The 72,089-nt window shown below is 44.7% G+C and overlaps 1 protein-coding gene across 1 annotated transcript; it reads left to right on the top strand.

Moving 5' to 3' along the window:
* Positions 1-28,854: 28,854 nt before the first annotated feature.
* Positions 28,855-40,220, top strand: LOC144521969 (V-set and transmembrane domain-containing protein 2B-like). Its single transcript, XM_078256691.1, has 3 exons — positions 28,855-29,112; positions 30,104-30,133; positions 39,732-40,220. The coding sequence occupies exons 1-3, from the start codon at positions 28,855-28,857 to the stop codon at positions 40,218-40,220; spliced, it is 777 nt and encodes a 258-aa protein (XP_078112817.1).
* Positions 40,221-72,089: the final 31,869 nt, after the last annotated feature.

Below are 72,089 nucleotides of genomic sequence, written 5' to 3'. Positions count from 1 at the left end.
CAGTATGTAGACTAACATAGACTAACGAAACATGGTACACATATGTAGCATGTCAAGACGTACAAAAAAGCTCATTAGAGCCATAGCCTAAACCCAACAAGTTTGAAATTAGTGTAATTTTGGCCATTTCCACATCGTCGTACTTTAACAAACTCCTCCTAGATATTTCATCCGATCAACTTCAAATTCGGTCTGTGTCATCTAAAGACCTCAACGATGAAAAGTTATTAAAAGCAAAATCTTTCGTCGAACGGTGTGGGCGTGGCGTGACGGCCATTTTGGGTGTTAAGCGATGAACGAAGAAGTTGTTGTAACTTGAGTGTACATTGTCATATCTGCCTGAAATTTCTCACGTTTGACTGAGTCCTGGCCTGAGGACATATATAGGCCAAAATTGACTTTTGGTTATAGCGCCCCCCCGCTGGCAACAGGAAATCAGCCTTATATGACAAACATCATCCGATTTACATGAAACTTATAATATGTGGTCTACATGTGATACTGGGCCGCCCCTTATACTTTAACCACGCTCACGTACTCAGGCCACGCACCCCTTGCATAACATTTGAACCGTTTAAGGTAGAGTCTTGTGTGAGGTGTCATTGGACTCAGCAGACAGTTCCTTCTTCATTCCTGATGATTTGGCCCGCCCCATATGCTTAAGCCACGCCCCCTTTCATAACATTTGAACCGTTTAAGGTAGACCATTGTGTGAGGTATCATTGAACTCAGCAGAGTTCCTTCTTCATTGGTGATGGTTTGGCCCGCCCTCTATGCTTAAGCCACGCCCCTTTCATAACTGGTGACCCATTTAAGGTAGAGTCTTGTGTGAGGTATCATTGAACTCAGCAGAGACTTCCTTTATCATTGGTCATGGTTTGGCCCGCCCGCTATGCTTTAACCACGCCCCCTTTCACAGCTAATTAACTGTATTACGTAGTCTTGTGTGAGCTATCATTGAACTCAGCAGAGAGTTCCATTTTCATTGGTGACGATTTGCAGTGTCCGAGTGTCGTGCAAATGCACGGCCACAAGGAGTGGCGTCCGCCTGTAACCCCAACGTGCAAGGAGGTGCGAGGGCCCGTCCAACGCTGCTTGCAGCTTTAAGATGGTTTTCAATTGATTGCAACATGCTCATTAACATTAGAAAATAATTTGCGATTTCGTATTTTTGACCCTCTGAATTTACCATTGGACACACCCAGGCATCAAATGGGAGGCTCCAGGGATGCAGGTCCTACAAGGAGGCCAGGAAGGAAACCAATCATCCCCCTAGTCATCTCCTTTCCCCCTTTTTCACACTGCTTCCATTAGGACACAGATGCAGGTCGTTGGCCTGAAGATGCTCCGCTACAGTAGCAGTTTTGTGCCTTCTGCCATATCATCGTTAAATGAAGCTGCACCTCGCTGATTGTCCATCCATCCATCCATCTTCATCCGCTTATCCGGGGTCGGGTCACGGGGGTAGCAGCTCCAGCAGGGGACCCCAAACTTTCCTTTCCCGGGCCACATTAACCAGCTCCGACTGGGGGATCCCGAGGCGTTCCCAGGCCAGGTTAGAGATATAATCCCTCCACCTAGTCCTGGGTCTCCCCCGAGGCCTCCTCCCAGCTGGACGTGCCTGGAACACCTCCCTAGGGAGGCGCCCAGGGGGCATCCTTACCAGATGCCCGAACCACCTCAACTGGCTCCTTTCGACGCAAAGGAGCAGCGGCTCTACTCCGAGCTCCTCACGGATAACTGAGCTTCTCACCCTATCTCTAAGGGAGACGCCAGCTACCCTCCTGGGGAAACCCATTTCGGCCGCTTGTACCCTGGATCTTGTTCTTACGGTCATGACCCAGCCTTCATGACCATAGGTGAGGGTAGGAACAAAAACTGACCGGTAGATTGAGAGCTTTGCCTTCTGGCTCAGCTCTCTTTTTCGTCTAACGGTGCGATAAATTGAATGTAATACCGCACCTGCTGTGCCGATTCTCCGACGAATCTCCCGCTCCATTGTCCCCTCACTCGCGAACAAGACCCCAAGGTACTTGAACTCCTTCACTTGGGGTAAGGACTCATTCCCTACCTGGAGAAGGCACTCCATCGGTTTCCTGCTGAGAACCATGGCCTCCGATTTAGAGGTGCTGATACTCATCCCAGCCGCTTCACACTCGGCTGCGAACCCGATCCAGTGAGTGCTGAAGGTCACAGGCCGATGATGCCATCAGGACCACATCATCTGCAAAAAAGCAGCGATGAGATCCCCAGCCCACCGAACTGCAACCCCTTTCCACCCCGACTACGCCTCGATATCCTGTCCATAAATACTACAAACAGGATTGGTGACAAAGCGCAGCCCTGGCGGAGGCCAACTCTCACCTGAAACGAGTCTGACTTACTGCCGAGAACCCGGGCACAGCTCTCGCTTTGGTCGTACAGAGATTGGATGGCCCTGAGAAGGGACCCCCTCACCCCGTACTCCCGCAGCACCTCCCACAGTATCTCCCGGGGGCACCCGGTCATACGCCTTCTCCAGATCCACAAAACACATGTAGACTGGTTGGGCATACTCCCAGGCTCCCTCCAGGATCCTTGCAAGAGTAAAGATCTGGTCCGTTGTTCCACGACCAGGACGGAATCCGCATTGTTCCTCTTCAACCTGAGATTCGACTATTGACCGAACCCTCCTTTCCAGCACCTTGGAGTAGACTTTACCGGGAGGCTGAGAAGTGTGATACCCCTGTAGTGGCACACACCCTCTGGTCCCCCTTTTTTAAAGGGGAACCACCACCCCGGTCTGCCACTCCTTAGGCACCGTCCCAGACTTCCACGCAATGTTGAAGAGGCATGTCAGCAAGACAACCCCTCCACACCCAGAGCTTTAAGCATTTCTGGGACGGATCTCATCAATTCCTGGGGCTTTGCCACTGTGGAGTTGTTTAACTACCTCAGCAACCTCCACCAGGGAAATTGATGCCAATCCCCCCTCATCCTCCAGCTCTGCCTCTACCATAGAGGCGTATTAGTCGGATTTAGGAGTTCCTCAAAGTGCTCCTTCCACCGCCCTATTACCTCCTCAGTTGAGGTCAACAGCGTCCCATCCTTACTGTACACAGCTTGGATGGTTCCCCGCTTCCCCCCTCCTGAGGTGGCGAACGGTTTTCAGAAGTACCTTGGTGCCGACCGAAAGTCCTTCTCCATGTCTTCTCCGAACTTCTCCCACACACGCTGCTTTGCCTCTTTCACGGCAGAGGCTGCAGCCCTTGAAAGTCTGTCGGACAGGGGCCTCCTCCAGACGTTCCCAATTTACCCGCACTACCCGTTTGGGCTTACCAGGTCTGTCAGAGTCTTCCCCCACCCCTGACCCAACTCACCACCAGATGGTGATCGGTTGACAGCTCCGCCCCTCTCTTCACCCGAGTGTCCAAAACATACGGCCTCAGATCAGATGAAACGATTATAAAATCGATCATTGACCTTTGGCCTAGGGTGCTCTGGTACCAAGTACACTTATGAGCATCCCTATGTTCGAACATGGTGTTCGTTATAGGCAATCCATGACTAGCACAGAAGTCCAACAACAAACAACCACTCTGGTTTAGATCAGGGAGGCCGTTCCTCCCAATCACGCCTCTCCATGTGTCTCCATCATTACCCACGTGCGCGTTGAAGTCCCCCAGCAGAACGATGGAGTCCCCGACTGGAGCCCCATGCAGGACTCCACTCAAGGTCTCCAAGAAGGCCGAAAACTCCGAACTCTTGTTTGGTGCATATGCACAAACAACAGTCAGAGTTTTCCCCCCCACAACCCGCAGGCGTAGGGAGGCGACCCTCTCGTCCACCGGGTTAAACTCCAACGTAGCGGCGCTCAGCCGGGGGCTTGTGAGTATCCCCACACCCGCCCGGCGCCTCACACCCTGGGCAACTACGGAGAAGAAAAGAGTCCAACCCCTATCCAGGAGTATGGTTCCAGAACCAAGACTGTGCGTAGAGGTAAGCCCCACCAGATCTAACCGGTAGCGCTCCACCTCCCGCACAAGTTCCGGCTCCTTCCCCCACAGAGAGGTGACATTCCACGTCCCCAGAGCCAGCCTCTGCTGCCCGGGTCTGGTCCGTCGAGGCCCCTGACCTTCACTGCCACCCATGTGGCAGCGCACCCGACCAGCGGTTCCTCCCACAGGTGGTGGGCCCATGGGATGGAGAGATGTCCGCCACGTAGCTTTTTCGGGCTGTGCCCGGCCGGGCTCCGTGGCAAACCCGGCCACCAGACGCTCGCTGACGAGGCCTCCATCTGGGCCTGGCTCCAGACGGGGGCCCCGGGCTTCCTCCGGGCAGGGTCACTTCATCCCTTCCTCGATGTTTCATAGGATTTTTGATTCGCTGATTGTGTGTTATTTATATGATGTTTATACTGTGCACACAGTGCAGTGGAACTGACTTGAGGGATCTGTGCATTATAAGGTGTTTAGGGGTGAAGGTGTCAATGTTTTCTCTATGTGTAGTATGTATGTATGTATGTTTGTTTGTGAGGCCCTGTACAGACTGTGAAAACTAATTTCCCCAGTGGACAATAAAGACTATATGTTACCCCAAATTGTTATTTCAAAAAAGTAATTTATTTTCAAAAACTAATAATGCATTGTGATGTTAAATTAAACAAAGTTCCACACATACATATTCTCAATTCATGTTTCCTTTTGTGTCTAGCTATTAACATTTATCAACCACAAAATTAGCACATTGTGTTTTTAAATAATGATTTATGGAAAAAAATGAAAAAGGTTCCTCTTTGTAAATGGTTTATTTATTGTCTTTCACAACAGTACAAGTGAAAATACACCAAATGCAAATTTATTATAAATTATACTGTATTTATTTTTTATATTGTCTATGTGGATGGACTGAGCTGTAATTCCTACAGCACTTCCTGAGAATCCCGGCCGGTTGGAGACACATAGCCATGGTTCTTAAATTACTGGAAAAACTGAGCAACTAGTCCAATTGATATGAATGACTGCATTGCATTGTGGGATATATAAATGCCTTTGTATAGTTTCCTGTCTTACAGATTGATTGATTAAAGCGGCGGTTATAGTTGTTGTTGTCATGATTGTGAGTTCTGTTTCCTGTTTTATTTTGAAGTCCGTCTTGTCTAGTTTACTTCCTGTCTTTAGTTTTCCCTCCCTTGTGATTGCCCTAATGTGTTTCACCTGTTTGCCCAGCCTAGTGTCACCTGTCCCTCGTTAGTCCTCGTTACCTGGTTTATTTAGTCTCTGTGTTGTCGTTGTCTGATCATTTCATTCTGTTTGCTGTCGTTTAGTTCCTGGCTGTGCGGATTATTGCTCCTAGTAAGTGTGTTCCTCTCTTTAATAAATCTCTTTAACTGCATTTGGGTCCAAGCTTCACCTTCCATCAGACAGAATGATCCGACCACAAATGGACTCAGCAGGTATGGAGTTTATACCATTCATTCACCCGGAGGAAGGGAAAACATGGCTCCCAGCGCCATGCCCTGCATCAACCTCTTGTTGGACCAGAGCTGACCTGTCTACCTGAGCCTGAGCTGACCAGTGTTCCAGAGCCTCAGCTGTCCAGTGGTTCCAAGCCTGTGCTGTGCAACGGACATGTGCCGGTGCTGTGCAGCGGCCCTGAGCCCATGCTGTCCAGCGGTCCCAAGCCTGTGCTGTCCAGCAGTTCTGAGCCCGAGGTCTCCAGCGACCCCGAGTCTGACCAGTGTTACTGTTCCTGAGTCTACCAGTGTTCCCGAGTCCGAGTTGACCATTGTTCCTGAGCTGACGTGCAGCCTTCTAGATGCTCCGCAGACGTACAGCATCTCAGCTGACGTCCAGCCATCCAGAGTCTCCGATGACAGCTCTTCAAGAGTCTTCCAGTCGTCCAGAGTCTTCGATGACCGTTCTCCCAGAGTCTACGTCGACTGACCTCCCACAGTCTGCGCTGACTGTTCACCTAGAGTCTATGCTGACCAGTCTCCAGTGCCTTCGTTGACCGCGGCCCCAGAGACTTTGCTGTTGCCCGACACCTCAAAGACTATGCCCTTCCCCGGTACCCCTGAGACTTCACCTGTCTCTGGCATCCCAGAGACATTGCCTTTGCCCTGCCCCCCAGAGACTTTGCCTTTGTCGGTCCGACCGACTCCTGCCCCCCATGTTTTGTCGGTAGTCTGGCCGACTTCTGCTCCAGTTACCCTGTCGGTGGATTTGCCGACTTCTGATCCTGTTGCCTGTTCCTAATCCTGTTGCCTTGATTCCTGTGACTGTTCCAGTTACCTTATCGGCGGACCCACCAACTCGTGATCCTGTTACCTTGTTGGCAGACACTGGCCCAGCTGACCCGTCGCCTGTCTCCAGCCCAGCTGACCCATTGCCTGCCCGGCCCACAGAGGGGTTTAGCCTTCGCTGGCCCGCCAGGTATCCGGAGGGATTCAGCCTTAGCCGTCCTGCTTGTCCGCCTGAGGGACGCTGCCTTCGCCGCCGGCCTCCAGAGGGGATTCGGCTTCGCAGCCAGCCTTCAGAGGGATATCGCCTTCGCCTCCGGCTTTCTGAGGGGATTCCCCTTCGCCGCCGGCCTCCAGTGGGGTTTCACCTTTGTCGCTAGCCTCTTGAGAGTCCTCGACGACCTGCTTGGCCTCCAGAGGGATTTCTGCTCTGCATCTGGAGGGGTTCCATTGTCACTGCTGTCCGCAGCCCTGGCCCACGTGCCTAGCTGGCACGTCGGTTCGCAAGCTCTACGGTCCTCTGTTCCCGAACTCTGCTGTCGCCTGTCCAGTGACTTTGTTGTTTTTTGTTATCCCTACCCTCCGTGGTTGACCTTTTGCTCGCCCTTCCTCCGGTCCCCCTCCACCCTCCCTGGGCTGGTTTGCCTTTTGTGGACATTTTTTGTTTTGCTCTTTCTTTGGGCCGTCTGGGATCAGTCCCGTCTTGTCTCCCTTGTCTTGTCTAGTTTAGTTTACTTCCTGTCTTTAGTTTTCCCTCCCTTGTGATTGCCCTAATGGGTTTCACCCGTTTGCCCAGCCTAGTGTCACCTGTCCCTTGTTAGTCCTCGTTACCTGGTTTATTTAGTCTCTGTGTTGTCTTTGTCTGGTGTCGGATCATTTCATTCTGTTTGCTGTCATTTACCTATCGTTTAGTTCCTGGCTGTGTGGATTATTGCTCCTAGTAAGTGTGTGTTCCTCTCTCTTTAAATATCTTTAACTGCATTTGGGTCCAAGCTTCACCTTCCACCTGACAGTTTTAAAAATATAACAAAGCGATACAGCTCCTATGCTGCAGTCCCGACTGATGGAAAAAATACGTGGCACAGACAGGAAATATAGTGGTGTGAAAAAGTGTTTGCCCCCTTCCTCATTTCCTGTTCCTTTGCATGTTTGTCACACTTAAGTGTTTCGGAACATCAAACCAATTTAAACAAAAGTCAAGGACAACACAAGTAAACACAAAATGCAATTTGTAAATGAAGGTGTTTATTATTAAAGGAGAAAAAAAATCCAAACCATCATGGCCCTGTGTGAAAAAGTGATTGCCCCCCTTGTTAAAACATACTATAACTGTGGTTGTCCACACCTGAGTTCAATTTCTCTAGCCACACCCAGGCCTGATTATTGCCACACCTGTTCACAATCAAGGCATCACTTAAATAGGAGCTGCTTGACACAGTAAGGTCCACCAGAAGATCCTTAAAAGCTACACATCATGCCGAGACCCAAAGAAATTCAGGAACAATTGAGAAAGAAAGTAATTGAGATCTATCAGTCTGGAAAGGGTTATAAAGCCATTTCCAAAGCTTTGGGAATCCAGCGAACCACAGTGAGAGCCATTATCCACAAATGGCGAAGACATGGAACAGTGGTGAACCTTCCCAGGAGTGGCCGGCCGCCCAAAATTACCCCAAGAGCGCAGCGACGACTCATCCAAGAGGTCACAAAAGACCCCCACAACAACGTCCAAAGAACTGCAGGCCTCACTTGCCTCAGTTAAGGTCAGCGTTCATGCCTCCACCATCAGGAAAAGACTGGGCAAAAATGGCCTGCATGGCAGAGTTCCAAGGAGAAAACCACTGCTGAGCAAAAAGAACATCAAAGCTTGTCTCAATTTCTCCAGAACACATCTTGATGATCCCCAAGACTTTTGGGACAACATTCTGTGGACCGATGAGACAAAAGTGGAACTCTTTGGAAGGTGTGTGTCCAAGTATATCTGGCGTAGAAGGAACACTGCATTTCATAAAAAGAACATTATACCAACTGTAAAATATGGTGGTGGTAGTGTGATGGTCTGGGGGCTGTTTTGCTGCTTCAGGACCTGGAAGACTTGCCGTGATAAAAGGAACTATGAATTCTGCTGTCTACCAAGAGATCCTGAAGGAGAATGTCCGACCATCTGTTCGTGTACTCAAGCTGAAACGAACTTGGGTTCTGCAGCAGGACAATGATCCTAAACACACCAGCAAGTCCACCACCGAATGGCTGAAGAAAAAACTAAATGAAGACTTTGGAGTGGCCTAGCCAAAGTCCTGACCTGAATCCTATTGAGATGTTGTGGTATGACCTTAAAAAGGCCGTTCATGCTCGAAAACCCTCTAATGTAACTGAATTAGGACAATTCTGCAAAGATGAGTGGGCCAAAATTCCTCCAGGACGCTGTAAAAGCCTCATTGCACGTTATCGCAAACGCTTGGTTGCAGTTGTTGCTGCTAAGGGTGGCCCAACGAGTTATTAGGTTTAGGGGGCAATCACTTTTTTCACACAGGGCCATGATGGTTTGGATTTTTTTTTCACCTTTAATAATTAACACCTTCATTTACAAATTGCATTTTGTGTTTACTTGTGTTGTCCTTGACTATTGTTTAAATTGGTTTGATGTTCGAAACACTTAAGTGTGACAAACATGCAAAGGAACAGGAAATGAGGAAGGGGGCAACACTTTTTTCACACCACTGTATAGTGGAGTATACATGCTGCTTCCTGTTTACAATTGGCACGCACAGGCCAAGTAGATTGGCATATTACATTTTTAACACTTCATCACTGTTAGATAAGACTCATTGACATAAGTGCACCTTGCACAATAGGTTTCTCTACAGCTTTATCAATAGAAGTTAAACAGTTTTTTTTTTCCCCCCCGAACTTGTATATATTTTAAATTTGTTCTTATACTCTATCCTATTATCTAATGTATATTGTATCCTATTATTTTATGTATATTCTGTATGTGTGTCTGATATTTTGCTGCTGCAACACTGGAATTTCCCTTTTTTTTTGGGGATCAATAAAAGTCTATCTACACCAGTACCCTATCATTGCACATCCTATAACCATAATGTTAAGGACCACAAGTCTTATTTAGTAGTATTAGTCACACATACATCACTGCATCCAATATACACACACACACACACACACATCTCGTCTCTTATTCATTAATTTGACTGAAAGTGGCACAAATGAGAATTTGTACCTGTTAAGCTTGCAGTTTGGTAACCTGTACCTTCTGCCTGAAGACATCAGCTCAAACTCACCCAAATCACATCCTGTATAGTGAGTTTGAGCTGATGCCTTCAGGCAGAAACCAGCTAAATGTATGAACTCTATCATAAATATAAATGGAAAAACAAATACAAGATGGAATAAATTTGGCTACACACCATTTAAACAATATACTTGATAAACTAGTTGTGAAATAAAATATTAAAATAATTAACTTTAGTAAAAACAATTGAATGATAATGAATGTGTTCATGATAGAAAACAACTAAGAATATCAACTAACTACAAACACAAAGAACAAATGAGTCAAATACAGGTCCAATACCATCAGGCACTAAAAAAAACTACTAATCAATAAGAAAAAAAGTGCATTACAGATCTAAAAACACTTAACAAAATAGAAGAAGCCATTGACCAAAACTTATTTTGGAATGTGTGGAATAAATTCAATCCAAAACAAACTAAAGATGAATTAACAATACTAAATGGTTAAACTTTATTTCTGTACTTTCAACTACGGTCATCTATGAAAGCATATGGAGTACCAAGGAGTTCTCCTAACTACCCACCCTTTGCACTCCATTCTGTACAATAGAGGCCGAAAAAACATGGAATAAAATATGGATACATATTATACAATATATTATATATTCATGTAATATATTGCAATATATACAAATGATTGCCGCTTTCAATATATTGGTATATAGTGAACATGAATATATAATATGTTTATATATTCCAAAATATGCTAATTTATATTTATAAATATCCACCATAATGTATTCCCATTTACAGTGCCTTGCAAAAGTATTCACCCCCCTTGGCTTTTTACCTATTTTGTTACATTACAGCCTTTAGTTCAATGTTTTTTTAATCTGAATTTTATGTGATGGATCAGAACACAATAGTCTAAGTTGGTGAAGTGAAATGAGAAAAATATATAAATTAAACTATTTTTTAGAAATAAAAAAACAGAAAAAGTAAATGTGCATAACTATTCACCCCCCTAAAGTCAATACTTTGTAGAGCCACCTTTTGCGGCAATCACAGCTCTAAGTGGCTTTGGATAAGTCTCTATGAGCTTGCCACATCTTACCACTGGGATTTTTGCCCATTCCTCCTTGCAACACTGCTCCAGCTCCTTCAAGTTGGATGGTTTGCGCTTGTGAACAGAAATCTTTATGTCTGACCACAGATTTTCTATTGGATTGAGGTCTGGGCTTTGACTAGGCCATTCCAATACATTTATGTGTTTCCCCTTAAACCACTCAAGTTGCTTTAGCAGTGTGTTTGGTGTCATTGTCCCACTGGAAGGTGAACCTCTGTCCTTGCCTCAAATCACACACAGAGTGGTACAGGTTTTGCTCAAGAATATCCCTGTATTTGGCACCATCCATCTTTCCCTCAACTCTGACCAGTTTCCCAGTCCCGGCTGCTGAAAAACATCCCCACAGCATGATGCTGCCACCACCATGTTTCACTGTGGGGATGGTGTTCTTTGGGTGATGTGATGTGTTGGGTTTGCGCCAGACATAGCGTTTTCTTTGATGGCCGAAAAGTTAAATTTTAGTCTCATCACACCAGCGCACCTTCCTCCATACATTTTGGGAGTCTCCCACATGCCTTTTCGCAAACTCACAACGTGCCATTTAGTTTTTTGCTGAAAGTAATGGCTTTCTTCTGGCCACTCTACCATAAAGCCCAAGTCTATGGAGCATACGGCTTAGTTTCGTCCTATGTACAGATACTCCAGTCTCTGCTGTGGAACTCTGCAGCTCCTCCAGGGTTACCTTAGGTCTCTGTGCTGCCTCTCTGATTAATGCCCTCCTTGCCCGGTCCGTAAGTTTTGGTGGGTGGCCGTCTCTTGGCAGGTTTACTGTTGTGCCATATTCTTTTCATTTGGTTATGATAGATTTGATGGTGCTCCTGGTGATCATCAAAGATTTGGATATTTTTTATAACCTAAACCTGACTTGTACTTCTCAACAACATTGTCCCTTACTTGTTTGGAGAGTTCCTTGGTCTTCATTGCAGTGTTTGGTTAGTGGTGCCTCTTGCTTAGGTGTTGCAGCCTCTGGGGCCTTTCAAAAAGGTGTGTATATGTAATGACAGATCATGTGACACTTAGATTGCACACAGGTGGACATTATTTCACTAATTATGTGACTTCTGAAGGTAATTGGTTGCACCAGAGCTTTTTATGGGCTTCGTAACAAAGGGGGTGAATACATACGCACATGCCAATTTTCAGTTTTTTATTTCTTAAAAATAGTTTTATGTATATATTTTTCTCATTTCAGTTCACCAACTTAGACTATTGTGTTCTGATCCATCACATAAAATTCAGATTAAAAAAACATTTAACTAAAGACTGTAATGTAACAAAATAGGTAAAAAGCCAAGGGGGGTGAATACTTTTGCAAGGCACTGCCACACTCCCAATCAGCTAATTAACTCAAAAGCACCTGCATAGAGCCTTTCAGATGGTCTGCTCAGTCTGGTTCTGATGGGCTACACAGTCGTAGAGGAAGACCTGCTTGACTGGACAGCTGTCAAAAAGAGACGGCCATTGACCACACCAACTAGCACAAGGGAGGAGCAAGACACACAAAGAGGTCATTGCTAAAAGAGGCTGGCTGTTCACAGAGCTCTGCGTCCAAGCACATTAATAGAGAGTGAAGGGAAAGGAAAAGATGTGGTAGAGAAAAAAGTGTACAAGCAATAGAGATAACTGCACCCTGGAGAGGATTGTGAAACAAAACCCATTCAAAAATGTGGGGTAGATTCACAAAGAGTGGACTGCAGCTGGAGTCAGTGCTTCAGAACCACCACGCACAATGTAAGCAAGACATGGGTTTCAGCTGTCGCATTCCTTGTGTCAAGCCGCTCTTGAACAAGACACAGCGTCAGAAGGGTCTCGCCTGGGCTAAAGACAAAAAGGACTGGACTGCTGCTGAGTGGACCAAAGTTATGTTCTCTGATGAAAGTAAATTTTGCATTTCCTTTGGAAATCAAGGTCCCCAGAGTCTGGAGGAAGAGGAGAGGCACAGAATCCATGTTGCTTGAAGTCAGTGTAACGTTTCCACAGTCAGTGATGGTTTGGGGTGCCATGTCATCTGCTGGTGTTGGTCCACTGTGTTTTCTGAGGTCCAGGGTCCAACGCAGCCGTCTACCAGGAAGTTTTAGAGCACTTTGTGCTTCCTGCTGCTGACCAACTTTATGGAGATGCAGATTTTATTTTCCAACAGGACTTGGCACCTGCACACAGTGCCAAAGCTACCAGTACCTGGTTTAAGGACCATGGTATCCCTGTTCTTAATTGGCCAGCAAACTACGCCTGACCTTAACCTATAGAAAATCTATGGGGGTATTGTGAAGAAGGAAGATGCGATGCGCCAGACCCAACAATGCAGAAGAGCTGAAGGCCACTATCAGAGCAACCTGGGCTCTCATAACACCTGAGCAGTGCCACAGACTGATCGACTCCATGCCGCCGCATTGCTGCAGTAATTCAGGCAAAAGAGCCCCAACTAAGTATTGAGTGCTGTACATGGTCATACTTTTCATGTTCATACTTTTCAGTTGGCCAACATTTCTAAAAATCCTTTTTTGTATTGGTCTTAAGTAATATTCTAATTTTTGGAGATACTGAATTTGGGCTTTTCATTAGTTGTCAGTTATAATCATCACAATTAAAAGAAATGAACATTTGAAATATATCACTCTGTGTGTGATGAATGAATATAATATACAAATTTCACTTTTTTAATGGAATTACTGACATAAATCAACTTTTTCATGATAATCTAATTATATGACCAGCACATGTAGGTAATGACCAAACACAGGACAGGTGACACCAGGGCAGGGGAACAGGTGGAGCACATTAGACAATCACACAGGCGGGAAAACACAGGAAGCAGAACTAGACATGACAAGACAGAAAACGAACTATCACAATAAAACAGGAAACAGAACATAATACAAAACAAGACCGAAAATCACTCAATGACAAGGAGACAAAACCCACAGAACAAAAACAATCCATAGGGACATACATGAAACAGAAGTACACAAACAGGGAAACAGAACCTAATACAAAGAACAGGAAAAGCAGGATTACACATAACAGGGAACAGAAATACAAAAGCAAAACACCGAGAAACCATGACAAAAATGTTCCAATTAATGATCCAGGCAGCACATTTTCGTCTCTCCTCCTTCATTTTACAGTCGAATGGTGGCTAGAAACGGCTCTGGGTCAAAGTTCAAGTCAGCCAAGGTCGCCTCTAGATATTATAACTGACAACTAATGAAAACCCCAAATTCAGTATCTCAGAAAATTAGAATATTGTGACAAGGTTCAATATTGAAGACACCTGGTGCCACACTCTAATCAGCTAATTAACTCAAAACACCTGCAAAGGCCTTTAAATGGTCTCTCAGTCTAGTTCTGTAAGCTACACAGTCATGGGGAAGACTGCTGACTTGAAAGCTGTCAAAAAGATGGCCATTGACATCTTGCACAAGGAGAGCAAGACACAAAAGGTCATTGCTAAAGAGGCTGGCTGTTCACAGAGCTCTGCGTCCAAGCACATTAATAGAGAGATGAAGGGAAAGAAAAGATGTGGTAGAAAAAAAGTGTACAAGCAATAGGGATAACTGCACCCTGGAGAGGATTGTGAAACAAAACCCATTCAAAAATGTGGGGTAGATTCACAAAGAGTGGACTGCAGCTGGAGTCAGTGCTTCAAGAACCACCACGCACAATGTAAGCAAGACATGGGTTTCAGCTGTCGCATTCCTTGTGTCAAGCCGCTCTTGAACAAGACACAGCGTCAGAAGGGTCTCGCCTAGGCTAAAGACAAAAAGGACTGGACTGCTGCTGAGTGGACCAAAGTTATGTTCTCTGATGAAAGTAAATTTTGCATTTCCTTTGGAAATCAAGGTCCCAGAGTCTGGAGGAAGAGAGGAGAGGCACAGAATCCATGTTGCTTGAAGTCCAGTGTAACGTTTCCACAGTCAGTGATGGTTTGGGGTGCCATGTCATCTGCTGGTGTTGGTCCACTGTGTTTTCTGAGGTCCAGGGTCAACGCAGCCGTCTACCAGGAAGTTTTAGAGCACTTTGTGCTTCCTGCTGCTGACCAACTTTATGGAGATGCAGATTTTATTTTCCAACAGGACTTGGCACCTGCACACAGTGCCAAAGCTACCAGTACCTGGTTTAAGGACCATGGTATCCCTGTTCTTAATTGGCCAGCAAACTCACCTGACCTTAACCCTATAGAAAATCTATGGGGTATTGTGAAGAGGAAGATGCGATGCGCCAGACCCAACAATGCAGAAGAGCTGAAGGCCACTATCAGAGCAACCTGGGCTCTCATAACACCTGAGCAGTGCCACAGACTGATCGACTCCATGCCACGCCGCATTGCTGCAGTAATTCAGGCAAAAGGAGCCCCAACTAAGTATTGAGTGCTGTACATGGTCATACTTTTCATGTTCATACTTTTCAGTTGGCCAACATTTCTAAAAAATCCTTTTTGTATTGGTCTTAAGTAATATTCTAATTTTTGGAGATACTGAATTTGGGCTTTTCATTAGTTGTCAGTTATAATCATCACAATTAAAAGAAATGAACATTTGAAATATATCACTCTGTGTGTGATGAATGAATATAATATACAAATTTCACTTTTTTAATGGAATTACTGACATAAATCAACTTTTTCATGATAATCTAATTATATGACCAGCACATGTAGGTAATGACCAAACACAGGACAGGTGACACCAGGGCAGGGGAACAGGTGGAGCACATTAGACAATCACACAGGCGGGAAAACACAGGAAGCAGAACTAGACATGACAAGACAGAAAACGAACTATCACAATAAAACAGGAAACAGAACATAATACAAAACAAGACCGAAAATCACTCAATGACAAGGAGACAAAACCCACAGAACAAAAACAATCCATAGGGACATACATGAAACAGAAGTACACAAACAGGGAAACAGAACCTAATACAAAGAACAGGAAAACAGGATTACACATAACAGGGAACAGAAATACAAAGCAAAACACCGAAACCATGACAAAATGTTCCAATTAATGATCCAGGCAGCACATTTTCGTCTCCCTCCTTCATTTTACAGTCGAATGGTGGCTAGAACGGCTCTGGGTCAAAGTTCAAGTCGCCAAGGTCGCCTCTAGATCTTTTTGATTGCAATTTGCCTGTATTGGTGTCTGAATGTTGTACGTGTTTTTAAAATAATAAAAACTTTAAAAAAATATTAAATGGTTGATCTAAAAAAATCATTTTGAGTTGTTTAAGAATATTGATTTTAGTATACCATTATAGTGCCCTAGCAACATTTAGTAATTGAAAAACTTAAACAGTTAGAGGAAAGGGTCAAAGTACGGAGTCCCCATGGGGTCAGCTGAGAAAAAAAAACTAAACCTTGCGCACAGAATAAAAATCTGTTCCCTTGGTTTTATAAACTGTTCGCACGGATTCATAATCCGTGCCCTCAGTTTTATAAACGTGAGCAAAGTTAGAAAGATATTCACAGATTCGAACTTCCGGGATCAATTACTCTATAGCGAAATGTTATTCAATCACAAACGATGCATCTTTCCTAACGTAGTATGTTAACAACGATCTACAAACTCATTTTCATCAAAATGAGCCGCCATCCAACCTGGAGAAATAACATTTGTCTCTACGAGCAGCCGGCGGTGAGATGGCAGTAAGATGAGTGCTTAGGGACCGTCTACAAACTACACCACCGAAAAGAGATACAACAAAAATATTTATTAATTAAATGATTAAATAAGGTAGTGTCTCCAAACTTACCTCAACTATAACTTGTCTCCTGCTAGTTGTACTACAGCACTTTCTTTTAAAAAAATAAGCATATTCATAATTTTGGTAAATATGTTTTGATTATGTCTAAAAAACTACTCCGCACATAGAAGCCACCCTGCTGGTTGTACTGCTGCTGTGTCTTACTTTTGAACCATGCGACCGGCGCACGGACCCTTTTTTCCACCGTCAAACTAGAAAAAGTGGATTTGGACATGCCCTAAACACACCTGCGTCATGCGCTTCACATTGAAACCATAAACATATTATGAAAATGTTTATTGAGGTATTAAATCATGTGGGAAGTAGGCTCATTTTCTCATAGACTTCTATAGAAACAGACTTCTTTTTGGAGCCAGTAGAGTCACCCCTGCTGGAAATCAATCCAGTCTCACGGCAGTTCGTGATGGCATCACAAAAAGAAATCTATTAGATCGTGATACCATCACGGTATTTTGACGATTTTCGTGATGGGAGTCATGTTTTTTAAACTAATGTATTTCAATAGGCAGCATGTTATGTGATCACAGCACGATTATTTCTGCCAGTCGGCTGCAGCAGAGAAGCTGTATACAGCTTTGTTATTATTGGTATAACCGATTATTATTTCGGTCTATTTCAGCCAGGGAAGCTGGTTTGCTTTGTTGTTTATTAATATTTTTAAACTATAACGCTACATCTATCAACATTTATTTAGATGTTATCATAGTATTCATTTCTTTATTTTCTTATTACCGGTGAAATATTACAGTATGCTGTAAGACAGAACAGTAGGCTACGATATCAGCCGAGCTGGATGCATTCAAAGCCGATATCCCACAATGCATTTCGGGCATTCATATCAGAGAATCGGTCAGCGATCAGCGGGTCTTTAACGACAATATCGCTTCAATGTACATATTTAATCAGTGGTTTTGTCACCAGCAACAACACTTTGCTCAGCTTTGTTCCAATAAGTTATGCACCGTAATAACGTTTAAGTGACGTAGTAATTACCGCTCGGCCGATAGGAAAGATACAAATACATAATATTCATAATATTGATGTTTTTGTCTAACGTTGTATTTGAGGATTTAAACAATAAAGATAACAATAATAATAAAATACATTTTCATGTATTTGTCTCATGTACTGTTTGCTCTGGCAGACAGCAGAAACACAGGAGTCAAACATGTCCTCCCACCCACACCGGAAGAACTACAAGTACATTAGCTTTGCAACAGGTTCTGGGGCACGGCTATAGTGGGAGTTGGAGTTTTTAAATATATTGGTATATTTCTCATAAGTAGAAGTTGGCAGTGTAGAATTTTGGATGTGTTGGGGAACACACTGGTGTCATCAGATTTTAAAAATTGAATTGTGAAAATAGCTTATTACCATATTTGACAGTGCTTACAGTGGGTAAACTTTGGAGACCATATCTACATGACAGGTCCAGAGCTGTCTATAACAGCTGGTCCTATATATGTAGCACCTTCTGTTGCTAAATGACAAGCCTTCAAACATGTACTGGGTTCAAGGTTTAGAGGTCAATATTTCAAAGCAGGAGTAATGTGTCCTCTTCAGACTGACATTTGTTACTCTCCAGGTTGAGACCTTTCCAACTAATCTAATTCTAATTTTTACATATCATGGAGACCAATTTGCAGGCAATACTTTATTGTCCCCAGAGAGATATTTGCCTAGTATTTGCTTGGTAGAGCAGGCGCCCATATATGGAGGTTTGCTCATCGACGCAGCGGCTGCCGGTTCGGCTCCGACCTGCGGCCGTTTGCTGCATGTCATTCCCCATTTCTACGCATTTCAAGTCTTCATCTGTCCTGTCAAAAATAAAGGCCAAAAAAGCCCCAAAAAATAATCTTAAAAAAAAAAATGCTTCACATATAACACTTGACATCATACAGCTATACTTACAATGAAAAAACAACAAACAAAGTGATATGTAGCCAGACTCAAGCACATCACACAGCCACAATCTATTGCTCATCTTTCACAAACAGTGACAAGAGCAACCTACACACAACCCTATATGCATCATATCATGAAACACCTGCAGCCTCAAGCCACAATATTTAGTTTTATTTGAGGTAGGTCCAAATTAGGCCTGTAGTTTAGAAATATTTAGTTTACATTGGGGTACCCTATTTCTTCTGCCAGAGGATAAGAGCTCATCTGGCATGGAGAATAAAGATAGATCAGACCATATTCTCTGTGCTTGCCTGGAGAGACTAGTTTCTAGTCCTCTACACAACCTCCATGACAGTCACCTGACAAGCAAGCTTTAAACGAGATGTTTTTAGATATTGCCATGCTGACATATTAAAAATGCTCTGTAATGCAGCCTTGTATAACATAAACCCTCTGATTCACTGTGAGTCTGCTCTAAATGATAACACACACTTTCAACACGGACCTTCCAGCCAAAGGTGTTGTCCATACAGTGGGGCAAAAAAGTATTTAGTCAGCCACCAATTGTGCAAGTTCTCCCACTTAAAAAGATGAGAGAGGCCTGTAATTTTCATCATAGGTACACTTCAACTATGAGAGACAAAACAAGAAAAAAAATCCAGAAAATCACATTGTAGGATTTTTAATGAATTTATTTGCAAATTCCTCAGGAAAATAAGTATTTGGTCTCCTACAAACAAACAAGATTTCTGGCTCTCACAGACCTGTAACTTCTTCTTTAAGAGGCTCCTCTGTCCTCCACTCGTTATCTGTATTAATGGCATGACCTGCAGAGAGCTGGGACCAAAGTAACAAAGGCTACCATCAGTAACACACTACGCCGAAACACACCGCCCGGGCAACGAAGGAGTGGCTTCGTAAGAAGCATTTCAAGGTCCTGGAGTGGCCTAGCCAGTCTCCAGATCTCAACCCCATAGACAATCTTTGAAGGGAGTTGAAAGTCCGTGTTGCCCAGCGACAGCCCCAAAACATCACTGCTCTAGAGGAGATCTGCATGGAGGAATGGGCCAAAATACCAGCAACAGTGTGTGAAAACCTTGTGAAGACTTACAGAAAATGTTTGACCTCTGTCATTGCCAAAAAAGGGTATATAACAAAGTATTGAGATGAACTTTTGTTATTGACTAAATACTTATTTTCCACCATAATTTGCAAATAAATTCATTAGAAATCCTACAATGTGATTTTCTGGATTTTTTTTTCTCTCATTTTGTCTCTCATAGTTGAAGTGTACCTATGATGAAAATTACAGATTTAATTGGGAGAACTTGCACAATTGGTGGCTGATTAAATACTTTTTTGCCCCTGACAAAAATTAATGCAAATTAGTCAAACAAGCCATTAGGCAGTATTTCTAAACACTCAACTGTAGGTTTTTTATATAGGCCTAGTATTTTTCTGCGACAAGGAAAATCAAAGTGCTTAGCATAAAACACAATTTTTTCATTATTGGTATTTTTATTGTATAAATTCTCACGTACAACGTGCAGCAATCTTTCACAGACCCGGAGCGGTAATTACTACGTCACTTATGGAATATTTTGCAGATTTTTTTTTTACGTTATTACGGTGCATAACTTTCTGGAACAAAGCTGAGCAACATATTGCTGCTGGTGACAAAACCACTGATTAAATATGTACATTGAAGCGATACTATCGTTAAAAACTGCTGATTGCTGTCTGATTCTCTGATATGAATGCCCGCGTTGCATTGTGGGATATCAGCTTTGAATGAGTCCAGCTCGGCTCATATCGTAGCCTACTGTTCTGTCTTACAGCATACTGTAATATTTCACCGGTAATAAGACCGAAATAATAAAGAAATGAGGGAGCGAGAGCTGAGCCCTGAGGGGAACGCAATTAATTGGGAGACAGTTTGGGACATTTTCCATTGTTCCAAGAACCCAAATCACCAGTATATCCACTTCGACATATGTCATAGGACATATTGGACTCCTCAGAAGAGATACGTCTCTAAAGTCATTCCCACTCCCTATTGCACGTTCTGTCAACCTGAACAAACTGGAACTTTCCTGCACATGATCTGGGAGTGTGAACAGGTGCATGAGTTCTGGAATAAAACAACATCAATAATATCTGATGTGATAGGATGTCGAATTCCTACTGACCCGATTGTTTTGTTACGTAATGACGACTCTAAATTACACCTGCTTGGGAGACAGGCTAGCCGGCTCAACCGCAACCAAGAAAATGATAGCTCAACGCTGGCTCCCCCCCCCCACCCACCCGCTTTGTATAGACCTATGGAAAGGGCAGCAGCACAAGTATCAGTCCTAATGACCTCAACATCACAAGAATTAGAGGAGAGTGACTATGCAAGGTGTGATTTTTTTGTTTTGTTCTTTTGTTTATTTGTTTGTTTTGTTTTCCTCAAGACTGCAGAGGGTGGGGGCCGGGAGAGGGGTTTTGTTCTTGTTCAATTGTATTTGTCTGTTCTGTATGTTCAAAATATAAAAACAATAAAAAGTTGATCTAAAAAAATAAATAATAAAGAAATTAATACCATGATAACATCTAAATAAATGTTGATAGATGTAGCGTTATAGTTTTAAAAATATCAAACAACAAAGCAATCCAGCTTCCCTGGCCGAAATAGAACGAAATAATAACATTAAAAGAAATACATATAAACCATGATAAGATCTAGTGAATAAATGTTGATTAAAACAGCGGTTATTGGGCTAAAAATACCAAATAATAGCAAAGCTGTATACAGCTTCTCTGCTGCAGCCGACTGGCAGAAATAATCGTGCTGTGATCACGAAAGATGCTTCCTATTGAAATACATTAGTTTAAAAAACGTGACCCCCATCACGAAAATCTTATCACGATCTAATAGATTTCTTTTTGTGATGCCATCACAAACTGCTGTGAGACTGGGTTGGGAAATTAGATAGAATGCAGCTTTAAGGCACTTCAAGCTTCACTTTTCAGCTCGGGAAGCTTTGTCCATTATTTTAACAGTCTATGGCAGCTCTACACGAGCTGTTCAACCTTATTCTGGAGTCTGGATATTTCCCTGAGATCTGGAACCATGGACTTGTAATCCCTATTTTCAAAAATAGTGACAGATTTGACACTAATAATTACTGAGGCATTTGTGAGAACAGTAGTCTGGGGAAAGTTTTCTGCAGTATTATTAATGTCTGAATACAGTCCTTCCTTACCAAGCACAATGTCTTGAGTAAAAATCTAATTGGCTTTTTACCGAAGTATCGTACCTCAGGCCACATTTACACTCTACACACCCTTATTAAAAACTACTCCAAAATAAAAAAAGGGAAAATGTTTGCATGTTTTATAGACTTTAAAAAGGCATTTGATTCAATATGGAATGAGGGGCTTTTTTAATAAACCTATTGAAAGTGGTGTAGGGGGTAAACTTGAATCACTGTGCATGGAAAATAAATCTGCAGTAAAAACTGGCACAGAGTCCAACACTGTTTAACATTACATCAATGACCTAGCAGCCATGTTGGAACAATCTGCAGCCCCAGGTCTCACACTTCACAATGTTAACATCAAGTTCCTGCTCTATGCTGTTGATCTAGTTCTGTTGTCCCCAACAGAAGACGGTTTACAATCCAACCTGTCCATCCTAGAGCAGTACTGTCAGACATGGGCACTGACAGTCAATCTGAAAAAGACCAGCGTTATGGTATTTCAGAGGAGAGCCAGAGCTCAGGGAAATAGGCAGAGTTACTTTCTACTTTCCTATTTACTTAGGAAGTGTAATATGTTACTTTTTACTAATTAGTCCTTATAATGTATGTAATGTATAATAATATTACCTTACTCATTATTTAGTACCAAAAGTAATTAGTTGCATACTCGTTATATTTCTATATTACTTTCCAAGTGCACAACAACTCAGCTCCTTTAGAACTCATTCTACTTTATTGGAACAATAATTAACCTTACAGGAGGAGAAACAATCAGCCAAACTGCAGAACTGCAAACATTCTGCATTCAGGCTGTTACTGTATGTTACGAAGACCAACATACATTCCCATATTAAGTCTTTTGTGGAGTTTCACACTTAAATTATAAAAAGCAGCTGGCGACGCAGATTCCCGTAACCATAGTAGCTCGCTGTGCCTGCATGCACAAGGCGAGAGAGGAGGGGGACACTGCTCTGCTCACAGTGACATGCTGGATGGATCAAAACACTTATATAATAACAAAATTACCAGCTGTTGAAAGTATTCCTCTTACCGAAAATTCATTTAATATTGTATGTGGTGTTTTTTATGCGGGGTGGAGTAAGGTCTGATAATGCGAGACTTATTGAAGCCTGACAAGATGGATTTTCATGTGATATGTGTCCTACAATTCTCACGTGATTTCATCATCTCGTGAGAATCCGTGCAAGGTAAACTATCAGGCAAAACAAGTAGAGAATTGCTCAGTAAGCACACATACGTCGCCGCGACATCTGCAAAAGATTGTTTCGTCTACAGTTGATCAGGGGTCATTTTGAAGCTGACGTACGATGATGTGCAGCGCCAGTGTTGCAAACTGTATGCCCAAGCCAATATGCTGGCACCAAATGGGCACAGATGATGTTAAAACAGTCCTTTTTAGAGCCTACAGTACTCTATTCTACACCCCACTTGAGGTGCATCTACGGCAAAATAAAAAAGCTTCAGTTGGAATTTCATGATGCAGTCAGAATCTCTCACAGCACAAAAAAATTTGCAACATTAACATACCCCACCCACCCAGACAAAAATAAAGAAAAGATAACACAGTAACTACTTTGTACAATATTCAAGAGCATACAACAAAATAATAGCATACATAAAAAATATACAATAACCATAAACCAAATAAATGTATAAATGACCATATCACAAGCCCATCAAACGCGTCGCTCCCCAGCACAAAACTTCTTAGGAGCCCTCCAGAAAGCTCAGGTACTTTCCCCATTTTCCCGTGTAGACATCCAATCTAGCAAACCATTTATGACATCTTTTCAAACGGCGCCACCCTAGCCATCTCACAAGCCCACTCTTGAATCTTTCTTAAACTGCCAAGATGGACAACTGTAAGTCATATGATTGGGATGTTCCCACCTTACATGCTGTGCATAAATATAAGTGTCGCTTAACTACGACAGCGTATTATAGGGCCATTGTAGGGGGAAAAATTATATATTCCAAGAATTTCTGAGATTAAAGTTGTAAATCATATCCTATTATCCTATATTCTGATATCCTTTTACTGTCCATCGCGTTGTAGTTCCTGACACTGATAGTTTGAATCCTGTAGAGAGTTTTACTCAGAGGAAAGTTATTGTCTGGGACTTGGATGGCATATCATGTTCCTCATCATAGCCACATACAGTTGTGTACAAAATAATAGCAGTCCAACATCACTAACCTCATAAATCAAATTTTTTGGTAGAAGTGATATTTCTACATGGCAAATAATTTACTAGTAAGTGTTGTAGAGTCATAGAAAACCAACAGAATCTGTAATTGAAAGGGGCATGTTCAAAATAATAGCAGTGTTGTGTTCAATTAGTGAGGTGATTGATTCTGTGAAGAAACAGGTGTCAATTATGGCCCATATTTAAGGAAGGAAGGAAGCAAATGTTGTGCATGCTGGTTATAGTGCATTTCACTCTGAAATACTCCGCAAAATTTTGGTTGTTCCAGACATTGCTCTGAGGAACAGCGGACTTTGATTAAAAAGTTGATTGGAGAGGGGAAAACATATAAAGAAGTGCAGAAAATGATAGGCTGCTCAGCCAAAATGATTTCAAATACCTTGAAATGGCATCCAAAGCATGAATGACGTGGGAAAAAACTGTCAACTACCATTTGAATGGATCGAAGACTAGCCAAAATGGCAAAGGCTCAACCAATGATCAGCTCCATGAAAATCAAAGAAGACTTAAAGTTACCTGTGAGTATTGTTACGATCAGAAGAAGGCTATGTGAAGCAAAGCTATCAGCCAACAGCTAGAAGCCTCCGCAAAGTCCCATTGCTGAAAAAAAGACATGTACTGAATAGGTTGAAATTTGCCAAAGGACACATTGATTGGCCAAAGGAGAAATGGCGCAACATTCTGTGGACTGAAACTTGTTCTTTTTGGGTCTAGGAGCCGCAGACAGTTTGTCCGACGACCCCCATGCACTGAATTCAAGCCACAGTACACTGTGAAGACAGTAAAGCATGGTGGTGCAAAAATCCTGTTATGGGGATGTTTCTCATACTGTGGTGTTGGGCCTATTTATCGCATACCAGGGATCATGGATCAGTTTCAATACATCAAAATACTTGAAGAGGTCATGTTGCCTTATACTTAAGAGGACATGCCTTTTTGAAATGGGTCTTTCAACAAGACAATGACCCAAAACACAATATCAATCGCAATCCCATAGAAAACTTGTGGGGTGACATCAAAAATGCTGTTTCTGAGGCAAAACCCAGTAATGCTGAGGAATTGTGGAATGTAGTTCAATCGTCCTGGGCTGAAATACCTGTTCACAGGTGCCAGAAGTTGGTTGACTCCATGCAACACAGATGTGAAGCAGTTCTCAGAAATAATGGTTATGCAACTAAATATTAGTGCAGTGATTCAAAGTAAAGCAAAGAAATTGAGACATTTTTCAGTTCATACAGTAAATGTTTGAGTTTGTAAAGAAAAACGCAAATACTGCTATTTTTTTGAAGAGCCTAACATTCCTTTTTCTTCTGTAAAGGTATAACACAAACTTAATCAATTTTGGTCATGTTTTGATTTGGAATTGAATGTGCAGTGTTCCCAATGCATTGCTATTATGGAATTAAAAGCTATTCTAAGGATTTTGAGCATTATTCACTTTTTTAAATCACACTGCTATTACTTTGTTGTTTATCTGTTATTATTTAAAGGTCCAGTTCATCCTTAAAAAAAAACCTTGTTACCCGGTGTTTATATTATGTTCTTATAATTTTAATAATAATAACGTTACTGATACAGTATACCTGATTACAGTCAGGTTGAATTATCTAAGATAAGCTAACGGTTCATCGGGTAGCTAACGTTAACAAAAAATCTCGGAAAACGACACCTATGGCCATTCCGTAGTCGTTTGTCCAGTCACGTATAATGTACGGACAATACGACCCAATACAGCTTAGCTTCTTGCTCTGTCAAGCGGTAAAATTATTCAAATTCACTGTCAAATAGTCCATATATACGTTTTTTTCACAGATGGGGTCGCCCCGCTTTCCAGCATTGCATGCTAGTGGGCTTGCCACCAGTTTCTCTTCACTGACCACTGACAAGCAAAGAAAACGAATGTGTCACGTGGGGCTGGCTGCTCCCGAATTTCAAAACCGACTATAATGGCGACTCGTTTGGAATACAATCCCGTATTTTATGAAAATAGTTCACCGAAACGTGTTTCTGAAAACATTTTAAGCGAGAAATAGGTCATGCAGTTGCTGGATCTGTCTTCATTTCAGATCGACAAAGGTCAGTTTAAAAGACTTTCGTCAGCTTTTTTTTTTTTAAGATAGTTTTTTGGCCATTTTAGGCCTTTATTGGTATATGACCGCTTAGACTTGAAAGTGGAGATAGAGGTGGAATGACATGCAGCAAAGGGCCACAAGTCGGAGTTGAACCCATGGCCGCTGCGTCGAGGAGTAAACCTCTATACATGGCCTCCCACTCTACCAGGTAAGCTAACCAGGCACCCAGATTTTCTTTTAAAGGTTTTTTTTGGGGGGGCTTTTTTCCCCTTATTTCAGAGATGGGGGGATGACACGCAGCAAAGGGCTGCAGGTCGGATTTGAACCCGAGCCGCTGCAAAGGCCTCAGCCCACGTGGGGCGCACGCTCTTACTGATTGTGCTAGAGGTCGCACCCAGATTTTCGTCAGTTTTTCAGAGGCGGTGACCTTCTTGAACTTTATGTAAATGAGGAGCGGGCAACTCGACCCGCTTCTCCAAAGTCCCTGCGACGCTACCAGAATGCATTGCACAGCTGCTCCCATAGAAATGAATGGGAGGTGGGGAAATTACACTGACAATGGACACACACCATTAGACATCAACAGTGCGTAAAGACATCCAGATGCTCAATAGACGATGCTTCAAAATGACCCACGATCAACTAAGGAACTGGGATTAGGCTACATCACACTGACATCATTAGTAACCTATATCGCTGCAATGTATAGATTTCAAGATTTCACAGATCACAATAAGGCCGGTTACACACTGGCTGCGTCGCGTGAGCGTGGCGTTTCTGTTGCGTGTCAGCTGCTTTACACACCAAAAACGTGTCTGACGCGGCGCTGCTGCTGCTAGCCTTGTCTGTACACATGTATGTTTCCCATTGATAAAGATAAAACTTCAGAGGTATTGTCAAGTCACAAGAACGATGTTTTTGGATTTAAAAGTATTTATTTCTCGATTAAAAGTAACAAAATATTCGAGATAAAATGCCAAACATATCAGATATATACATAAATACGATGTCCTGAAGCTTTTTCCGCCATCTTGAATTATTTTCTTCGACTCGAGCCACTGACATACGTCACGCTGCCTTCACTCCGATTGGCAGTCGCTTTGTCGCATCGCTCAGCAGTTGCATAAAATAGACTTCTTGTCTATTTTGGCCCTGCCTTGCTCGTGGCAGCGGCAAGCTTGTTGCTGGCAAACGGCCACCCCCATTGAAAATGAATGGTAGCCTGTCGCTTTGTCTCTGTGTCTTGTAGCTAATGTGACTGTAGGGTTAGACGCTTCAAAATGACCCGCGATCAACTGTAGCTGAAGTGATCTTTTAAAGACGTCGCAGCGACATAGGCTATGTGTGCTTACTGGGTGTATATAGCCTATTATTAATTTGTAATGTATTTATTTGTTATTTTTTCCACATGTTGCTTATTGAGGTATAGTATTTGTTTTTCATCTTCAATGAGATCATAATTATCCAGTTTACTTTCATTATTATATCAGATGTATTTAGTCGTCTTACTTATTTTTACTGTTGTTTTTTTTCTATGCTTTGGCAACACAGATCTATTGATTTGGGCATGCCAATAAAGCAAATTAAAATCGAAAAAAATTGAGAGAGAGAGAGAGAGAGAGAGAGAGAGAGAGAGAGAGAGAGAGGGGCGGGGCGCCCAGATACCTCTGCTGATCGCGCCTCCGCGATGCGCTCGCGCTCACACCAACCGGGAAGCGTCCGGGTCTGACAGCTGGCGACGGAGGGGGAACCACAAACACTGACGGAAGGACGAGCGGCTCTTCCCAGAAATCATCCCTGTTTGTCACCATCAGGAGGTGTCCTCCGTGTCTCCTCTGCGGCTTTTGCACACACGCACACACACACACACACACACACACACACACACACACACACACACACACACACACAGAGGATGGTTATGTGATAGGTTGGAGCGGAACCCGGGGGTCTGATGATGATGATAAGGATAAAGAGCAGGTTTCTGCCGCTGACCGGGAAGTTCCAGCCGACGCTCAGTGCGGAATAAAGGAGGCCCGTTTTCACTGAGGGATTAAATCACTTTTTTGTAGAATTCCTCCTTTCTTCTTGTTTCTTGGCTGAAATGGGGTTTTCTTTCTGCGGGCGGTAGCCTACATGTTGCCGGGCTGACGGATGGGGATTTTCTATGGCCATATCTGGACTGATTAGAGTTAACTGGACGCAACACATCCAGGTCAAATGAGCGTCTAATGTGTGCTGAGTGTGACATGGGTAATATGGGACAATTCAGCCTCCTTACTTTACATTACTTCATTCTCAACTGGCCCTTTATGATTTGTGCAAATGGTAAGTGAACCCCAGAAAGGAAGCAAATAGAGAATGGTAAATGTTTAGAAAGCAATAGTTTAAAATCAATAGCAGCTGTGTGCAGGATTAAACCTCTCCTGCTGTGTCGAAACTGAGCCTGTACCATGTTTTTCTTGCATTGATTTGAATAGTGGAACATTATAGCAATAAAAACAGTTCAACATTAAAAAACAAACACACAGAATGAGCCAGCTGTGCCACATCACAGCATCATGAAAGGATGGCAGATTGTCAGTCAGGTGCTTTTTTTCTTTCACCTATTAAAGCTTTTCAGAGTATTAATGTAAGTAGGGCTGGGCGATATGGAGAAAATTAAATATCACAATATTTTTGACCAAATACCTTATCGATACGATATTGTAGTGTTGACTATTGGTGCTTTCACAAAATATTTACACAATGAGATTTGTGATAAATAATCATCAGTAATGTGGATATAATGACTAAGTGGGTAAAGCCAAATAATAGAACAGCTAGAACAGTCTGGTAAGTTCAAAAAATGACATCACTTTACTGTAATGCAGCCTTTAAAACCAGGAAAAGACAACACTTTTGGAGGACATCCAAAATCTAAGATATCATCTAGTCTCATATCACGATACCGATATAATATCGATATATTGCCCAGCTCTAATGAGGAGTGTGCATGGATGGCCATTGGCCACACCATGGACTGTCTCAGGCTTACAGTATGAAAGGTGTTTCACACTGCCATCCCACTCATTCATTTGTGCTTCTGCCTCTCTCCCCATTCCTCTTATATACCAAAGCTGCATTTACCGAGGTCCCTAAGGATGTGAGTGTGGGGGAGGGCGAGGATGTGGAGATGCCCTGTGCCTTTAGGGCGCTCAGCTCAGCGGCCATGTCTCTGGAGATCCAGTGGTGGTATCTGAAGCACAAAGATCTGCCTCAAGAGCTGCAGATCAGCTCGCCGGCCAACACAGCACAGGTACCTGCAGCCCTGAACAAACACACACACACACACACACACACACACACACACACACACACACACACACACAAGTAGAGGGATTCAAATGTGTGTAATTTAGATGTACAGTATTTAGTTGTGTTTTCTCTATTTGCAGCACATTTTTGTATTGGATTGTGTTTTCTGTATTTGCACACGTATGCGAGTTTGTGTGTGTGTGTGTGTGTGTGTTGTTTCTGCCCTGCATGAACCGTACATTCTCTGGATAAACACTGTATGTTTACACCAGAGATGCTACAAAACACAATGTCTTGGCCAGCAGCTGGAAATGTGACAATAAGCACAGATGTAAATCTGCCAACGATCCACATCTGTACACTTTGCATATATGCATTAGCAGTGTAAATCCACAGGCTGCAAATCTCTGAACATACTTACATAATGAGCCTGGTGCAGAGTGTTTCTCTGATCTGCAGTATGTTTCATTTTTTCTTTAAGAAAGAATCAGTAGTGTTAGAACCACGTGCATGACTCAGGATGAGGGCGATGTTGAAAAAGGCACTTGTTGGGTATCAACAGCATTACATTCCTCTCAGGTCGGCTGCAGAAAGCCGCCATGATAGGACGCTCTGGCAGGACGCGCTGGGAATTACTTCTCCTTTCAGCATGACAAATCAGTCTATTCCAGTTCTCTGAGGAGTCATTCCATCTGCAACGTTTCCTCTGCACTTTAAGCACATTAAAACGTGGGGTGGGGGTGTGTGTGTGTGTGTGTGTGGGTGATAGAGAGAGGAAGAGAGAGAGAGCGAGGGGGAGAGAGAGAGGTTATCAATGGCGTCTTTGAGAAATGTACACCAGCAGCTCATGCCGTTTGCTCTCTCCATCAAATATAATACACATATTGTGTTATTATTGCCAATATGTGCATCTTTTAGTAAAATGCCAGCTGATGTTGTGTTAACTGTAAACATGTTGTACATGGGATTCACCATGCTTTCTTTTTTTTCAGGCTGTTCCCAGGGAAGCCACCAAAATAAGTGTAAGTGTCTGTAGTACTTCACAGAGGACGATCATTTGACAAATGACATGCATATTTATTTGACAGAACATCACGTAGCATGTCTAAAGAGAAAGAGAGCACTAGCTGACGTGGTGGAGTGTATTCTGATTTAAAGGTGGAACATTGTAACCTGCTCCATCACCTGACTCACCGCCTGTTTGGGTTTTTCTGGCTTAGTCCTTTGTGTGCTCCTTTAACCCTTTATAGGGCACTCATTGAAATATTTGGAAATTCTAATTTTTAACCTCAGAAAGCTAATGGGAGATGGTACAGGACATTTAAAAAAAAAAAAAATGTTATCAATATTTTTCGTCTTTGGATTCCAAATCAAGGTCAATGTTACCATATATGAGCACTTGCCCGTCTAGGGTAAAAAAATTACAGAGAGTGAATAAAAAAAAAATATGAGAAAAACACACACAAACTGCAAGGAACATTTATTTAGAGACATCTCTGTCTTGAGGTTCTGATACTGGCTTGACTGTCATACAAGAAAAACACATATTCAACAAATACACATAACATTCAGTTCGGAACCGTTTCTGGAACAGATAACAAGCCCACTTGTTACAACAGTAACAGTCAAAATATTGCCAAATAAGAAGTAAATAAAATTGGCATATAAATTGTAAATAAATAATAATATGTGAAACAAACTTTATAATTGATCAACGAAAAATTAAGTAAATCATAAATACTTGATGAATACAAAACATTTTTTTTAAAGTGCATGTATAAAAACTATAAGAACATTTCTTTGTTTTTAAAAAAAGTGCATGTATAAAAACTATAAGAACATTTTTTCTCCTGAGGTACAAATACTGGCCACTGTCATAGACCATTTAGGAACACTGCATAATGAACTAATTTCTTCTCTTGTGTCAGTCCAGTTCAGGCCAGTTCAGTCACTTAGGCAACTGCTTCATGGTACTTGACAAAGCAGTTGCGCTCAGCATTGATGCACAGGTGGAGCTGGCAGACCCTCCTGACAAGGTTTGACCTCATGATGTTCCCCTTCCTGCTGCATTGCTTGCAGGTCTGGCGGCTGTTGCTGTAGACAGGGGCATGGAACAGTGACACATCAAACCGCACAGAGTAGTATGGCACATGACCGCGGTGTCCCCGGATATGCTTGGGGATATCAGCAGAGGTGCTGGAGCTGCCTGGCAGTGGTGCTGAGCTCCTGCGGAGACGAGATGTCATTGACTTTGAGGTACTGGCTGTCTTGAACACCTGGATCCTGAAGTTCTTCAGTGACAGGCCATCATTCACACCAAGAGCCTTGCTGTCACGCCTATACATTATCCAGGCATTAGTGAGGCTGACATCAATGGCGTATGCAAAGAGCCGCATGTACCATCTCTTGGCTCTCAAGGGAGTGCGGTAGAGGTGGACCAGCATGTCACTCTTGTCAATCCCTCCCATGTTTGCATTATAGCTCTTGATGAGATGGACAGCTCACTTGTTCTTTTCTCTTGGTGTCACTGCAGTACCTGTAGACTGAGGACCAAGGCTCTACCCCCATGTCTGTTGACATCAGAGTGACAACCTTGTTGTCTTTCCATCTGACAGTCAGGATCCCATCATCACTAGTGGTGTAGTCACAAGTACCACGAGGGACAGCCTTCTCCATCTCTTTAATGGGCCTGAGTGGAGCATTGCCAGTCCTGTTGTCCCTGGCTGTTCTGTGTACCGGCAGTTCTAGCTCTTGAGGTATCGCACAATCTCTAGGCCACTAAGTCGAGGCCCATGGTGTCAGTGGGACACCGTGGGCCTCAAGTGTAGTCTGCCCTTGGTATAGGATCAAGTCGTGAATGAAGCCATCCTGAGAAGCTCTGGCAAATAATTTAAAACCCCATTTGTCTGGCTTGGATTTTATGTACTGCCTCAGGTTGCCAGCAGTCTTGCCTTTGTAGGCAACCATCACCTCATCAACAAACTGCTTGGGGGTCTCTTGCTCTCTTCTGAAGGCAGTAACCAGATAGCTGAACAATGGCCAGACTTTGAAGAAGTGGTCACTGTTACCAGGGATCTGAGCATTGTTATTGAAGTGGCCAACCCTCTTCAATAACTTGAACCGCTTGGATGACATCAGGTTTGCAACTTGGGAGACCCTGGTGTCCATTGCCCAGTAGTCATCAACGGAGGACAGCTCAGTAATCCCTATGTAGATGAGTATAGCCACAAATTTCATAATTTCATCCTCAGTGATGGCAAAGGTGGTGTTGATGTTCATTTGGGTTGCATATAAATTGGTTTGATATGTTATGTGCGAGATTACTTCGCGACTGAAGTACCTGCTGAAATAATCAAATGGACTTTGGATAAAGTCTGGGGGAATGTGCTGGTATTCAGGCAGGGGTGGGTTGTCCAGGTCAACCTTCTTCCAGAGGGTTCGCCGGGGTTCTGGCTTCCTTCTGTTGGTGGGCCTCTTTGCTGTTGGTGCCAGCTCTTGATTGTCATCATTTTCGTCCAGGTCCTAATTTTCATCCAGGTCCTCATCTACAAGGCCGCACGCACTTCCTTTTGGCAGAAGGGCCATCAATGTCCAGGTTGTGGGTGGGTGGAAGGAAGTCGGGATCTGCCACATTGTTGTCTTCTTCCTCTGAGCTATCATCATCGCTGATGGCAGGGTTTACGGGAACAATAATGGTATCCCTCTTCCCTCTTCCCATAAAAGAGCTGAGCAGACAGCTGCAAAAGGAATATGCTTTTAAGTCAATATTAAGCCAACTTTGATTTATTTGTTAAAGCGCCCATATTATGCTCATTTCAGGTTCATAATTAGGGGTCCAAGCCCGAGTCTGCAAGAACGGGCAATAGCAAAGCTATGCCGTTCACACAGCAGGGCTGTAGAACCCTATTGTTTTTCTACTGATTATTAGGGGTCCAAGCCCGAGTCTGCAAGAACGGGCAATAGCAAAGCTATGCTGTTCGCACAGCAGGGCTGTAGAACCCTATTGTTTTTGTGCTGATTATTAGGGGTCCAAGCCCGAGTCTGCAAGAACGGGCAATAGCAAAGCTATGCCATTCGCACAGACACACACTTTTATCCGTGAAAAATTGCGATTTATCAAAAACTCCTAGACCGTGCGACCGATCGGCACGAAATTTGGCAGGTAGCATCTCCAGATGGGCCGGACAAAAAGTTAATAAAAAGAATTTTGATAGGATAAAAATTGCAAATATTATGCACAAACAAATTTGTGTAGCTAACTATGAAAACACCAACTTTGCCATATCTCGGCCAAAATAAATGCCATCAATGCCAAACTTTAGATTCTTGTTTACCATGACCCTCTGAAGGTCACGCAGGCGTTTTACAAAAATTGGCCACTAGGGGGCGCTACAAGTACAAAAAGTTTATATCTCATGAATCGCTCATCCAATTTTTACAAAATTTGTTGGTACCATCTTGGACCACTCCTGAGGCCAACCCTAGAGTGGGGTACTGAGGGGTCAAAGTCGGCATGGCCTTTGGGACCCACGTCTAAATTTACTACTTACACGAACATCCATCCATCCATCCATCTTCATCCGCTTATCCGGGGTTGGGTCGCGGGGGTAGCAGCTCCAGCAGGGGACCCCGAACTTCCCTTTCCCGGGCCACATTAACCAGCTCCGACTGGGGGATCCCGAGGCGTTCCCAGGCCAGGTTAGAGATATAATCCCTCCACCTAGTCCTGGGTCTCCCCCGAGGCCTCCTCCCAGCTGGACGTGCCTGGAACACCTCCCTAGGGAGGCGCCCAGGGGGCATCCTTACCAGATGCCCGAACCACCTCAACTGGCTCCTTTCGACGCAAAGGAGCAGCGGCTCTACTCCGAGCTCCTCACGGATAACTGAGCTTCTCACCCTATCTCTAAGGGAGACGCCAGCTACCCTCCTGGGGAAACCCATTTCGGCCGCTTGTACCCTGGATCTTGTTCTTTCGGTCATGACCCAGCCTTCATGACCATAGGTGAGGCTAGGAACAAAAACTGACCGGTAGATTGAGAGCTTTGCCTTCTGGCTCAGCTCTCTTTTCGTCACAACGGTGCGATAAATTGAATGTAATACCGCACCTGCTGTGCCGATTCTCCGACCAATCTCCCGCTCCATTGTCCCTCACTCGCGAACAAGACCCCCAAGGTACTTGAACTCCTTCACTTGGGGTAAGGACTCATTCCCTACCTGGAGAAGGCACTCCATCGGTTTCCTGCTGAGAACCATGGCCTCCGATTTAGAGGTGCTGATCCTCATCCCAGCCGCTTCACACTCGGGCTGCGAACCGATCCAGTGAGTGCTGAAGGTCACAGGCCGATGATGCCATCAGGACCACATCATCTGCAAAAGCAGCGATGAGATCCCCAGCCCACCGAACTGCAACCCCTCTCCACCCCGACTATGCCTCGATATCCTGTCCATAAATACTACAAACAGGATTGGTGACAAAGCGCAGCCCTGGCGGAGGCCAACTCTCACCTGAAACGAGTCCGACTTACTGCCGAGAACCCGGACACAGCTCTCGCTTTGGTCGTACAGAGATTGGATGGCCCTGAGAAGGGACCCTCACCCCGTACTCCCGCAGCACCTCCCACAGTATCTCCCGGGGCACCCGGTCATACGCCTTCTCCAGATCCACAAAACACATGTAGACTGGTTGGGCATACTCCCAGGCTCCCTCCAGGATCCTTGCAGAGTAAAGATCTGGTCCGTTGTTCCACGACCAGGACGGAATCCGCATTGTTCCTCTTCAACCTGAGATTCGACTATTGACCGAACCCTCCTTTCCAGCACCTTGGAGTAGACTTTACCTGGGGAGGCTGAGAAGTGTGATACCCCTGTAATTGGCACACACTCCTCTGGTCCCCCTTTTTAAAAAAGGGGAACCACCACCCCGGTCTGCCACTCCTTAGGCACCGTCCCAGACTTCCACGCAATGTTGAAGAGGCGTGTCAACCAAGACAACCCCTCCACACCCAGAGCTTTAAGCATTTCTGGACGGATCTCATCAATTCCTGTGGGCTTTGCCACTGTGGAGTTGTTTAACTACCTCAGCAACCTCCCACCCAGTGAAATTGATGCCAATCCCCCTCATCCTCCAGCTCTGCCTCTACCATAGAGGGCGTATTAGTCGGATTTAGGAGTTCCTCAAAGTGCTCCTTCCACCGCCCTATTACCTCCTCAGTTGAGGTCAACAGCGCCCCATCCTTACTACACAGCTTAGATGGTTCTCCGCTTCCCCTCCTGAGGTGGCGAACGGTTTTCCTTCGGGCCCTTCGGGTACCTTGCAACTGCCTCCGGAGTCGTCTGGGATAACATATCCCGGAAAGACTCCTTCTTCAGTCGGACGGCTTCCCTGACCACCGGTGTCCACCACGGTGTTCGTGGGTTACCGCCCCTTCAGGCACCTAAGACCCTAAGACCACAGCTCCTCACCGCAGCTTCAGCAATGGAAACTTTGAACATTGTCCACTCGGGTTCAATGCCCCCCAGCCTCCACAGTGATGCACGAAAAGCTCCGCCGAGGTGTGAGTTGAAAGTCTGTCGGACAGGGGCCTCCTCCAGACGTTCCCAATTTACCCCGCACTACCCGCTTTGGGCTTACCAGGTCTGTCCAGAGTCTTCCCCCACCCCCTGACCCAACTCACCACCAGATGGTGATCGGTTGACAGCTCCGCCCCTCTCTTCACCCGAGTGTCCAAAACATACGGCCTCAGATCAGATGAAACGATTATAAAATCGATCATTGACCTTGGCCTAGGGTGCTCTGAGTACCAAGTACACTTATGAGCATCCCTATGTTCGAACATGGGGTTCAAGTATAGACAATCCATGACTAGCACAGAAGTCCAACAACAAACAACCACTCTGGTTTAGATCAGGAGGCCGTTCCTCCCAATCACGCCTCTCCATGTGTCTCCATCATTACCCACGTGCGCGTTGAAGTCCCCCCAGCAGAACTATGGAGTCCCCGACTGGAGCCCCATGCAGGACTCCACTCAAGGTCTCCAAGAAGGCCGAATACTCTGAACTCTTGTTTGGTGCATATGCACAAACAACAGTCAGAGTTTTCCCCCACAACCCGCAGGCGTAGGGAGGCGACCCTCTCGTCCCATCGGGTTAAACTCCAACGTAGCGGCGCCAGCCGGGGGCTTGTGAGTATCCCCACACCCGCCCGGCGCTCACACCCTGGGCAACTCTGGAGAAGAAAATAGTCCAACCCCTATCCAGGAGTATGGTTCCAGAACCAAGACTGTGCGTAGAGGTAAGCCCCCATCAGATCTAACCGGTAGCGCTCCACCTCCCGCACAAGTTCCGGCTCCTTCCCCCACAGAGAGGTGACATTCCACGTCCCCCAGAGCCAGCCTCTGCTGCCCGGGTCTGGTCCGCCGAGGCCCCTGACCTTCACTGCCACCCATGTGGCAGCGCACCCAACCCCAGCGGTTCCTCCCACAGGTGGTGGGCCCATGGGATGGAGGGATGTCCGCCACGTAGCTTTTTCGGGCTGTGCCCGGCCGGGCTCCGTGGCAAACCCGGCCACCAGACACTCGCTGACGAGCCCTCCATCTGGGCCTGGCTCCAGACGGGGGCCCCGGGCTTCCTCCGGGCAGGGTCACTTCATCCCTTCCTCGATTTTTCATAGGATTTTTGAACCATTCTTTGTCTGGCCCCTCACCTGAGACCACTTTGCCTTGGGAGACCCTACCAGGAGCACAAAGCTCCAGACAACACAGCCCTCAGGTTCATAGGGACACACAAACCTCTCCACCACGATAAGGTGATGGTTCCCGGAGAGGACTTACACGAACGTGAACAACTTTAAATTTACAGCGTACATAGACAAGGGGTCATGGACCACACCTACCAAAAATTACACATGGACCACTAGGTGGCGCTATGTTTTTTTTGCCTTTAACTCCCACATTACACATCGCACATTAAAAATCCTTACATCCACGTGTTCCTTGAATCAAGCTGAATCACATGATATACGCCACGCCCATTTCCGCTTAAATTCCTTTGCGCAATATCGCGCAATGCGCAAAACCAACTTTTTCGAACTCGTCCTAGGCCGTGCGATGGATCAGCACGAAACCTGGTACGTAGCATTTCCAGATGGACGTGACCAAAAGTTACTCAAGGAATTTTGCTACGTTAAAGTATGCGCATTTGACGACCAATTTTCCTAGCTAACTACCACACACGTATCATATCTCGACCAAATTAAATGTTATCAGCAAGCAACTTGAGATCATTGTTCAACATCGCACTACGATGCCCTGTACCATATTTGGCAAAGATCTGCCTTTAGGGGGTGCTATAAGCAACGTTTATTTGTTTTGGCCAATAACTCAATGCATTTAAATGGGAAATTTGCAATTGCAATATTTTCGCCACAGTAATGCAATCAACACGAAACTTGTGGTGCTTGTTCGGCATGCCGCTCTGAGGCTCTGTACCAAATTTGGCGAAGATCAGCCATTAGGGGGCACTATAATCAACGTAGATGAGTTTTGGCCCTTTTACTCTATGTTAATGCCATATTTGCAATGGGAATGTACCACAGACCTTGCAGCTCAATATTTACTGATGTTTGCCTCCTACCGTTAGGGGAGCACGCAAAAGTAAAAACCAAAACCTGTTTGTTTTTTTTACAATAAACAAACTTCTTAACCCACCTGACAAAGTTTCTACAACCTTCACAGTGTACAAATGCAACTCTTTTCTCTCACTTTTTCAATCTAAAATCAACACCATTCATAGGCGCCGATACCGTGCAATTAAACATTGCAGTTGGTGCTAAGTGGAGCGTCTATCATAGTGTGATTGGTTATGTCGGTGTCATTGATTCTTAATTTCCCACGAAGCACCCACCACATAAATTGGCGCCTATGACGCCATTTGCAACAACTTGACCACCTCCTCAACCACCACACCTGCCTCCACCCTCTCGGTCACTCTCTCATTTCTCTCTGCTCAGGGGGGTTAAGAAGTTTGTTTATTGTAGAGCATTCTTAAAGGTGGTCTGTATATGGGTGGAGGCGAACTGTTGACTGCTACGTTTGCAACGACGATGTACCGCAGACCTCGAGGCTCGCACCTCTCAATATTTACCGACGTTTGCCTCCCCGCTGCCGGGCTTCGGGTTCCGCTTTCGCGCGCTCCCTGGGGCCTCAGGGGCGACTGGCGTGTCACAAACTGTAGTAAAAACCCTGATTGATACGCAGATTCTGAATGCACTGTATACATGTCCAAAGAGTGCCTCTAAAACCAGAATAACCCCGGCATATACAGTTGAGGCCAAAATTATTAGCCCCCCAGGAATTATGGAACATTTTCCTAAAAATCTTTCCAATGTTTGTAGCATTGGTAAAACTTGATATAATCAAACATTTACCAGTGCTATTTAGTAGCTTTTGGTACATTTTGGAATATAAAATACATTTTTAGGCTTGCTTTATATCAAATATAGTGAAAAATGGGGTGGTCAAAAATATTAGCCCCCATGTGAATTTTTGCTTTCAAAACACACCTAATTAACTAATCAAACCACACCTGTGCAGTCAATTGGCTTCCTAACAACACCTGAGCATTCAATCAGCATGAAAGGACTCCAAGGAACAGGGCACTTGAACACATTATTGGGAGAGACTACTTTTACTCACCATACCAAAGACAAAGGAAATCAGTCTTGAGCTCAGAAAGAAGATAGTGGAGGCTCATGATAAGGGGGAAGGCTATACTGACATTTCTAAGCGTTTCACAGTGTCTAGAACCGCTGTACGTTGCAATGACCCAAAGCATACATCGAAATTGGTCCAACAGTTCCTAAGGGATACCAAAACCAAGGTCCTGGAGTGGCCCGCACAGAGCCCAGACCTCAATCCTATTAAGAATCTGTGGCGGCTGCTCAAAGTGAATGTCCATGCTCGGAAACCACGCAATGTGGACCAGCTGGAGCAATTTGCAATGGAAGAATGGGCAAATATCCCTCAGGAGACCTGTGCCAACCTAGTAAAGAACTACTCTAAGAGGTTGTTGTCAGTTGTGGCTCAGAAAGGGTACACTATTGACTATTAATGGCCAGGGGGCTAATAATTTTGGACGTCTCATTTTTGCCCTTTCTTGTTTCAACTCACTATATCAATTAAATATCCATCTTTGTTATTTTGGAAACAAATACACTATAAACACTTGTTGTTAATGGTCATTTCCATGGAGAAATCAAGAGTTTTGTCTAATTTCATAAGGGGGGCTAATAATGTTGGCCTCAACTGTATGTATATGTCTTAATCTGAAAATACTGAATTCGGAAAAAGGCCTTATTCGGAATATAAAAACAGAATATGTTGTTTGCATGACCTGAATCATATTCAGAATAATGTCATATTTGTAGTAATAGTGGAATATTGGTGTGCATGTAAACATACTCACTGAGGCTCTAAAGGAGCTAATGTGGAGGTCTGCCCTCCCCCCCGACTTCGAAACATGAAGCCACCCTCATTAAGCTAATGATTGATGCGTGCTAAAACTGGTAGGTTGTTGTTGTTGATGAAGTGTTTCAGTGTCTCCTCCTTCCTGTGCTGATTCCAGACTGTGCGTGTTCAGGGCAACGCCATCTCGCACCGCCTCAGCCTGTCCCGGGTGAAGAAGGAGGACGAGGGCGTGTACGAGTGCCGTGTGTCCAACCTGTGGGCCGCCGACGCCACCGAGTTCACAGTCCGCGCCACACTGCGGGTCACGTTGGGGGTCACGCTGGGGGGGGCCGGCAGCATGGTGGCAGAGGAGGCCGTGTCGCACATCCAGAACCGCTGGCCACTGAGGAGCAGCAATACAGCGCTCGGAGGGGGTGGGGCCGGGTGGGCCACCGTGGAGCCCGGCCGGGGGGGCCAGCGGGGGCCCGGCCCCCCCCCGGTCAGCTCCACCAGCAGCACCTCGCTGGCTAAGTCGTCAGCTTCAGCGATGCCAGGGAGCGCTGCCATCCTCCGGCAGCAGCTTGGAGCAGGTGAGTGGGGGGGCTGCAGGTTGATGTTTCTCTGTGTGTTGTGGTACAGGATGCTTTGGTCCTTCCATCAGTTGTAACGTTCTCACTGCCATGTCTTATTGTCAGACTGGACACCGCAAACTTCAAATAATCATATTGTCCTGTTAATATTCTGGAATTACTTAATACTGTAGTGTGGGAGAGAGTCTATTATTAGAGATATTATTGTGTTACGTTCATATTTTATCATTCTGGCATCAGTAGGGACTCTAGCTTTGTTCACATTTGACATCTACATGTACAGCTTCTATTATCACTTATCATAAAACACATTTTCTCTGTTGCAATAACATGATTCAGATTTGGTGGCAGTGCTGCATGTGAGAGCAGGAACATTTCTGTATGATCCATATGTGTGTGCTCATGTGTCGTATAATGTGTTGATGAAGGCTCAGCTCAGTGTTCATCATCATCTCCTTCTGATCCTGCCACAGCTCTGTCACACTGTTCTAATCTCTTAAGATCATGATCAGCATTTTGGTGGACGCATGTATGAAGGTGTAAGACCTATTTCCTGGCAGCTGCTTGGCAGACGGCATGGGGAAGGATGGGGGGGAGGGGGGTTAGCTCTTGTACCTGCCCCAGTTCTGTTCTATGAAGCGGAAGTGGAGTGGAGTGTAGTGAGCCGCGCTGCAGATGAGAGCTCTGACTCAGACTGTCTGACACACGCCCACTGAGAGAGGAACTACAGACACAGCCGCTGGGCTCGGCTTACAGCAACATGTACCTCCGTGTGTGTGTGTGTGTGAGTGTGTTTCTCAGCTTTGATCAGCCATTCCCAGGGAGCAGATGGGACTGCTGCTGCTGCATGTGTGTGGAGCCTTTTATTAGAGATCAGAGGTGTAACGGTTGGGTTCGTACCCTGGTTTAGGAGTTACAGTTTGGTACTTCTTTTATTTATTTTGAACAGACAGTAGTGCAATTGTCAAAGACCGTCCTCCTTTTGGGGAATGTATACATTTTGCCCACTGACAACTTTGGTATTATGTTACTATTTCATTTAAAAAAATGAGGATGATTTCAAATACCTCTGGAAACTGTTAAATATATCCTACAGTAGTAGTGTAACGGACCGCCCCTACGGTTCGGCATGCATGTGAACCGCAGATTAATTACAAATGTAACCATCATAGTGTGAAATAGGAATACAGTTTAGCTGCAGCTGTTATGTGAACGGGGCTCAGCAGAGTCTCTCTGCAGCGGGACGGCACTGCCGATAGAGCGCTTGCATGTGGTGTTCATGGGTAGGCCTACTCCCGTACGGCTCGCAGCAGTTGTTAAAACAGACTGTACCAAAACACGGAACACGCAACGTTTTCACAGGTTATGAAACTGTCTCAATTTAATGCAAGAAATAGAGGAGACGCCGAAACTATCGTTGCAGCACGTGGGCCGAAGTGGACGCAATGCGCCCGGTGTGAATGGACAGATTGGGCGCCGAAATAAAAATAGCTGCGCTATGCTGGACAGCAGCCCGCCGCAGACAGATGGCAGCTCAGGCGGAAGGCTGACAGCTCCACGCCCGTCTAGTACAGCTTGACTTTGCGAACGGAGATCCCATTAGCACTAGCTTTACAGCGGAGCATTCAGATCCAGTCAAATCAGCGCCAGCCGCATGTGTGTGTGTGTGTGTATATATATATATATTTTTGTCCACCACCTCTAACAGCTAGAAAGTAGTCAGGGGGTGGCATGTGGCTCACAGTGTAGAGAGGGTCAGCCATCCACCACAATATTGGCGGTTCGCTCCTCCGGCCACATGTCAAAGTGTCCCTGAGCAAGGCACTGAACCCAGAGTTGCTCCCCGGAAGCTATATGTGTATGTGTCCACTGTCCCTAATGCTTAGGATGGGATAAATGCAGATATACTGTCAGTTGTATGTGACGATAAGAATAAAGTTTGTATTGTTTTGTTACCAGAAGAGAGCGGGCCTTTCTGATCAGTTTGTTTTCGGTGTCCGGCTCTGATGCCGCAGCACATCACAAAAACATCTTGTTGCACACATTTAAGGACCTGAGGCCGGTTGGTTGCTCAAAACCAGCCCCCACCCCCCACAGATGACACTGGTGTGTTAACTCAAGCTCAGCAGACAAGACCAAATTGCCTCCTAAATGACCAGCTGACTAGTCTATATCCACGATGTTCCACTTCCGTGATTGCTCCAGTGCTGCAAGAAATTCCGCCGGATGCGTGTCTTTTCGCCGATTTTTTGTGTTGGTGTTCTAAACTCCGGTGGATTTATGATGACTATGGTTCACTGCTCCTCAGATCTCTGCAGGGTAAATCCAGCCAGCTAGCTAGACTATCTGTCCAGTCTGAGTTTTCTGTTGAACGACTAAAACAACTTTTGAATGTACACGTTCCACCAAAACAAGTTCCTTCCCGAGACTATTTGGAGCTTAGCGCTGTACATTGGTTTAAAGAAATGCCAATAAACCAGAGCACGTTTTTCTCCCATCCAGGAATGCTGTGTGGACTAGCCAGACCCTCCTTTGCAGCGCTGTGGAGGAAGGTCTGGCAGAGCCAGACTACCAGCTGACAAACAATGTAGTATTTAAAAGGCTATTTTATCCGTACAGTGCTCTGTCCACATAAAATGCTACATTCCATCACTTCCTGCTAACTTCACAGAGAAAGACAAAAGCACAACATCTATATCTTCCTCTGGGGAAACTTTCTGAGCTCATCAGATCACATCGCAGCATCATAAGCCACTTGGTTTTTCATTTAGGATGATAACTGTACACTTATGAAATTATATTAACGCAGCATTACCTATTGACCAGCACCTTGGTACCTACCTACCACGGTGCTGGTCCTTCAGATGTTTTGCCAAATTGATAGTGTTCCCTCTTGTTCTCACTGTTCTGAAGTTACACAGAAGTTACGCCAATTACTGCAACAGGCTGCCACTTTCTATCAAACGGCCAATACAGTAGTCTGTAAAATACACATAAATGACCCAGCATCAGTTAGTTTTAGGTTAACTGTCCTGCAGGAAAGCAGCCCCCAGCCCCTCCAGACCCAAGCAGTCAACTGGTGATAACTCCAGACCTGCTATTACTGCACACAGATTTCCTCCCTCTATATCTGTGTACTTCTCAGAAAGCCCAAAACCAACCAATGATTAACAAGGACGCTGTGAAGCCATGTGTCCACGGTCTTATTTATGTAACCTACATCTGTTGGTTGTATTCTGGATGATTACTGACACAGCACATTAAACCTCACAGTCCAAAGCTCCACTTCCATGTTTGGACTGGATTGTTGCAGTTCCAGTGCTGATATATCTTTGTGATTACATTTCCCTCTGTTACAAGGCTGAAACACTAAGAAATGACAAAGTGACTCATTTCATGAGTGAGAGGTGCATTTCTTCTACAACCACTCCAAAACGTTATTCTGTTCACATGCAGAAATAACTAAGCATACATGACCGATTAATAACGGATGCATTATGGTAACTTTTGAATATAACAGTGACTCTGACCCCCCTGTTGCTGCGTTTAAGAGGGGAACCCTTAGGGACTTCTAGGACTTCAGAGATGTCCCAACATATCAGCATTTAAATGTCATATTTAACATATTTCAATTAAAGAATCCTCTCTTTTAATTCTAATTTTAGCTTGATTTTCTATTAAATTTGCTTCAGAAATGACAGTGTTAGTGTCCTCAAATCTTAAAAACAGAGTTATCCAATTAGATTCAGTTGTTGTCTCTAGGCAGAAAAAAGGTTACAGCTCAGTCACTCATCGGTTAGGACTTAGGACCGGGACAGAATTCCAGAGTGTGTGTGTTAGTTTAGTAGTTGACAGGTGAATCAGCCAATCACATTTCACTATTGTAGTAGTCGGGACAAAAATCATTGCCCTACGTCTTCCAGAAGGCCGCAGCGATAAACGCGCCTAGTACTTTATTTTTAATAAGAGGCGAGCGGGCAGGTAGGGGGGCGATCTGACAGGCCAGCCCGGTCTCACGGCAGGTCGTGTAAATGTCACGTTATTTGTAATCTATTGATACGTGTTCACAGGCACGTTTTTCTTGTTTTTTTACGTGGTGGCCAGCATGAAAATGTTAAGAAATATATGTCAACGGGAAGCATATTTCGTGGCCACAGCACGAAAATGGTAGGGAGTATTATAAAGAGCCGAAAATCCGCACAGGGAGGTTGGTCAGGGTGGTGGTTGGGTCAAACAACACAGGACTTTCACCCGGGCGAGCGGGGTTCGCATCCTGCGTGTGGCGTTTTGTTTCCCGTAGTCTTCCTAATCACAACCGTCCTGTTATTGTTGCGGGTCCCCAGCGGCCGTCTCCCGGCGTGTGAGGCGCCCTTTCCCCGTAGGGTTTTTCCTAAACCCAACCTCCGCCATCCCGTTATTGTGGCGCGTCCCCAGCGGCCGTCTCCCGGTGTGTGAGGCGCCCTTTCCCCGTAGGGTTTTTTCCTAAACCCAACATCCGCCATCCCGTTATTGTAGCGCGGCCGCCTCCCGGGATATGGGGCGTCCTTTTCGGCCGTCTCCCGGTAAAAAAACGTGCCCGTGAACACGTAAAAAGTAACGTGACATTTACACGTAAAAAATGAGAAAAACGTGCCCGTGAACACGTATCAATAGATAAAAAATAACGAGACATTTACACGAACTGCCGTGAGACAGGGTTGGACAGGCGGAGCGACAAGCAAATTCCTACACGAGCAACGCACAGAACAAATCAATGGACGAGACACTTGCTCTGTGTGAGTTCCCTAATATAAAACGGTTTTCTTAACAGGACGTAAACAGCGGGGATTTTACATGTCAGAGGATATAAGCACAAGAATGGATGTATCGGGTAACGTTAAGTAACGTTATAGTTTTAATTACGATTATGCTAATTTAGCTAACATTAGCTATCAGAAATAACAGTCTGTGGTTGGGAAAGACTAGGATTGCCACCGTTTGTTATAAATCGATAATCGATATGACACCACAGTCAACTAATGTCAATTAGTTGTACTGGCAGGGATATATTGGTGTGTGTGTGTGTGTTTGTGTCAAGGTTATAAATGTTAACGAAAACGAACAAAATAATGAAATTAGGTGGGAAAAAACAGTCGTTACCTGAAATAAAAATACAAACGAGGCATTACAAAAAAACGATAACTAAAACTATGTCTGTTTGCAAAACTAACTAAAATAATCAAGTAAATGTCCTTAGTTTTTTTCTTTGTCAGTGTCTTTCATAGAGCAAATAACGTTATCTCTTTCAGAGTTGACATTCTACAGTTTATGCCATAGACATACAGTATATAGTTTCCGACTGGGAACCCAGAAATTCCAATATTCCATTTCAAATTTAACACAGCATAGTCCATGCCCCTCACCTGGCATCATGGCGGTACCGAAAGTCGGAAGAAAGTGACAGAGTCCTATTTCATTATGACTGTATCAGATAAAAGCAAGTGCCTTGCAGTGTAAGGTGGTAAAATATGTGGACAATTTATTAAAGGGAAAAATTGTCAGGGTTTGCTGAGGGATTGACTTAGCTAGGACCCAAATGCAGGTAAAAAGGAGTTTATTAAAACAAAAACTTACAACTGAAAGTGTCCAGAGATTGGCAGGCAGGTAAACTGGGGCGGTCTCAAGGGCGGTCTCAGGGACGCCGGGGATCAGCAAAGTCACAGGGGAGGTCTCTGGGGCGCCGTAGACCGACAAAGCCTCAGGGACAGTCACTGGGGAGGTCTCTGGGGCGCCGGAGACCGACAAAGCCTCAGGGGCAGTCACTGGGGAGGTCTCTGGGGCGCCGGAGACCGACAAAGCCTCAGGGGCAGTCTCTGGGGCGCCAGAGACCGGCATAGTCACTGGCTTGCCCGTAAGCAAACACTTTGGGAGGTCAGTCGACGTAGACTCTGGGAGGTCAGTCGTCGAAGACTCTGGGAGGTCAGTCGTCGAAGACTCTGGGCGACTGGAAGACTCTTGAAGAGCTGTCGACTGGAAGACTCTTGAAGAGCTGTCAACGGAGACTCTGGATGGCTGGACGTCAGCGGCGGTTCTGGGTGGCTGGACGTCAGCGGCCGTTCTGGGCGGCTGCACGTCAGCCCAGGAACAATGGTCAACTAGGACTCAGGAACACTGGTAGATTCAGGAACAGTAACACTGGTCAGCACGGACTCGGGGTCGCTGGAGACCTCGGGCTCAGAACTGCTGGACAGGACAGGCTCGGGACCGCTGGACAGCACAGGCTCAGGTCCGCTGGACAGCTCAGAATTAGGCTTGCTGCACAGCACGGGCTCAAGAACACAGGTCAGCTCAGGCTCAGGAACTCTGTTCAGCTCAGGCTCAGGTACACATGGCAGCTCAGGCTCGAGGCCTCTGGACAGCACCATTCAGGGCTGATGAAACAAAGTGAGGACTCCTCGAACTGGAAGAGAGGTTGAAGCAGGGCATGGCTGACGTGAGCCATGTCGCCCTTTCCCGCCCACGGCCTCCACGCTCCCAGGAATATGGCCAGGCGGGAGCCCTCAAAAGACTGCTGGTGTTCAGGGAGTTTTGCTGACCAGGTGGCAGTAGGGGCAGTCTAACAAAAATCTCTGGGAGTAGTCGACCAGGAGCAGGCTGGGTGACGGACAAAAAAACCTGTAGTTACAATGCTAGCAGGTCTAGCAACTGGCAGGCTGGTAGGCTGCCAGTTCGGAAAGCTACCCTCTGAGGCTCAGGAGGGACGGCTAGCTGAGGCTCAGAAGAACCGCTCGTCAGCGGAGTTTCTGAAGGCCGCTGCTTGGAGACAAGAAACCAAATTCTGCTCCATTGACAGCCAGTGAGTCTCCATGAGGTGCCTAGCAAAGGCGGGATCCCCTCCCTTGCTTTTAATCTCACAAAAAATCCCAACATCATCTCACTATCAGTGTCCATGGGGTGAAAATGGTTTAACCCATAGATGCTAACCATCTGGTGGGAGACTGTCAGGTTTGCTGAGGGATTGACTCTAGCTAGGACCCAAATGCAGGTAAAAAGGAGTTTATTAAACAAAAGCTTACAACTGAAAGTGTCCAGAGGCTGGCAGGCAGGTAACACAAACTGGGAATCCAAAAGACAGGAAGACTGGTGAGCAAAACACTAGACATCCATCCATCTGATTCATCCATCCATCTTCACCGCTTATCCGGGTCGGGGTCGTAGCAGCCTCCAGCAGGGGACCCCAAACTTCCTTTCCTGGCCACATTAACCAGCTCCGACTGGGGATCCCGAGGCGTTCCCAGGCCAGGTTAGAGATATAATCCCTTCCACTTAGTCCCCGGTCTCCCCTGGTACCTCCCAGTTGACGTGCCTGAACACCTCCCTAGGAGGCGCCCAGGGGGCATCCTTCACCAGATGCCCGAACCACCTCAACTGGCTCTCTTCGACGCAGAGCTGAGCAGCGGTCTACCCGAGCCCTCACGGATAACTGAGCTTCTCACCCTATCTCTAAGGAGACGCCAGCCACTCCTGAGGAAACCATTTTGGCCGCTTGGTACCTGATCTATTCTTTCAACCATGACCCAGCCTTTCATGACCATAGGTGAGTGGTAGGAACAAAACTGACCGTGATCGAGAGCGCCAAGTTCGGCTCGCTTTTCACAACGGTGCGATAAATTGAATGTAATACCGCGACCTGCTGTGCCGATTCTCCACCAATCTCTCCGCTCCATTGTCCCCTCACTGCGAACAAGACCCCAAGGTACTTGAACTCCTTCACTTGGGGTAAGGACTATCTCTACCTGGAGAAGGCACTCCATCGGTTTCCTGCTGAGAACCATGGCCTCGATTTAGAGGTGCTGATCCTCATCCCAGCCGCTCACACTGCTGCGAACCGATCCAGTGGAGTGCTGAAGGGTCACAGGCCGATGATGCTATCAGACCACATCATCTGCAAAAGCAGCGATGAGATCCCCAGCCCACCGAACTGCAACCCTCTCCACCTCGACTCACGCCTGAGCAGATTCTGTCCATAAATACTGGGAAGTAAACAGGATTGGTGATGTTTAGCCCTGGCGGAGGCCACCCTCACCTGAAACGAGTCCCGACTTACTGCCGAGAACCCGACAGGCAAGCTCGCTGGTCGTGACAGAGATTGATGGCCCTGAGAAGGACCCTCACCCGCACTTCAAGAGCACCTCCCACAGTATCTCCCGGGCACCCGTCATACGCCTCCAGATCCACAAAACACATGTAGACTGGTTGGGCATAATTCCAGGCTCCCTCCAGGATCCTTGCAAGAGTAAAGATCTGGGTCCGTTATTCCACGACCAGGACGGAATCCGCATTGTTCCTCTTCAACCTGAGATTCGACTCATCGACCGAACCCTCCTTTCCAGCACCTTGAGTAGACTTTACCGGGAGGCTGAGAAGTGTGATACCCTGTAATTGGCACACACCCTCTGGTCCCTTTTAAAAAGGGGAACTACCAACTCGTGGGCCTCAAGCCACTCCCAGGCACCGCCCCAGATTTCCACGCAATGTTGAAGAGGCAGGTCAACCAAGACAACCCTCCACACCCAGAGCTTTAAGCATTTCTGGACGGATCTCATCAATCTCTGGGGCTTGCCACTGTGGAGCTGTTTAACTACCCAGCAACCTCCCACCAGGGAAATTGATGTAACCCTCATCCTCCAGCTCTGCCTCTACCATAGAGGGCGATAGTCGGATTTAGAGTTCTCAAAGTGCTCCTTCCACCGCCTCTATTACTCCTCAGTTGAGGTCAATAGCGTCCCATCCTTACTGTACACAGCTTGACAGTGGTTCCCTCAAGCCTCCCTCCTGAGGTGGCTAACGGTTTTCCAGAAGCACCTTGTGCCGACCGAAAGTCCTCTCCATGTCTTCTCCGAACTTCTCCCACACACGCTGCTTTGCCTCTTTCACGGCAGAGGCTGCAGCTCTTCGGCCCTTCTGGGTACCTTGCAACTGCCTCCGAGTCGCCTGGGACATATCCTGGAAAGACTCTTCAGTCAGACGGCTTCCTGACCACCGTGTCCACCACGGTGTTCGTGGGTTACCGCCCTTGAGGCACCTAAGACCCTAAGACCACAGCTCCTCACCGCAGCTTCAGCAATGTGAAACTTGAACATTGTCCACTGGCCTCACGTCTCCCAGCCTCCAGGATGTACTAAAAGCTCCGCCGAGGTGGAGTTGAAAGTCTGTCGGACAGGGCCTCCTCCAGACGTTCCCAATTCTTACCGCACTACCCGTTTAAGCTTCTACCAGGTCTGTCCAGAGTCTTCCCACCCCTGACCCAACCTTTCACTACTAGATGGTGATCGGTTGACAGCCCGCCTCTTCACCCGAGTGTCTGGGGGAAAACATATGGCCTCAGATCAGATGAAACGATTATAAAAATCGATCATTGATTCTTGGGCCTAGGGTGCTCTGGTACCTGGGCATTAATTTCTAAGGAGCATCCCTTATGTTCGAACATGGTGTTCAAGAGGTGACAATCCATGACTCAGCACAGAAGTCCAACAACAAACAACCACCTGGTTTAGATCAGGAGGCCGTTCTCTCCCAATCACGCCTCTTCCATGTGTTCCATCATTACCACGGCGCGCTGAAGTCCCCCAGCAAACTATGGAGTTCCCAACTGAGCCCCATGCAGACTTCCACCTCAAGGTCTCCAAGGTCGAATACTCTGAACTCTTGTTTGGCATGTATGCAACAAACAACAGTCAGAGTTTCTCTCCCCACAACCCGCAGGCGCAGGGAGGCGAATTCCTCTCGCCCACCGGCAACCTAACGAGCGGCGGTCAGCCGGGGCTTGTGAGTATCCTCACACCGCTCCTGCGCTCACACCTCTGGGCAACCCTGAGAAGAAAAAGAGTCCAACCCTATCCAGGAGTATGGTTCCAGAACCAAGACTGTGCGTAAAGGTAAGCCCCCACTCAGATCTAACCGGTAGCGCCCACCTCCCGCACAAGTTCCGTTCCTTCCCCCACAGAGAGGTGACATTCCACGTCCCCAGAGCCAGCCTCTGCTGCCCGGGTCTGGTCCGTCGAGGCCCTCTGACCTTCACTTCTGCCACCCATGTGGCAGCGCATCCGACCCCAGCGGTTCCTCCCACAGTGGTGGACCTATGGGATGGAGGGATGTCCACGTAGCTTTTTCGGGCTGTGCCCGACCGGCTCCGTGGCAACCCGGCCACCAGACGCCGCTGACGAGCCCTCCATCTGGGCCTGGCCTGACGGGGCCCCGGGCTTCTCTGGGCAGGGTCACGCCATCCCTTCCGATTTTTCATAGGATTTTTGAACTCATTCTTGTCTGGCCTCACCTGAGACCACTTTTGCCTTGGAGACCCTCTACTAGAGACAAAGCCCCGGTGATTTTAAACACAGCCCTCAGGTTCATAGGGACACACAAACTCCCCACTACGATAAGGTGATGGTTCCCGGAGAAGACCAACCAGGACAACACGACATAAATCACAACGCAGAACAGAAACTAAATGCTCCCACAACACACAAAGGAAAACACAGAGACTAAGTAAATGAGGAAACAAGCACCAGACACTAGGGCTGGGAAACAGGTGAACCACAATAGGGCTGGGCAGAACAATCAAAAAGGCGGGAAACAAACAAAGACAGGGAAGAAAAAACCAGACAAGCTAGAAAACCAGATCATCAAATAAAACAGGAAACCGAGAAAACAGAAAACAAGACTACCACAATAAAACAGACTGAACAAAATACCAAAACCATGACAAAAATCCCACGAATTTCAAAGTACATTTGAGAAGCTGCACAAGGAGGTTAACCCAGCTTACCTAACAAGTAAAGGAGAACGAAAGCCCCTTCCTCGGAACAGAAGTGTAACCCTGGTCCAGGGCATGGATGTATGGATACAGGGCCAGGCAGCGGACGGAGACAAATCAGGGACAGAGAACACTGCAGGTGTGCTTTTTACCACCCGATAGCTGCTGGTTAAATACACAGGAACACCAAAGCGGAGGAAGTGTGGGTTAATATGTGTATTGATACTGAGTTGTTCTAAACAACTGTGTGAGTCGACGGACTTTCAAAGTTTGCTACTTTACTCGAACTGTAAAGTTCAAAACACCTGTTCATGTATGGTTGCCTCTCTCTTTCCCCAAATTTCCACCCAAGGCGGAATGGCCGCGAACGGTTGAACGGGCAGAGTCAATAGGTTTCACAAAAGTCAATGTGTGTATTTCACTGACTGGCGGAACGGCAGCGCCCGACTATGCCCCAAGCTCCGGCGGTCCGCAGCCCTCCGGAGCAGATACGCAGAGCTTCTATTTTTGCCGGATGCCGGAGAGCTCTGCAGCAATTCAGATTGTGCGGGACAGGAAGTCGAGCACAAAAACAAAATAAAACATCCGGTTAATTTTTAAAATAAAATACACCATGCTCACGCGAATCATATTTCCCTGCACTACACCTTGAAAACACAGCACAGAGTTGTTTTCCCTCTACTCCTCTGGATGGAAACAAACTGTTGTTGGTTTTGTGGCTTTATTCTACGTGAATTTGCAAATTGTGGGTCCTCGTGACTACAGCTGTCAGTCATACCCGCAGCCGTGCCGCAACAAATCCGGACCTAGCGGGTATTGACGGACAGCGGAGCATGCAGCCGGCACGCAGCAGAGCCGGTCCGCAGATGTTCTGCATTCAGTGGAAATCCGAAATGTGAACTGATGATGCGAATAAAGAACTGAGCATCTCATGAGATGGCCACAAACTCTCCAACCACCCCCACCCTGTGTACCTCGGAGTCACACTCGACAGGACACTCTCTTTCAAAACTCACCTTCAGAACACCAAAGCCAAGGTCAACACTCGCAATAACATCCTGCGCAAACTGGTAAACTCAAAGTGGAGCCGCTCCCACCACACCAAAATGATTGACACAGCCCTCAACGACACCTGCCGCATTATCACGGGATGCCTAAAGACAACCTGCCAGTTTCCGTCAGACAGTCCCACCTCTCCAGACAACCAAAGAAATAGCAAGGACCAACCTCTGGAAAGATGAATGGAACCAGGTAAACACACAGGCCCAGGACTGGATGGAGAGAGGAATCACCCCGACTGAATGTCTCGCCATCAGGCACGACCTCCCATGGCTAACCTGGAAGACCCTCAACAGACTATGAGTGGAACAGGGGAGGTGCAAAGCACTTATGAAAGCATGGAACCACCAGACAGAAGACACATGTAGTACAGACAATGTCCCACCTACTGGAGTGTGAAAACACATCCCAGTGCAGCCCCCAGGACCTGGCTGAACCGACCCCATCAGCTGTGACCTGCGCCAGATATTGGCAGAACGACATCTGAAATTGCAACGGACTCGAAGAAGAAGACCCCAAACTAATCAGATGTCCCAAGCTGTAGACGCTAATGCTGTATCTGACACCACAAACACTGAGTTACTAGCATTGCTCACTAGCTATGAAGAGCTTGGCAGGAAGCTTAGACAAAGTATCATGGTACCTGCAACACAGTCACCACAGTACTCTCCACTGTTACCAGCACAGGCTAGTAAGTTTCATAGTGACTTGTCAAACAACAACCTACCAAGTTGGCCTGTTGCCCAGCCTGTTCGTGAGGGGATGATCTCCCTAAGGGACCTCTCTTACCTAGAGAAGAGGGAGTTTAAAGTGCAAGGGGGTCAGCCGACATCAGCTACAATAATGTCTGCAAACAAATAGTGGAAGGGATTAAAGAAGGCATCCAGGACACTGAGATAGTTCGGTGGGTGCTCAGAATAATAAAACCAGGAAATTTCAAAGATATGCTAATAAATAAGGATGACCTGACCGTCATGGAACTCAAGGGGTTCCTCCAAGCTCACTTAAGAGAGAAAAACAGAACAGAGTTATTCCAAGAGTTGATGTGCACCAGACAAGATGAGAATGAGACACCACGACAGTTTCTCTACTGGGTGATAGCGTTAAAGCAATGTGTCCTATTCACATCCAAACTGTCAGACGCAGGCAGAAAATACACTACAGCTACTGTTCAAGACGTCTTCCTGCATACAGTCTATCAGGGACTAGGTTACAAACATAGTGAGATATGTTGAGAACCAAAGCCCCTTCTGTCAAGCATGTGTCATGTAATGAGTAACCAGTGAGGAAAGCGAGAGACAGAAAAGGATGGGTTCTGCTTGTCCGCAGACCACAAGTGCACATAGCGCACAGCTTGAGCTTAATACAGTCCAGGACAATAACAACAAGCAAGAGAGCTCAGCCTCCACAACAAAGACATACCAAATCAAAGAGGTAGATGAGCTCACAAACATGATCGATATGTGGTAAAGGAACAAGTTTCAGATACCCCAGTATATGTCTTCCACCCAGAAAGCGATAACAAAGGGAAAACCAGAACCCTGCACAGAAATCTGCTTTTGCTGGTTAATGATTTAGCCACCTAAACCAACCTCGAAACCAACATGTAGGCAAGGAAACTCAGAGGTGAAAGCGGGTGATGTGAGAGACAAAAATGTTAGTGCCGAGACATCTGACTCGGATGATGAGTCAGCAGAAGGTTACTGGTTGAGGATACCTGCAAACTGGGCTGGGCCAAGAACAGTGACTATCTATGATAGAAGGCCTGCTCAGACACCTAGGAAACCAGTCAGAGTCCAATATGAACCTGTACACAGAACATCGGCCAGAATGACCCAAGACAGGGAGGAAGATTTGCCTGAGTTGGATGGAGTAGTGCTGGGTGGTATACCGGTTCACACCGAATACCGGTGTATATTTTCGTTATGATATGGTGTATTTGATTACACAATGTTTGGAATGCTACGCTGCGCCGCGTGACACTCTTTCAGATGGGACCCTCAGTGTAACACGCATGGTGCAACTGCGAGGCGCGGTGAGGGTAAACATTACAGTGAAGATGGATAGGATAGACATTGAAAGTTCTGAAATCGAAGCTGCAGAATTAGTAGAACAAGATGACACAGAAGAACTTGTGCCAAAAAGAGGAGCTGTGTCTGTTGTTTAGAGTTTTTTGGTTTTAAAAAATCGTGCTAAGTGTACTCGTCATACTAACGTTACTCGGCCCCGCTAACGTTAAACCTGTCACCTCAACCATGCAGCGGAGCAACATAATGAACGCAATAACAATCCACCTAGAGTCCCACTACAGACTGTCGAGAAAGATGGGTTCAGAGCAATGATTGAAACACTGGATTTAAGATGTCTTGCCTCGCCAAAATACTTCCGCCAAACCACTAACCTTATTCAAACACAAACAAAAAAAAACAGCAAACTTACAACTATTTTGTTTTGAAAAGGAAGCATGTTGAGGGAGGTCACGTGACCAATGATCGCAATGGTCGCTCAAGGCTAAGGCTCCTCACCCACCTCTGTATTTTCATTGAAAAACCAGGTTCTTCTTCGATGTCAATCGTTTTATTTGTTGCCACAGTGACTCAGTGAAATGCCTATGTCTATGTCTACCCAGACACAGAAATCTGCTGTCATGGTGGGGGCTAACACGGCTACTGAGGGCCTAAACATGGAAAACACTATAGCCAGGGTCTTGGAAGGGCAACGAGATATGCTTGAATCAGTGGTCCGCAGCGCAGTGAAAGATGCGTTAGCAGGAATTGATACCTCGCTGCAACACATCAGAACAGAGCTTGAGAGGCAGGGAGCTACGGTACGTGATCTGGTGCAACGAATGGAGAAGATGCAGGGAGAGAACAGGCAGATGAGAAACATGGTGAGTGCCTGTGTTGATGACCAGAAGAAATTTGAGTATAAGCTAGCCGAAATGGAAGACAGATCCCGACGCAACAATGTATGCATCATTGGACTAAAAGAGGGCAGCGAAACGGATGACCCAGTTGGGTTACTGCAAAATCAGTTACCGGTGTGGATCCCCTCCTTACAGAACAGGGCTATCATTGAAATTGACAGAGCACATAGAATCTACGGCAAGGGTACAACGACAGGTACTCAGATTTTCAGGTGTTTGAGATATCAGGACCGCCAAGCAATCCTTTAGGGGCGAGACAAATACTGCAGAAAGGCCCGATTCATGATTCCAAAGCAACACTATGCTTTAAGCCTGATTAAAGCGCACTCACTGTCCAGTGGTGCCAAGGATTTATAGGAGCACAGCATAAGCTACATGCTAAAGGCGTCTCAAACTTCTTTATTTATCCGGCCACCCTGAGAGTGACACACAGAGGGAGAGTGCTAACCTTCACTACAGCCAAGGATAAGGACGTTGCGGGGGACTTCTCGTCTGGTGCTGGAGCCAGCGGAAGGGCCGGGGCTGGCAGACCCAGCGGCTATGGACTAGCGGTATCTGGATTACTGTACAAGTTTGACTCAAAAACACTGTATGTACGTTTTGGAACCAAGCTTTAAAGGAACATTTAATTAGACATGATGAATGCGGACTATTCAGTTTATAAGCTATGTTTATTACTCCTACTAGGCTGGTGTGTTTTTCGCATAGCCTTAATAGCCGGTTCAGACCTAGTTCTAAGGTTTTTTGTAACATTGTTCATGTTTCACATAAGAGTTCATCAGACCTGTTTCATTTAACCTGTGACTTTAGACAGGAGGGGCAGTTTTGAGCTGGAGTTTTGCGCGAGCTGTTTGATGTGGCCACGTATCTTACAAATAGGGGAGGGGGTCTGCGGTCTCACAGAGTTAGGGGATTTATTTTATTTTTTATGTTTTTACCTCACTTTGCTTAGATCTAACAGTTCACCCTTTGCTACAAATTTATCAGCGAATTCCGGTAGGGTACACGAGACATGGATGCATGTATATTTTGAAGATGGCTGAACTTTCAATCCTTTCAGTTAACATCAACGGCCGATCAAATGTGCTAAATTCCTGGACTACTTAAAAAGAAAGAATATAGATGTAGCGCTTATACAAGAGTCACAATTACGTAAAAGAGATGTAAATCGCCTACAAAATAAATACTACAAGATTGCTGCTTCATCTAGTGACGACACCAAAACCAAGGGATCCATTGTGTTACTCGCGGAAACTCACCGTAGATAAAAGTAGTAAAGATTTATCAGGCAGGATATCTTATATATGCACCACAATAAGGAGTAGGAAAATAGCCTTTGTTTCGGTATATGCACCGTCTAAATATGGCGTAAGCTTTTTCCCATGTCTAACCAATGAATTGCTCTCTCTCAATGAATATTCACTAATTATAGGGGGAGACATGAATGCAGTGCTAGATTTAAATCAGGATAGATCAGGGGGCAACCACACAAAGGCCCAAAAACACACATCAGACATGTTTAGAGCAGTTATGGAATCCCGCCATCTTACAGATGTATGGAGGATACACAATCCTACTAGCAAGGATTACACCTTTTTCTCCGCACGTCACCACACCCACTCCTGCATTGATTACATTTTGTGTTCTAGTGAGCTTAAGGCAATGTTCCACATGATAGCAATAGAACCAGCAATTCTGTCTGATCACAATGCGCTAATAACCACATTCCACTGTGATATGTTAGGAGAAAGATCTAGAAGGTGGCAATTTAATAACTCCCTTCTCCAGAACACAGCGTTTGATGCAGAGTTTAGAGCCAAACTGGCTGAGTTTATATCAATCAATACTGACTCAGTTTCGGACTCAGCATTCATTTGGCAAGCAACTAAAGGATTTATTAGAGATTTCACATCTTCCTTTGTGATCAATTTGAAGAGAAAAAGGGAGGCAAGGATTGCGGAGTTGAAAGAACGTTGTAGATCTCTAGAGGAGTCTCTAAAGATGTGTTTTTCTACATCTACACATACTCTTTTGGTTACAAGTCAAACAGAGATGATCTGCTAAGAAGGAGAGCTGAGTTCATAATGCACAGAGTGAGGCAAATTATTATCTTAATGGCTGTAAACCAAGCAAGTTGCTTGCTCTGAAATTAAAACAAAGCAAATCCAGAGCTACTATCAACAGCATCTGCACAGATCGAGGTATCCCAACAAATCCTAAAGATATCAGCGCCACTTTTCAATCCTTCTATTCAAAGCTGTACGAGTCCTCCTGCAACCCAGATCCGACACAGTGCCAGGAGTTCCTAAAAGAACTAAACCTGCCTCTTCTTGACCCAGAGGAGGCAGAAGAACTGGGTCAACCTATAACTTTAGAGGAACTTAAATCAGCATTAAAACAGTTAATGAAGGGAAAATGCCGGGGTTGGATGGAATTCCACCAGAACTTCTTCTACAGTACTTTGACATATTAGGACCTACATGCCTACAAACTTAACCCGCCATAGAGATGGTACTTTTCTCAACAACAAACCAATGACTGCACACTGCCCAGGATCTACAGAGAGTGCTCACAAACAGGCACATCAGCCCCATTGGGACCGGAGATGATGCTTCATATTCCAAAGTCTTGGCACTTGCTTAGAACGCTGGTTGACAGCTAGTCCACCCTTGAACCAATCAGGTTTATACTAAAAGCGTCAATACGCCAGACAATACACGCAGAGATTGGTTTCATGTATTAGAAGATGAAACCTTCCAACAACGGCAAAGGCTTTATCAGTGACTTGACAGCTTTTGACCGCTTGTAGAGGAACGATGCATGCAAGTAATGAGAGGCTTGTTTGGGGCCACCACACAGGCTGCATACTTTATATGCTAATCCCACGGCCATAGTCTCAACTAATGGCTTGCATTTCAGCCATTTCATCGTCTGGGGCTCGCGACAGGATGCCAGCTTCCCCATGGTGATTTGCATGGCGATCTCTCTGAACCGCAGCCCACGCCATAAGGCAAAATAAAATATGTAATGTCCAGATTAAATCCAATAGCAGCTCAATATCATTAATTGCAGATGATATTTTGTTGTACATCTCTGATCTTGAGGACTCTATTCCAAAAATTCTTAAGATCTTCAACGAATTTGGCTCAATCTCCGGCTATAAAATTAATTGGAATAAATCTAATCTTCTTTTATTAAACAACAGGCATGTGACATCAGCCATTAGTGTTACAATACCAACCCAAAGCAAAATTACATATTTGGGCATCATCATACACGCATCACTACAGTGAGTTGTCCAGGACAACTATGAAACTATATTAAGTAGTGTTCAAAGGGATCTGGCCAACTGGTCTGCGCTGCCGGCATCACTGCGGTCCAGGATTGCTGTTAAAATGCACATAGTTCCTTGTGTGAATTTCTTAAGAAGAATGATCCCATTACCAATACATTTCTGGAAGAAACTTGATACTTTAATTCGGCAGTATATTTGGAATAATAAATAACCTAGGCTAAAATACTCTAACCTGCAACGTACCACAAACACGGGAGGCTTGGCCCTCCCCAACCTTAAAATGTATCACAGTCTTTCAGCTACGGGCCCTCAGAGTGTGGACGGACCCCTCATCTACAGTTCCATGGAGAGAAATATAGCAAAACCTCATTGGAAGTCTAAGACTGCAAGACCTTGCCTTTGCAGAGGTGTGTCCAAAAAAGTGTATGCTGACCTATGACCCTCGCTTTGTATAAAACAGTGGTTGGCATATTTTCTGGACATAGTTATGCTCTAGCTCTCTACAGCAAGGATTAACAAAGCCAAGTCATCAACTAGCTCTTATAATCATATATATGTATGTAACTGAGTTTACATTGATCAAGAACTGTTATATTGGCACGTGTGGGTGTTTATGTGCATATATATTTTTATGGCCATCTTTTCTACCAATTTAAATATGTATGTATGTAGGAATAAGTGCTTTCTTATTTTTTGTTTTTTATGTATTTTTATTTATGAATATTTTTTTAATTGAATTAATTTTCATCGTCCCGACCTTTTTTTATTTGGGAGGTCCTTAAATTCTGGGTCAGGTGCATTCATAGAGCAGATCGTGATAATCCAATAAATGTAAAAATGTTTCTTTGACTGCAGGGAAAAACAGGACTTCTTCCAAAAAAGAAGCTTAATCTAGGTGTCAGCTTAGAGACAAGGTTTTTAATGTGTGATTTGAATGGCAAGTTCTGATAAATAATAACACCTAAATACTGTTGTTGTGATCCTACTTTTGGTCTAAAGTGTATTAGTCAATGATTAATAATTTCATAATTAAGAACACATGGAAATGTGTGGTTATGTTGGGCAGAGAAGAGTTACTGGATAGAGCAAGAGATAAGTGGACCATAAATACCTCATTTTTGGTCCACTTGGCTTTACATACTTCGACATCTTGACATTTTCTGCTCCCACATGTTGATTCGGCTAGAGTCGTTTTTCTCCATCTCTCTCTCAGCAGACCACTGGGTCGTCTAGTAGCTATGATGCTTTCGCCAGGCCAATTCAGAATCTTTTTTTTGTCTCTTTAATTCAGTGTTGAATGTTAGCCCTCTTCCGTTTGTGTGGCGGGCATCCAACAGAGTCACAGCCTTCCAGGGATGCAGCAGTTGTAAGCGTCCCGCAGTCGATGAGTTGGGGTCAGAGGCAAAGCAGCAGCAGAGAGATCTGGCGTTGCAGGATTCAAAATTCTTCTGTTCTAATCTTTGTCATAGTAGAACCCAGACATGGAATAGACTGCTGCTTTCAGAATGTCTACTACTGACCCCCGAAGGGGAGAACTGCTGCTTTCCTGGCCTGAGTTGAAGAGATGAGAGTCCTCCTGATTATCATTCTATTTTTTTCATCCAGAAGGAATAACGTTTACCACAAATTGAATTATCCATGTTGACATTCCCTGCTGCTGATCTATAACAAGTTAAAATGCTAGAATTGCACACAAACAAACAATTTGATCCTCAAGCACATGTATACGTCTCTATGTGCATAAATTAGGGGTATGCATCTCTCCATTATAAGACGAGCCGATATGTATCTAGATACAGTTGTGTTCAAAATAATAGCAGTCCAACATCACTAACCTCATAAATCTAATTTTTTGGTAGAAGTGATATTTCTACATGGCAAATAATTTACTAGTAAGTGTTGTAAAGTCATAGAAAACCAACAGACCTGAAAGAAACAGTCATGACATGCATGCTGCTCATTCTGTGTAATTTAATCTGTAATTGAAAGGGGCATGTTCAAAATAATAGCAGTGTTGTGTTCAATTAGTGAGGTGATTGATTCTGTGAAGAAACAGGTGTCAATTATGGCCCATATTTAAGGAGGAAGGAAGCACATTTTGTGCATGCTGGTTATAGTGCATTTCATACTGAACTACTCAGCAAAATGGGTCGTTCCAGACATTGCTCTGAGGAACAGCGGACTTTGATTAAAAAGTTGATTGGCGAGGGGAAAACATATAAAGAAGTGCAGAAAATTATAGGCTGCTCAGCCAAAATGATTTCAAATGCCTTGAAATGACATCCAAAGCCTGCACGACGTGGAAAAAAATGGTCAACTACCATTCGAATGGATCAAAGACTAGCCAAAACGGCAAAGGCTCAACCAATGATCAGCTCCAGGAAAATCAAAGAAGACATAAAGTTACCCGTGGGTACTGTTACGATCAGAAGAAGGCTATGTGAAGCAAAGCTATCAGTTAGAAGCCCCCGCAAAGTCCCATTACGGAAAAAAAGACATGTACTGAATAGGTTGAAATGGACTCATTGACTGGCCAAAGGAGAAATGGGGCAACATTCTGTGGACTGATGATAGCAAAATTGTTCTTTTGGGTTAAGGGGCCGTAGACAGTTTGTCCAACGACCCCCCATGCACTGAATTCAAGCCACAGTACACTGTGAAGAGAGTAAAGCATGGTGGTGCAAAAATCATGTTATGGGGATGTTTCTATACTGTGGTGTTGGGCCTATTTATCACATACCAGGGATCATGGATCAGTTTCAATACATCAAAATACTTGAAGAGGTCATGTTGCCTTATGCTGAAGAGGAAATGCCTTTGAAATGGGTATTTCAACAAGACAATGACCCAAAACACACCAGTAAGCGAGCAAAGTCTTGGTTCCAGATGAACAAGATTGATGTTATGGAGTGGCCAGCCCAATCCCCAGACCTCCATCCCATAGAAAACGTGTGGGATGACATCAAAAATGCTGTTTCTGAGGCAAAACCCAGTAATGCAGAGGAATTGTGGAATATAGTTCAATCGTCCTGGGCTGGAATACCTGTTCACAGGTGCCAGAAGTTGGTCGACTCCATACAACACAGATGTGAAGCAGTTCTCAGAAAAAATGGTTATGCAACTAAATATTAGTGCAGTGATTCAAAGTAAAGCAAACCCTTGAGACACATTTCAATTCATACAGTAAATGTTTGAGTTTGTAAAGAAAAATGAACAGCCTAATATTCCTTTTTCTTCACTTTCTGTAAAGGTATAACACAAACGTGATCAATTTTGGTCACGTTTTGATTTGGAATTGAATGTGCAGTGTTCCCAATGCATTGATATAATGGAATTAAAAGCTATTTGAAGGATTTTGAGCATTATTCCCTTTTTTTAAAACAAACTGCTATTATTCTGAACACAACTGTACATGGGCTACCATATGGTTCAGGGACAACACATTTTAATAACGATTCAGTTCGATTCAATGTTGAAACAATTCAGTGCAATACGATGAGATACGATTCAATCTGATAGATACAGTTAATATTTGTTTAATGTACATTAAACAAATATTAACTGTAAATACACACCCGTCTCTATCAGCAGCTTCATTGACTTGACAGCAAAGCTTCAGTCAATCGATTCGTAACGTTAGAACTGGGCCATCGACCGAATCTTGGTCCATTTAGACCGATGCAGTCCGTTTATCTATGTAGCTGTATCTGTGATAATACAACCGGAGACTGATTTGTATCAGTGAATCTTTACAGCCCAAGTGTATATGTACGAAAACACAGCAAAAAGTAATAATACAGTGACAAAATACATGTCAGTGTTTCTTCTATCACAGGAGTGTAAACGAACATCTGATTATCACAAACTAACCATATGTTATTTATAAACTCACATATTGTTAAATCTTGAGATATGGTAGACCTCAAACTGCACTATTTTTGTATGATGGCAAAAATACTAAGTAAGTAAACTCTGAGGAGTTTCTATGGTCCCAAGACAAACATGGATGACAGTGAAAGGAGTGGTCTGTGGAACAGTTTAAAACGGGAGAGGAACATCTGTGACACACTGAATAGATTAAAACTATTTAAACTAAATAGATTAAATTTTGTTTATTTTCTCCTTGTTCACTGAAGGGACTGTGTATGTATTTTGCATGGGTAATGCGCCCTCTGCTGGTCGTTTTGTGGACGTACTGTTTGTTTTCCCGGCTCTCGTCAGACGATGTTGGATCTGGCCGATAGCGGTAGGTACTTTGTGTAGCGCGAGGCAGATGTATAAAATACGATGTTTAATGTGTATTTAAGTGATTAGACAGGCTGATTGTGGTTTGTGTAGATTTTTAGCAATTGGACTGCTTCATTCGCTTCCGTGTATTTTTGTTTATTATTCAGAGTGTTTTAGTGAGCTAGCCATGTTTTTCACATGTATCTGCGTGACATTTGCCATTTTGTGTCCTGCACTGCGCCCGTATAAGTATATGTATATTCTCTTTATGTTGTTAGGCGTGTGTTGAGGGCATATGACCAACGCTGTGTTTCTCCTCTCTAAAACACTGAACAGGTATGTTATTTGCACAGGACTTATTGTGATTTAAAATGTGTATTTCGTAATGCTGTGAGGTTGCAATTAAAGTGTGAGTCATCTGAGAGCAGTTTTATATAGGCTATATATTACAAAAGTATTTTTATATTCTTATGTTGTATTTTTGCATTTATTGTTTCATATGTGGGGATTTTATTTTATTGAGAAATTAAATTATTTCTGAGACGATGTTGGATCTGGCCGAGTAACCGGTACTGATACTACATTTATAATGTTGACTTTGGGAAGTCTTTATAATGAAATGGGTGCATACACTTGTAAAACGTAAGCTTAGCTTAGCCACGTTCTCCGGAGAACTGTCAGAATGCTCAAGCAGCACATATCACAGATATGGAGTTTGGGTTTGCTTAGGTACATTAGTCAATAAACCTCTGGTTGTCAAATCTATGGGCAGTTGGTCTCTGTTTGTACCTTTTCTTGTTGGTGTGACTGCTGCTGTGTGAGCTGGACACACCATGCAGATGGACTGACTGAACTTGTATACCAGGGGTTGGTGCATAGTGTATAAGTGAAGCCCCCTGGTGGCTGGCTGCAGTATAGGTCATAAGCCCCGCCCCCTCTATGTTAGTCAATGGGACATGGGCCAAATACATTTTTCCCAAAAATGTTTTCAGTCGGAAATAGTAAATTCGTCATCTTCATGCGCTAGACTGGGGCTTATACAGTTTAAGGTTTTACATAGGGTGCATTTAAGCAAGGCAAGGCTTATCAACATATACCCTGGGTTTTTTTTCTAGCCAACCTAGTGCATTCTTTCTGGTCCTGCCCCTAACTTTCAGGCTACTGGGCAATAGTTTTTAAAACACTTAGCGATTTTCTTGGAGTGATGCTGGAGCGCTGTCCGCTTATACCAATATTTGGTGTGGCAGATGAAATCCTTAAATCCTTTAAATGCAAACCACCAAATCACTTTTGGCCCGTAGGAGAATTTTGTAAGTTTGGAAATCTTCTACTTCCCCTTCAGCTTCTGCTTGGCTTGGCTGGCTAATTGTAACTGAGAACCTCAGAGCTGTTTCTGGTTAAACAGAAAGGTCTCAAAGAGGTTTTATTAGAATAATAATCTGAGCCTGTCAGTGGCAAAAACAGAACTTTTAGTGGACGCTAACTGACGATGCACATTTGTTCTATAGGGTTACATTGCAGCCCGGTCTGTGGCTGCCCGTTACAGCGTTCACGCTTACAACTGGACCAATTTCAAAGATTGTTGTTCCTGTAAGTCACTTACACACAAAAACATAAGAAAATAGGGTTCAGGTTGAAAAAAAAACCCTTTAAGGGCAAAAGATTCTGCAGTGATTGGTGTCGGGTGTGGCCAGCGGGCTCCATAGTCCCCCCAAACGCACGCCAAGGTTGGGATAAAGTTCCTTTGATGTTTATGAAATTTGGTGGAAGCATTGCTCTCATCCTGAAGAACATACATTTTTTTGTAATTTCTTCGTCATTATTTTTGGATTTTGTGCGTTTCATTTTACAAACACATTTGAGGACTTAAGGATGCACGAAACCCTCAAAAGTCTTAAGAAACATTATAAAACAAGATATGTGTAAGTGTGATATGTTTACGTGTGATTTGCAGAACACTGTTGTGATTTTCTTCTTTCTTTGTGTCTGATCCAGGCTGTGGTGTGATGAGCACCATGAACCCCCTCCTCTGCATCACTCTCCTGTTCCTGCATAAAATCCTTCCCTATCTGTTGGCCCACTGAGGAGACTTTAACCAAAATCACATCGACCTGCAACCTTCTCACTTTCTATACCAAAAACAAACACAGCAGTCAGTGCCCACCAGGGGAGCGAGGCTCACATTAAATCTGCTGCAACAAATCACTGCAGGGAGTGAAAGCAATGCAAAAGGACGGAGGAGACTCAAATAACGGAGAACGCTCCTGGGACTTGAAACAGAGATTGGAGCTCCATGACTGTTGAGCAGGCTGAGTGTGTGCTCCCAGTGGATGATGGGAGCATCCCTGCTGATCCACACAACGTGGCCACATGAAGCGCTCCTCTACTCTGCACCTGCTTCATGCATGGCCTCCTCAAACACTCCACACGCAGTATTTCTGCTGTGAGTTCTGTTCATCTAAAGGCTCTGACACACCAACCCGACAACCGACCGTCGGCAGAAAAGGCGTCGTACTGATCAGTCTCCCCGAGTTGGTCAAAAAAGGTGCCTCGGAACACACCGAAGTGAGGCCAACTTGAGCGTACGTTCTACACGTGCGCGAGACGTAATACATCTCCATAACAGCAGGCGGCATTAATCTATATTGTCGCCCAAAAAATTAAAACCGGCAGCTGATTGGATGAACGCGTCACATAGGTCTGGCTTCTCCCGAATTTCAAAGCCAGACCATAATGGCGTCTCGTTCGGAATACGATCTTGTATTTTACGAAAAAAGTTAACCAAAACGTGTTTCTGAAAACATTTTAAGCGTGCAATAGGCCATGCAGCTGCTGTTCATTTCAGATCGACAAAGGTCAGTTTAAAAGATTTTTGTCAGATTTTGAGAGGCGTTCGTCACGCTCATCCCGCTCCTCATTTTCGGTAATTGGTCTTTGAGTCCAACTGCCCACTGGCCGATTCAACAAGTCACGGAACACACGAAACAGACTCGGGTCACTGACCTCGCCAGACTGTCCGACGGACAATAATAGGGTTGGTGTGTCAGCGCCTTAAAGGGGTGATAGAATGATTATATAGGGTATTTCACACTGTTCCTTAAGGTCTCCTAATAGGGTATGTAACATTGGTCGGGCTGAAAATGGCCCGGGTGCTATTCTATGGGCCTTAATGCTACCCTATGGAATGGCCCTATTTGGAACGAGAGCTTTTCTTCCAAATATGGTATGCTCATGAATATTTAGATGAGCTGCGGACTGATTGGTTGAGTGAAGCACATACACACACAGTGGCGACGAGACAGCAGATCTCATATTTCAGACACTTCAATGTTATACATTGTTTGTCTGCTATTTCATTTCACTTTTGAGACTTTTTTTATGCGAGAAATCAACTATGTAAAGCTCAAATATGGGCCGTTTTACGAAAATTGATGGCTAATTGCAAATTTGGTAGGATGGTGTTGGACTTCAGGAGCTCCACACAGTCTGACGAGACAGTGGCAGCCCGCGGCGCTCCATACCCAGGGCAAAGTCACTGTTTCTGGGTTACTGGACTACCAAATGCCAGCAGCCCGGGGCCGGCAGCCCAACGTGACTTTGCCCTGGGTATGGATCGCCGCAGGCTGCCGCTGTCTCGTCAGACTGTATGACAAGGTAAACTCGGTTTTGCATTCTATCACCCCTTTAACACAGCTCACTTCCATGTGAGTCCTACTGCAGACTTAGTCACTTTCATTTGTTAATTGGATCACAATGTAGCCATGTTTTTTCTCTGAAAGGGGGCGATTTGAGGCATCTTTATTAAACAGAACTACTGTTCACCCAGTGTGTTAGTCTGATGTATGCCATGTCCACCCCCCTCCTACACACGAATGCATGCACACACACACACACACACACACACACACACACACTTTTGTTCTCATAGCTGTGTTCTATATGTGAACAAATAAGCGGATATATTTTGATTAAGATGACACATCTTACCATTGTTGTTGTTAATCACTTCCAATAATGTTTATTTTTGTTAAATATATGGTGATCGAAGTGAGACATTTCATTTCTATGAGACAAAAAGTGATTTATTGGTAACTTGCCAACAGCAGTAGAGCTAAAAGTTTATTGTTTTTGTAATAAAAGCGAGATTTCAAAAGTGTTGCAATGTTAATGGCTTTCTTTCACCACAGAGGGTTATTCACACAAGGACAAGGAAATACACAGTAAATGACTTACATGGATCCTCTTTAATCACTTTCAACCCTAGCTTTATGTCCATGCAGGGCTAACTCCACTATTATAAACTGTTTTCAGGTTCTGTATTTTGTGCTCCAACTAGAACATGTTTACATGCTTTAATGTTAAAAAACACTATATCATATCATACTGCCCATGTCTGCTGCACCAGTTTGCCCCCTTTGTCTGAGATGCTCTGTTGGAGCGCCTGTCTCTTTAAGCCCACCCTTCCGAAAATGCCCAGTCTGCTCTGATTGGTCAGCATTCCCATATCTCTGGAGTCTCCTCCTCTGTACTCCGCTGTCACTGCTTCTGTACTAGGCTTGGGCGATCTCTAATATTTTCAAATCATTCAATTGGTCATAAGATATTGTGGCTATGCGGTGGCTTTCACTTTCCACATACATTTTATATCAATACATTCACAAAGGTCTTCTGGCGCTCACGGTGAGGTCATTTCCCTGATAGCACCTATCATTTAGGCTCTCTGAGCCTTTATTTGACAGGTCGCTCTCAGTGTCTTTTAATAGCAGCAAAGTGCCACAGGTGACACTCGTTAGCTCATTAAAGAGATCAAAGGGTTCCCCACTTTGTTTACAAACATGGCCACTGATTACTAAACATGACTTGGCACTTTCGCAGATAGTCAAATTGAGGGCACGCTTTTCCTCATTCCACACACAGTCACACACACAAAACACACACACACACACACACACACACACACAGTGACACAAACAGACACACACACACACACACACACAGACAGACATAAAGAGAGCCACACACACAGTGACACACAGACTAGAGTGGTGATACCAGACCCGAGCCCGACGGGACCCGACGGGCCGGTCCGGGTTCGGACAGATATTTAGAAATTATGTTCAGGTTTGGGTTGGGCTCGGTCACATCAGCGCCATAAGGCATTTGTTGCAAAATGGTGCTGCGGCTCCTTTAAGTGAGCTCAGTGCGTGTGGGTGTGTGTGTGCGTGTGTGTGTGGAAAGTGGGCAGAAGAGAGATAGAGAAAGAGGAAGTAGATGCGACCGAAGCAGAGTTGGTGGAATAAGTTTAAGTTTTTAAGTACACCGTGTGTATTTAAATGCCTTATGGCGCCATATTTATTCATAATTCAAATTTAAAGTCCAAAGAGAAAACGAAGCGAGATCAAATTAAAAATACTATTTTTTTTTAATTTTCCATTTGGCTTTTCCATTTGGATTTAATATTTGGCTTTTCAATTTCAATTTAACATTGGCTTTTCCATTTGGATTTAATATTTGGCTTTTCAATTTCAATTTAACATTGGCTTTTCCATTTGGATTTAAAATTTGGCTTTTCAATTTAAATTTAACATTGGCTTTTAATTTGGATTTAATATTTGGCTTTTCAATTTCAATTTAACATTGGATTTTCATTTGGATTTAATATTTGGCTTTTGAATTTCCATTTAACATTGGCTTTTCATTTGGACTTGACACATGTCAATGTAAATGAGGAGGCATGGCCCAAAGCCTGGTGGGAGGGTCTGAAACGAAAGGGGTGCAGAGGCACTTTATGAACAGCAGGGGGGGCTGACTGCTGGGTAGCACACTGTTGAGCATCTGTCTGCAGCTTCGCTACCAGGTTGGCTTAGCCTCTTATTTCACATGATAGAAACTGATGATGTAGGCTAAACACAAACGACATTTCATGCAACAGTGAAGTTTTCATGTAGTTACTATAATTGGGCCCGTGTTAATGAGGACTAGATTAGGACTGTATTTAAAGCTGATTCTGGTTTCCAACTTCCTGCCCCAGGTGCGTCTGTTTAAAACACAGATGGAGACAACTTCTCTCTTTTGATGTTTTATTTAATTAAGCAACAGTACAAATATGGGTGTGGGTATCTCTGCTACGTGTGTTTGTGTGTTGTCAGATCCCGAGGACACACACACACACACACACACACAATCTCAACCGGGTAGTCATCGTCCGAACTGCGACCTCTCCTTTTTCTTTCTCTCACTTTTTTCTCCAGGTGGTGCGCGCGGTGTGAAGTGCGTGTCCGCGCTATTCTCCGACATGTACTCACAACAATCCCTCCTGATTGACGGCCTTTTGTACAGCCCGTGTAGGCTACTTTTTCGTTCATTTGATTTCCGATTTTAAAACGATATCCAAATTTGATATCCAAACTCCACTGTTGTTGCATAAAATGTAATTTGTGTTTAGCCTAGATCATCAGTTTCTATCATGTGAAATAAGAGGCCAAGCCAGCCTGGTGGCCAAGCTGCAGACAGACACACACACACACACACACACACACACACACACAGTCACACACAGTCACACACACACAAACACACACAAAACACACACACAGAGAGCCACACACACAGTGACACAAACAGACACACAGAAACACACACACACACACATACACACACTTCACTGGTCATGTGCACCTGGGTGCATTTGATTCCGATCTGCGGTCAGTTCCTGCATTTAATTTCATTAGTAATTTTTTGATTTTAAATAAAGGTCCAAGCTGGTAAATTCATTATAACAGGATAGTCAGGATGAGCCAAAAAATAAAGCCTGAACAGGAAAAAAGTCAAACAGGAGTTAATAAGTCACTGATAAGCCACAATTACGCACAGCAGATCCACTGGTTAAATTTTGTATTACCAGCATCAGACTGTTGTGAACTAACCACAGAGCCCCTTTGTGCTTGACTCCACAGCAAATGTGTCATTTTAGTTAATTATTGTGCACAGGTGTGTCCTAATTAACACTCAATGCCTGCATCAGAGCGAAACACACAGCGTGGCACAAACACTGTCCTACACAAAGCATGAATTATGCTGAAGCAAAAGCAGATTTATTCCACCAAAATGCCCCAACAAAAAGGAACCTGCAAGCCAGTTACACCACTATTGCAAACCCTTAGAATGCAAAACCGAGTTTACCTTGTCATAGTTGAATAACGACAGTTCAGTGGGTAAAATGGGCATACAGTAAAGCTCAAAGTCCCATTGACACCTCTTTCCTGTGCAAATCTCACAATTTGAAACTGCCGCTGAAAACGGGCGAATCGCAATGAAGCTAATAGTTGACGTCAACTCGATGGCTGTACCTTAATTGGCTCTGGTCTGTACCTTTGTCATGCCCCAAAATTTACATACAGACTACTGGTCTGAGACCAGGTGGTGTTCTGAATGTAGGTCGCGTAGATCTCAGACACTAGTTTAGCTGCAAGCTAATCCACAAGAATTACAAAGAAGAAAGTTTGGAAGTTTTTCAAGGATATTGAAAATGAACCACGGTCGTAAATACAGTGTTCCAGGCTGTACAACTTAATACTGGCCCATGTGTGTACATGTACACACAGAGAAAAGTGTTTAGAACTTAATTAAGGAGTAGATATTGGACAATGGAGCGGGAGTTGTGGATCTAATGCGGCAGCGCAGAGGACTTGCAATGGGCGGTGTGCTGCTGGAGCTGCTGCCGCTGCTGCTGTGCGGAACTGCCTGCCGGCGGCGGTTCACAGTACGTTGACTTTTATTTTTTGTTCCCAACATGGATCCTTGGGGAACAAGGGCCTGTGGAGCCACCAGGACGAGACATGATAAGAACATATTAGTTACAACTCTGTCTGTGTGCCTGTGGGCTTCACTCTCTGCTAAATGTCACCGCACTGAGACCATGAACTAGCTACAGCGCGAGTTATGATTCCTTGTCTGGAAGTGGAGCTTTTTTATGTCCCAAGGGTAACGTTACAACAACACTAGTTGTTATGAAAGTGTTGAAACTTTGCATTGGTGTGTGTGTGTGTGTGTGTGTGTGTGTGTGTGTTTGTGTGTGTGTGTGTGTGCGCAACACACTGGAGGATGACTGACTGCCTGCCGGGCGGCGGGTTCACAGTACGTTGACTTTTATTTTTTGTTCCCCAACATGGATCCTTGGGGAACAAGGGCCTGTGGAGCCACCAGGACGAGACATGATAAGAACATATTAGTTACAACTCTGTCTGTGTGCCTGTGGGCTTCACTCTCTGCTAAATGTCACCGCACTGAGACCATGAACTAGCTACAGCGCGAGTTATGATTCCTTGTCTGGAAGTGGAGCTTTTTTATGTCCCAAGGGTAACGTTACAACAACACTAGTTGTTATGAAAGTGTTGAAACTTTGCATTGGTGTGTGTGTGTGTGTGTGTGTGTGTGTGTGTGTGTGTGTGTGTGTGTGTGTGTGTGTGCGCAACACACTGGAGGATGACTGACTAAGCTGTAACTAAACTTTGTCTCTGGTGCTTTGTACAGTAACATTAGTTGATGAGTTTATGTGTCGGAGCAGAAATGAAGTTTGAAGCCAGCCGGGGATATATTCTCGTGCCTCGGCTGCTCCAGCCATTCCTGTTCCGGCGCGCCGCTGCTCAGCCGCGTAACGTTAACAGACAGTGTATGATGAAAAGCCAAAAAAGAAAAGGGAAAGGTGGCGCTGAGAAGGTCAGACTCAAAAGGAAAAAAACGGATCGTGTTGCTGTGCTGTGTGTTGTTCATCCCACCCCACCCCCGTGTGTCTTTGCTCTGCAGCTTCGCTCGTTGTAAACCAACCAATCAGCGTGCAGCTTATCTAAATATTCATGATAAAAGGGAGAAAATCTCTCGTTTCATTCTATGGCTATTTCACAGGGTTGCATTAGGGCGCATAGAACAGCACCCCGGCCATTTTCAGCCCAAACAATGTTACATACCTTATTCGGAGACCTTAAGGAACAATGTGAAATACCCTATATAATCATTCTAGTTTAACGCAGCATTGGCTTTTTTTTCTTTCTTTTTTTTAAAGATGATTTTTTTGGCCATTTTTAGGCCTTTATTTATACAGGACAGCTGAAGACATGAAAAGGGAGAGAGAGGGGGAATGACATGCAGCAAAGGACTGCGGATCGGAGTCGAACCCGGGCCTGCTGCGTGGAGGAGTAAACGTCTATATACAGTGGTGTGAAAAAGTGTTTGCCCCCCTTCCTCATTTCCTGTTCCTTTGCATGTTTGTCACACTTAAGTGTTTCGAACATCAAACCAATTTAAACAAAAGTCAAGGACAACACAAGTAAACACAAAATGCAATTTGTAAATGAAGGTGTTTATTATTAAAGGAGAAAAAAAATCCAAACCATCATGGCCCTGTGTGAAAAAAGTGATTGCCCCCCTTGTTAAAACATACTATAACTGTGGTTGTCCACACCTGAGTTCAATTTCTCTAGCCACACCCAGGCCTGATTATTGCCACACCTGTTCACAATCAAGGCATCACTTAAATAGGAGCTGCTTGACACAGTAAGGTCCACCAGAAGATCCTTAAAAGCTACACATCATGCCGAGACCCAAAGAAATTCAGGAACAATTGAGAAAGAAAGTAATTGAGATCT

This window comes from Sander vitreus, chromosome 1, assembly GCF_031162955.1.
Source record: "Sander vitreus isolate 19-12246 chromosome 1, sanVit1, whole genome shotgun sequence".
In the NCBI taxonomy this organism is placed as follows: domain Eukaryota; kingdom Metazoa; phylum Chordata; class Actinopteri; order Perciformes; family Percidae; genus Sander; species Sander vitreus.
The sequence above is the reverse complement of the archived record's forward strand: the minus strand, read 5'-3'. Positions and strand labels throughout refer to the sequence as shown.

Excerpts from the sequence above, each read along its gene's own strand:
- LOC144521969 (XM_078256691.1), top strand. The coding sequence starts at position 28,855 with ATGAAAGGTGTTTCACACTGCCATCCCACTCATTCATTTGTGCTTCTG. Across the intron at positions 29,113-30,103 it reads CGCCGGCCAACACAGCACAG|GCTGTTCCCAGGGAAGCCAC; the intron begins GTACCTGCAGCC and ends CTTTTTTTTCAG. Across the intron at positions 30,134-39,731 it reads GGGAAGCCACCAAAATAAGT|ACTGTGCGTGTTCAGGGCAA; the intron begins GTAAGTGTCTGT and ends TGCTGATTCCAG.